The sequence below is a fragment of the Apteryx mantelli genome, chromosome 2 (assembly GCF_036417845.1).
Source record: "Apteryx mantelli isolate bAptMan1 chromosome 2, bAptMan1.hap1, whole genome shotgun sequence".
NCBI lineage: Eukaryota > Metazoa > Chordata > Aves > Apterygiformes > Apterygidae > Apteryx > Apteryx mantelli.
Window position 1 is genome coordinate 95,496,125 of NC_089979.1, and position 70,972 is coordinate 95,567,096.

The window sequence follows — 70,972 nt, forward strand, 5'->3', positions numbered from 1 at the left end:
CCCAGTGCCTGCCCCCGCGGCGACAGCAATATGGCCCCCTCCACGGGCCTCATTGAACCTCGCGCCTCAATCTCCGTCCCCTCGAGCCTGCCCCCCCCCCCCCCCGCAGCGGCCTCGCTCCTCCTACGCGCCCCCCTAGCACTGCCCCTTCCGGCCCGTGCGCTTTCCCAGACGTTGTATGTACAGAACGGGTGGGAGGGGGAGGTTGCTATGGAGACCGCGTGAGGTCAACGACGGTACCACACGTGGCGGGGAGAAAATGGCGGCGCCCGTGGAAGTCTGTCATGTCGCCTGTTGCGCCAACCGGGTGGGCGGCGGGGTTGTGTCGTGGGGGCAGAGAGGCGTCCTCGCCTTCGGCAGTTGCTGCGATGTCATCCTATACGAGCCGGCGGTGAGTGGCCGCCATGCGAGGTGGGGGAGGGCGCGGCGGCTCGGGGCTGGCCAGGGCGGCGCCCGCAGGCCGCGAGGCCTTATTCTCGGCCCCTTCTCATCCTCCCGCAGGCGAGACGGGTGGTCGCCGTCTTCCGCGGCCATACGGACAGGGTGAACTGCGTGCGCTGGGTCCGCCGGCGGGACGGCGGTGAGTAGTGCAGCGCGGCCCGGCCCGGCCCGTTCTGTGCCCAGGACCCCCTAGGCCCGAGTTCGGCGGGTGGGGGCCCGCGGGAGGTGGGGGCGAACCGCGGCGGCGTCTGTGCCCCTCCCGGGGAAGACCCGCTCTGGGAAGGGGCCGGGGCTGCTTCCCGGGGGAGCTCGGCGCTGCTTTCTTGCCCCTGGGAGGAAGCGGATGGATTCAGTAGCAAAGCCAGGGGAACTTAAAACATAGGGAGCTGTAACGCTTCAAGCTCTTGCTAGTTTTCCTGGTAGAGATTTTAATAAATGGCTCCAAAGGAATTTAACACATTAAACTCAGGTGGGCTTTCCTTTAAATGAGCTGATCCGGTCAGGCTCTCTCTCTGCTCCTGACTCTTCAGCTCACGTCAGCTCTGGGAGGGCGGTGTTTTGTACCTGTGACTGCAGGGGATTTATCAAACCGGTGTTTGAACCGTGACTTTATTCAACGATACTTGTACTGCCTCTTAAGAAGAGTTTGGAGTTTTGAGTGTTTTGACACTGCAAATTGATTTGTAATGCGTCTTAAGAAATTTTGGCTTATAAAGCTGTGAGTTGCACAGAGGTCATATTCAGGAAAAAAAACCAAAACTCTGAGATAAAAATGTTTATAAAAGCCTTATGAGGCCTTTGCTTGATAGCAATTACAGCTTTTAAGATAGCTTGATGCATACTTTTCAAAAGCACTTATTCTTGCCCTTAGGCTTTTAGTGCAACTCTCTGATAAAGACAAATAAGGGTATTTATTGAACAGTTAGTGTAATGTGTTTATGGCTTGTGATTTTTCGTGTGTGTGTGTGTTTTGGGTGGGTGGGGGACCTGGGGGAAAAGAGTCCTCTTTAATGACAACTTTCAAATGGTTGCACTAAAATGTTTTCTTCTCTTCCCAACTTTTGTTTTTTGTCTTAAAATGGATTAAAAGAAACTATTTTCTGAGAACTTGGGAATTATATTTTCATGTGAGGATTTGAACTCTTTTGGATTGGACTTCTTTCTCTCCATTTTTTTGTTTATTCTTCCTATCCTGCAAAAAGACCAAACAAAAAAAATAAAACATTAAATTATATTCTTGGTTTTGAGAGTCTGTTTGAAAAGGTATATTCTTTATCATATTTGTATGAAACTCTAAGCATTCCTGTCGTTTTTCTCATAGTGTTGTCTTAAATGATGAAATAAATGAAATTATTTTTATATTATCCCTACTTTACTTTAATGGAAACTTTATTTAAAGTTGATGTACATGATGCTCTTTGAGAAGTAACTAATATAACTGCTTATGTTTTTGTCTGCCGTATAAAGTAAGGGTTCACAAGACTTAAGTATATTTTTTTTTTAGCTGTTGAAACACAGTTAATTTCTGGTGGATCTGATAAACAACTTATTCTTTGGGAATGGAATGGAATGGGAACATGGAATATTCAGGTAGGCAGAAATAATATCATTTTAGAGCTTTTTGGGGGGAGATTTCTCAAATGCCACAAATTGTCTGTTAAGTGAAATTATTTGTTTTGTCTGTATTTTTTTATTCATATTTCTTCAATGTTCCTTGACTATTGTACCCCATATATATCTCCTTTGAACTGTCTGTCTTTAAATTCCTGTGCAAATGTTGGTACTTTATCATGCTGTGTTTAATTCTAATTGTTGCTGCTTCTCTTCCACATCTTTTTTTTTTTTTATATCAGCCTTCCATTAAGAAATTAGCTAACCCATCATTGTGTGGATTTGTCTAGCATGTCCCAAAGATCCTGTTTCTCTGTTCTAGAGTCTTCAGATTTGTTTTTTCATGTAATGCCTAATTTATTTATTTATTTATTTATTACTGCCTTATTCTTCATACTGTGAGGCTTTTGGTTGAAACTTTCTGTACACTTCTTTCTCATTTCTTTATATCCATTTCTAATGATTTCTGGTCAATCCACGTAACAATGTAGTACTGATATATAGATACTCTTACCAGAAGAATATACAAGTTGGGGTATGTGTATTTAATAAGAAAAAAAAACAAAAAGTATGGAATAGTTGAATTTTGTAAGGAGAAATGGAGAGAAGTAAGGAGATTTGCTAATTTATTATTAATGGTGTAAAAATGTAATGGAAAAGATGAAGTATGGCATAATATGAGCCTTTAGAATAAACTGAAGTTAAGAAGATAAGTTACTTTAGGTAGAAAAGAAAGCTGTTTGGTGATTTGTCTAATTTGTTATATAACTTTTTTAATCTAACTTACTAGCCACTGACTTTTGAATAGCTGTATGGGAAAACCATTACATAGGCTACCTCAAGGTGGATCAGACTTGGCATTTTGAAATGTGCAAGAGTAGTAATGTACTAGGGGGAAGTGCACCTAGGCTAATGGTTCTTAGGCTTTGTTTGATGGGGGAACACACACACACACACACACACAAAAAAAAAAACCTTCCTTGCTGACTTCCATATGTTGTGATTATTTAAAATAATAAATTTAGAGATTTATTTAACCTCTGTTTTTTCCACTGATGTGCAGCACAGCCTAATGACAATCTTTGAAAAAGAATGTGAGTAAATGTGTACATTTTAACAATGATTCTTGACTAGTGCAAAGGTAAAGTTGTATATTGGTTCAATCAAAAATTGTTCCTGTGGTCTGTCAGGCTATTGTTTGAAATATTGTCAAGAATATTTGTGCCAAAGTTTGGATAAATGCTAGATTTTTCCCAGTCACAGAAGTACAAATTTCTCATTTTGCTCTTTATATATATGAAGAACAGATTACAAAGTGCCTCACCTGTATTCATTCATTAGGAAAGTATATACTTAAGTCCAGATTTGAAGTTTTCGTTTTTCAGGTGAGTATTTTGGAGGTGTAAAAATATTCTTTAATTTGCAGAGAACACACGATATGCAGAGTGCTGTAGCTGCTGTTTATTCCACTGTATTCTGTGCTCCACATCTCCTTCACTAAGGTTCTCCAAACTTCTATGAGATGTTCTTTAGGATGAGGGACAGGAGAAGGAAGAAGTGGAAAGACAGCAGCTCTTTCTAACTTCTGTACTGTTTCCACCTACATTGTTGTTGTGATATCTGTAGTCTTGCAAGGCTTTCTTCAAGAAATAGTGATGTTTGTATAATGTACACAGGAACATTTAATTCTGTTCAACTTTGAACAAAATCTTGTCAAGTTAATATTCCTTACTGCTGTATCCCTCCCCTGTGTTTTTCTTGGAATATGCTGTAGCTTAAGCATACGCTTGGCAGAAGCTCTGCAGTCAGGAACATACAATTTATTTTCACTATTAAATTATTTAAAAACCAGAAAGTTTCTTAAAAATTCTCTTGGATAAGTTGCTGGAACTGAATTTTATTAACTTGTATAACTCTTTCTGTTGTATTCAGCTTGCGAAAAGCATTCCTCTCAAAGGCCATACTGAAGCTGTTTGTGCTGTGGATGCTGTCTACCAGTCAGATGAATCTGACTTAAATCTGCTAGTAGCTTCTGCAGCTTCTGACTCTACTGTGAGAATCTGGTCTTGGCAAGGTTCAGAAGGTAAAACTTGTTAATGTTAGGGACAGCATACTGGCTTAATATCTAACTGTAAAAATGATGAATGCATATGCATTGAAGTACTTCTACCTGGCTGAAGACTGACATCTTCTAAAGCAACTGCACTGACTTCTCTTTAAACTTGGGTCCATCAAGAAACTGCATTACTCTTTGGAAGCTGTTAGGGTTATACTAGTTTAATAACTGTGGGTCAAACTAGCCTTCATTTTTCATCAGTGATATGTTGGCTGAACTTACTGATGATAGGTTCTTTTTAATGTGTTTTCAAAATCTGATAATCTGGACCCTAATTTTTCCCTGGAATATGGGAGCAAGCTACAGCTGTGTGTGTGTGAAGTAAAATTACTTAGTAAAATGATAATACTGGCCTTAGAAAACTGAAGTTAAATTAGTCACCTGTTTGTTAATATTGATTTGAGTCCAATGAAGCCTGAGATTATAGGGTCTTGACCTTCTATTGAACTACATCCTTGTATGTACACACAGGAGAATAGCTCTTTGGAATACATGAAGAATAAACGGATAATCTAGATGCAAAGTGTTACTTGTTAGTTGAATTGTACTGATACCATCTCTCAAACTAGTTTCTCCATTAGCTGCTGTACCTGAGGATTTGCTATTGTCCTGCCTACATTGGAGAAATAGGTTGGGTTTGCTAGCCTTCAGCCCCATGTTCTACAAAACATTCCCCTATGCTCTGAAAGAACACCCTCAAGTCCTGGCTTTTCCCTTCTATCTTGCTGTTGTGTGATAGGACATTTTTAATCCTACTTCTGTAGGAAGGGTATTTTGCTATCCTGTCTGTTACTCTGATCTTGATGGCTCACTAGTTTAACCGCTTGTAGGATCTCGGGGGAATTTGGAGGGAGGCTGACTTCTTTTTTTGTGATTTGCAATATTAATTGCTTCCGATAGGTTGTACAGTTTCATTACAGTAACCTTAATACTAGGTGGAGAATATTGAATTATCTTCCAACTCAGCTAACTTTGGATGGATTTCCATGGGTCCACAAAAGATAACTTTATTATTTTAGGGTTTCTTTCCCTCTAAAAATCAATGGCTCCTGAAAACTATAGAAGTATTGTAGCTCTTTAAAATAAAATTGAATGGGAGTTTTTAACAATGCAATGCAGGAGATGATAGCGTAACTGTAATACTTACATGATGAATGAGATCAAGACTGTCTATTCTCATTTTTCAGTTAAATGCCTTCAAATTTTGCAGTTTGGAAATGGATTTGTTATGGATGTTTGCTTATCCTTCTTGCCTGGCAGCAATGGTAAGTACAGCTGCAGATCCTGAATATCAGCTCAGGAAAAATAAAACCTACAAAATCCCTCAAATGTGTTTTATAAATGTTGTAATAGGGTTTTCGTTTGACCAACTCCAAAACCTTGTGGCTTTTTGTTTTGTTTTTTAATTTCTAGGGAATCATTCTAAGCTGCTGCTTATATTTAAAGATTTTGGTTGACTGTGTTCTTAGCAGTTGGAATATTCGTTGATTACAGTGTTTTCAAAACAATGTTCAAATGGAGTTCTTTAGTTGTACTGTAAGATAGAGGGCATAAAAAATGATAATGGAGCTGTAAGCAAGTGGGATAGAATGATGCTGTTAGTTTCACAGAATCAGTTGTGGTACTGCTGTTTGTCCATTCCTGTCATTTAGATTGAGTGGCAAGATGCAGAAAAGGAGTTTGTGTGCCTGCATCAAAAATTGCAGAGTGAAGAGTAGCGTTGACCAACTCTTCAGTCCTAAATAAATATGAAAAAGTTTAACTGATGAACAAGTTTAACCCAACTGTTGAGTATGGTTTATGTAGTTTTCTGTTAATGCGTATGTTCAGACCTTTTCCATAGTGAAGCTGCTTTTGTAGCCTGCCACAGATGTTTTTCTGTTACAAACCACTAGAAGCTTTTTTCTAAACTAAATGTTATCCTTTAATAAAACCGTACAAGCCAGATGTGTATGTTCGGTTTGTTTAAATATCAGTAGAGTCCTGCATCTGGATGGAGGAGTACTGTGCTCCCGAGAGAAAAAGTACAATGGTTTCTTACTGTATCTGGAATTATTCTATGCACATGTGCACTTCAGAATTCTGCGGTGGTGTGCGCTTTGAGTGTATACCTCCAACACAATTGCATAGAAGCTTATTTTGTTCTTTGACTTCTGATAGCTTTCCTATTTCATAAGAACTGTATCAATGGAACAAAATGGATTGTTCCATTTGGAAATGATAACGTCTGCTTCCAGGGCATGTCTGATATCAAAAGCAGTGTTATTTATCAGTAAATAATTTTAAACTCTCTCTCTCTGTTTTTACTCTAAATATACTAGTAGATGGTTGTTGAGATGAAGTTAAAAGGCTTGAGGGTAAATTAAAATCTTATCTCCAGTGTAAATTTTTGTTTGAAGTGAAGTACCTATACTGCCAGTACAAAAATCAGTATAAAATTCATACTGTGAAGCAATAGATTATTTCTTCATTTATGATACTGTACAGGTAAGAAATTCTCACTTTAATACTCTAGAGCACTGCTTCAGTTTAACATTGAAATCATGTTGTATATAAAAGACAAGTGATTATTCATTCATTTTGCAAATTTAAAAAATCTGAAACCTAGATTAGTGCATTAATTCTTAAAACTAGATGATTCCAAAACTGAAATTGTATAGAAGGCTTGAAATTCTTTAGATGGTGGAATAACAAACACTTTGCTTTGCTGAGAACTGCCCCCCACCCCCACCCCCCAGAATCCTCAAAACCTGATGTTGCTTAAACTTGTATTTAAAGCAGTTAATCCTTTATTACAGTCTCTTTCCCCTGCTAACTTAAATTACTTATCCAAAATAGCACAATGCTTATAACCTGAAAAAGAGTTCTTTAACTGGAATTCTTTTCAAATGAGAAATTATTTGCTTAGGTTTTCTAAGAGAAAACTCCTTTCATATTTAGAGCAAATTAAATATTCATATCCATGAAATAAATGTAAATAAATAAAAATCCCTAATGCTTGAATTTTCTGGAGATGTGTGAACTCCAAGAAAACTACCAGTTAGCATCCTAAATATGTGTAGATAATATTACCTACATGGCAAAATAACTTTTTTTTGGGGTCTTGTGTTCTTGAAGTGCTTGTTTATTTTGCACAGTATTAGATGTCTGACTTGGAATACTTATAGGATGGCATGATACTATATCTTTTATATTTGTATTACTATATTTTTGCCTTATTTCTGTAATTCTTAAAATCTAATATTCTGTGACATTGTAACTGTAGCAATGAAGACTTTTTTTTTTTTCTCTCTCTTCCAGTACCAATATTGGCTTGTGGTGGTGATGACTGCAAAATAAATTTGTTTATACAGCAGGATGGTCAGGTAACTGTAGCTTTTAACTCTTGTTCACAACAGTACAGTTCTTCTGCTTCATTTCTTTTCATGTGTGCTACTGATGATATTTTGAGGTTCTTCAGTAACTGTTATCTCTCTATAGATAGCCATCAGTTACAACTGCTCTTGTTCAAATACTCCATTCGTTTCCTAGGTAATTATATACAGAATGTTAAAGTTGGGATCAGTGTGTAAAAGTTTAGTTTTCATATTTTTTTCTCTACACGAAGATAGCCTGTCTTTCTATTCCCACTGACATGAAATAACTATGCCTTTCGTTCTTTAATGGGTATCCATTCATTGAGTGCTTCATGTGGAAATGATGTTATTTTCAGTCTGTAAGTTCTCACAATAAAATTGAGATGATTTCTATCTTTGAAATTGTATGTTTGTCATTAAGTATGCCCTTTGTGCTAAATGCTTCTGAAAGTCCAAAGAAATATTTGAATGACTTGATCTTCTACAAGCATACGCATTTTTTTCATGCATTATTTGGCAGTTGGCAATGTTTAGTTTTTTGTATGGTTAAATGTTCCTTTGGAGCACTGCAAAGAAATTCTGTCCTCTCCTGCATCTGTCTATTCAGAAGCTTTGTTAGACTCTAACAGGAATTGTTGAATGATTGTCAGTCAAAACATGTGAAAAAGTGTCTTTTTTTCCCCTCCCTAGCAGTCCCTTTGAGAAAACTAAACAAACAAACGAGAAACCTTCAACCAACCACTGAAACTCACGTGCATAGGAAGCTTTTACTTTATGAATCTCTTCAGGTATTCTTCAGCCCTTAAAGGCTGAAGAACAGATATTCCTTTCTACCTTTTGGGAGAGACAAAAGCCTCTTGTAGATTTTGTGTGTTCAGGCTGTTACATACAATAATAAGGTGTGTTTTAGGTTGTTTTTGTTGTTGTTGTGTTGTTGTTTTTTTTTTTTAAATAAAATAAATACTTCACCCTTTATCTGCTATGTTCAGTGATATCTTGACCACTAGCCAGGAAAGAAGGGTCACTTTCTTAGCTTTTGTTTCTTTGTAGCACATAAATTGAATTGGTTTGATGACATCTTCTGAGAATGAGAGTGCAGCTCATGAGCCTTATTGTGGTGCTAAAGGAAGACTTTCATCTCAAGGGTTGCACAGTTAATTTACCTCATTTAAAATACAGAACTTGTTTTCTTGTATTGCTTAGATTAATAAATAACATGCAGTTTGACTACCAAGGTGTTCAGATATGCATAACTTACTTTGGCAGTTGTTGGCCAGCTTTTCGAATATGCCAACGTTCTTAGCCGTTCTTAAACACAGATGATCCATCAGTATGTGGATGTATGAAGGAAGGTAACATGAATAAACAAGCTCTGTGTCGTAAAGCAAGTTTTACGCTGCTGTCTTTTTGGAGGGAAGAGGCTTTACTCATAGGAGGGGTGAGGATTTTTTTTCTTCTGCAGTTTTTATTTTTCACATTGTCAGTTTTAGGAAGTGTTTTCACCAGCTGTCTTAGCAGGGTGAGGGTTCAGAGTCCTTTCATAGTTTTGTTTTTTTAATATAAAGTTTTTTTTTTTTGTGAAGTGTTTTTTGTGTGGAATTTTTTTTTTTTTTTTACTGACTTTATCATATGGTGGGACTTCTGGTTGGTGTCTATCTTAATTTTCCAGAGCATTGCTGTTAATTAAGTAAACTCTACAGACAGAGACTGCTAAATAGACTCTACAGACAGAGAAGAGACCAAATTTGATTACATGTAGAATAAAAATACCTGTAGGGTGTATGAAAGCTATTAACAAAATGAAAATATCCTTGTAAGCCTTCTGACATAAATTACTTCTTGGCCGCTAAGGGGAGGTTCTCCTCTTTATTCAGGTTCTCTCAGATCTGCTGACACCTTTATTATGGCTTCTATAGTTCTGTTTTTTGGAGGTATTTGAAGGAAGTGTTAGCATTATCCTGTCATTTTTCATTTGAACTTGTTATAGAAGAATGATTAAAACCTGAAGTTTGGCATTCTTTCCTGACTGGTAAGGATCCCTAGCTCCCTCTGGTTGATTGTGACTCTTTGGAATCTCTTCCTGTAGTTAATGTCCTAAAAACAATCATATGAACCCAAAACAAAGAGTAAAGATTCATAAGGAAACAAAGGAAACACAAAGGACATTGTTATACTCTGAGGAAAGATAAAACATCTTCAGGTTCCTTTCATTAGCTGGCTCAGCCTGCCTCTTGGGTAAACTCATGAATTTTATGATTGAAATATATTTATTCATAAAAGCTGCTTGGTTTTGAAATTGAGTGGGCAGACTGCAAACCCTTAAAGACCATCTACCCAGAGATCCCTTAAAGCATTATGAATAGAGAGAAAATGTCTTTGCTTTTCTGAATTACTGAAAGAGGATATTGGTTTTATAATGGTGCCTAGGGAAGAATCTTTCCAAAAAAAAAAAAAAACCTCTTCTTGCCTGAGATACTAAAGGCCTATGAAGGGAGATCAAAAAAAAGCGGAAGATCTTAAAACAAGAGAGCTCTGTGTTGAACTTGGTTTTGTATGAAGGTTTTATGGTGTATGTTTGAGCATGCTTCCTCCAGATAATCTGGTGAAATTTCAGCCAAATTGGAAAGTGGAATCAGAGACTTAAAGGTAATTCAGACTCCTTCTAATTCTGTGAAGACTGTCAACTGGATAGAGGAGGGAGATCCAATCTGGTGTCCAACAGAGAAGAAAACTGATAGGACTTGGACTTCTGTTACCTTTTGTGGCAGTTGCCAATTTGCCAATCGGTACTGCCAGCCTGGTCCTGAAGGTCATGTCCTCAAAGAACATGTAGGTAGAGTTAGTTGTGCTGAGCGCGCTGGGCATGTCCACAGACAACCAGGCTTCATTAGTTCTGCTACCTCTATAACAGCTTTATTCTTTGCTTGAAAGATAATATACCAGAATGTTGCTACACAAATATGTTAAGAAATTAATTAAAAGAGGCAGGGGAAAGGCTGTAAAGTAGACGGTGAGACAATGAGTTTTTGTTAGATACAACTGTTAGAAACTACTGTAACATCTAACATTCTCATGTATTCAGTAAGGACCAAGGGGAAAACTGAAATAGAGAAGGGGAAGGCTAAGAATATAGAAGCAAAATCTATAAAATGAGGGTTCCAGATGAAAATATTTATAAATAGAATCCAGGCAATACTAAAAACTTTTCTAACCATGTGTATCTGTAAGAAACTTTAAATTGGTGCATGTTTAAAACAGAATACATCCAAGGAAACTAAATGTGCGATATTGAGAGGGAGAGAGATTAAGGAAAAGAGCAATAACAGTATGAGAAAGTGTTGAAAAAAAAGTAGAGGGTTGTAACAATGACGCTACTGCTTTCTCAGTTTCAGTGGGCAATTTTTTTTGTTGTTGTTGAGACTTTCTTGAAAATTTTGAGTGAATGCTTGTACTTTAGCACAATAGACAACTGTATGCTTGACCTAGTGTTAAGTAATGCATAAAAGCCTATTCAAGAAGTGGCTTAGAACCCTGGGGGGAATTAGTAACCTCAAAGTAATTAGTCTTATTCTCTAAAGAGAAGAGAAATACCTACTTTCCTTAATTTTACTCTTTGATGAGAGAAGATGAGGCTAAGTTTAAAAAAACAACCAAAAACAAAAAAAACCCAAACTCTGAAGTTAAATGTAGGAATGAGAATTATTAGATGTGTGTTAGATACTGCTAAAGTGGCATTTCAGGAGATATGCACACTGTTTAATGTAAAAAGGAACCATAGAAAACAAGAAGGTTAGCAAAAGTTCAGCCTGAACTAATTTTTCATTTGGAAATAAAATTGCAAACTAACCTTAGTGAATGTAAAATACAGAGCATAGAGTATATCAAATTTATATAAATGAATGAATAAATACGTATTTCAAACTACTATTGGAGTTGTTAATAGTTAAAAAGATACAAAACTCATTAAATTTTTAATGCATTATAGGAAACGAAGTCTTCAAGAGTCCTTTAGATCATTGTTTGAACTTGCTTCCTCGGCAGTTCTTGTTCTTATATATCCAGAATCAGTTTGGTATTTAAAATAAAAATCTCTTCTGGAATCCTGTATCCAAGAGTGCCAATGAGTGCAGAAGTCACTAGCCAAATAAAACTTATATGGCTGTGAGAACATAGATTCTTAATCAAGACCAAAACTTTCTGACCTGGAAAATTCTGTTAAACTATTCTGGTCATATGCCTCATACAGATGGTTCTGTGACATTAGAACTGCAAATGTGAAACAAGGAAAAGCAGAGTAACATTGCTTGATGGGAGAAGATGATTTGGGGGATTACTCAGGAAGGTATGGACCAAAGGGAGAGGCATTCATTTTTGAATGTGTTTAGTTAGGTATAAAGCTGTCTGGGTGAATCACTATTGCTGACCAAATTCCCCTGAGTTGAAGACAGAAGTTTTGAGAAAGCCTTTCTTGTTGCTGTGGTTTTTGTTCGTTCTTATTGTGTTGCTTTGCTTTGTGTGCAGGTAGGGAAAGAGAACTAAGCTGCAGTGTTGTGCTGATAGCAAGGTCTATCATTTAGTCTTAACTCTTGGTAGGCCTGGCTAAGGGATTTAGCAGAAGATAATACAAGAGATAATGTCACAGCTATTCATATGTATTAACGCTAATGTTTTAAGTCTAATGATTATTTCGGGTATTTTATGCCAACTCATCTTTACTCAAACTAAAGCAGAAGTTAGGGGATAAAAAATATCATGGGAGTAGAGCCTTCTACGGACAAAGAAAAACAGAAATGTTTTAAGTGCCAAGTAAGCAATAAACATGTCTACCTTACTTGAATTAAAATAGAGTGGTAAGATTACATATTTTATGAATAAAAATATACTATTATTGAAAGTTCTTAAAAGGGAATCTTGACCATGATTGCATTCCTGTGTTCTTGAGCTTGTGTTCATAGAGGTTTCCATCTGCAGATACAGTTATTGATGTATATCTTTCTTAGAAAAGTCTTAGTCTTTAAGCTTAGGTAACATAGGAAAGATATCTACCTACATAAATAATACCTATTAATAGTATTGTATTACAAATTAATAATTGAAAATATTTTAAAGACTTTCTTCTTTTTACACCTGATTTTTACTTGTATTCATTTTTTACATAATCTGCAGTTGCATCCACTTCACATCTCTGTAATACATAAATTTACCATGTCATACCTACATTACATTATTTTTTTGTGTACCATTGTAAGCCTGATTAACTTAAAATTTTTAAGTCTCTTCAAGGTAAGCTCCTTTAATTCTGATGCTTTCCCAGTCTTATAAGGGAAGTGCCATAATGTGAGACACTTTACGCAATGGTAACACCACCAGAAAGACCTATCTAACATCTATCAATAAATTACAATCTTAAATAACAGCTTATATTTCCTATTTCAAATAATAGGAGCTGTAAATATATAAGACGTGTAACTCCAAAGCTAGTTGTCCAAGGCCATATGTGCATGGTAATTAGATATATTTCTGTGATGTAACAGGAATTTTTATTCAGTTTCAGAAAACATTAATACTCCCTGGCCATGAAGATTGTATAAGAAGCATTGAGTGGGCAGTCTGTGGTCAGTATGAAAGATGAATAAAGTGGAATATTGGTTTTAATGACAGTACTGTTTTACTCCTCCAATAGATTGTTTTGATGCACTGTAGCTTCTAAGCAGTTTTGGCTGTGGATCTTTTTTCTAAGATGGTGATATAAAGTCAATGGTAATTTCAGTCTAAGACAAGCAGATTATTAAAAATAAAGGTGAAACTTTAGGTACTGTTAAAAATATTAGAATTATTGAACCTATATGGCAATTTTTAATTACAGGAATTATGACTACGTTAAGATTGCTACAAAACACTCATATCTTGTGTTTGCATACCCCCTTTGGTTTTGCCTGCCTCAAGTGTGTTCACTTGACTGGTACCTAAATAAAAACAGAGATTTTTAGCAACTTGTCCTTGTGCTGATATCTGTAGCTGAGTGAGAAAGAGCTGACCCCTTTTTTTTGAAGGGAGTGGGAAATGGAGGGGAATAGTCTTCTCCCTGTTTTTTTTATAAGAATAGTTAACAGATGTTAACTAACCAAATGTTTCTTATAATGGCAAAAAGAAATAAAATTAGAGGAAGCAACCATCCTGATGAAAGAAAGGGAGGACAGGAATTCTTAAAAAGTATTAAGTAACTCATTGTGGGTGTCAGAATATGGAGAGTGAGAGCCATAAGTGATAGAGAAGCAAATGTATGGTATTTACCATAAGACAGTGCCATGCCTTAAGAGCAAGGAAGTGTCCATTGTCAGTATGTTCTAAATTAGTGAAGAGTTTGAAATGGGAGAACAAGTTGATGTTGAAATAAAAACAGCAGTTTTTGTGATACTGTATACAATGTGGAAAATCAGGGTAATGTTATAGTGAATGTTTAGAAAGATGGTAGGTTAATCATAGCAATGGTTGCAATGAAAAAACATACAAAAGTATGGCTCTTCAATTGCTTTTTTTTTTTTTTTTTTTTTTTTTTTTTTTTAACCAAACAGGTGAGGATCTCTTCTTAGCAAGCTGTGCTCAGGATTGTTTGATAAGAATTTGGAAAGTGTGTACAAAATTGAAGCAATTTCCAGAAACAGAAGATGATTCCATAAGACTGAAAGAGAATGTTTTTACTGTTAAAGGTAGGTAACAGCTGTCAAATACTCTCGTATAGTTTTTCTAGTGTATGTGTTAGTGGTTTGAGGACAAGGTGGTTACCATCTAGTTTGCTTTATTTTTCTTCTATTAGAAGAAGCTAAGACCAGCTTGACTGCATTATTTTTCTACAGCCATTAAAAAACTAGTGGATTTAAAGCAATGGTTATGTGAAGCTAAAAGTGTGTTATGAAAAATAGTAAAGCAGAGAGCTTAATATCAGCATGTATTGTTATATGTATTCCCACTGTTTTGAGATGTGTTCGTCTATTCCAACTGTTTTGAGATGTGTTTGTCTGTGGGAAGTAAGCTGTTAAACAGTTTTGCTCCAGTTTAATAACTTACTTTTAATTTTCCTTCGAATTCAATGCATTAAGAAGTACCAGTATTACTTAACCCTTAAAAAAAGCTGAGAGAGTGGATGAGTATGTGCAGGCTTACTGGGTGGTTATTTAACATGCTGCTTAGGCAGTGTAACATTAGAGGCTTGTAATGCTGACAGGAGGTAAGTTACTAGGCAACTTAGGTCATATAACATTATACAAACTTTTTTGTGTTAAAAGTGCTCATGCTGCTTGCTGCAAATCCAGATTTATTGTTCTAAGTATCTTAATGCCTGTATTTACAGTCATTTGGAGACATAAGTATGCTTAAGTTAAGAGTGGGTAGAGGCAATTTGAGTGTTTATTTCAAAATTCCTTAAGAGTTCTCCAGGAATTCTCTAGTACCACTCTGAGGCAATAAGCTGACGTGTTGCTGTCAATATGATATGTGAGGCCAGTATCCAAGTAGGTTTTCAAAGAGCTGTTCAGTGTTAATAGGCTATTTGTAGGTGCTGAAGCAGCGGATTGTATCTCTGAAGATATCAGAAATGATCTGGTCTTTTTTCAGATCTGACTTTTAGAAACAAATGTTCTTTTCTCCAATTTGTGGTAGATACTGTTACAACATATGCAATTACCTTGGAGTCTGTGTTGGCTGGTCATGAAAACTGGGTGTACGCAGTTCACTGGCAACCTTCGTTCTTCAAAGGTAAAACGATACCAAACATCTTAGCAGTTGCTTTAGGGATTGCATACCTAGAGTACAGTCTTTGTATCCAATCCAATGGAATAAAATTCAATTTTGTTCAGTATATATTTATAGCTCTGGTATTTTGTCTTTATAAACTTATTTGAAATGTCTATTCTTTGGAAGGTTAGTATTAACTCAAAAGCACTCTTGTTTTTCTTGGACTGGAAAGGAGCAAATAGCAACATTCAGAAGTTTCATCTTCATTCTTCGATGTATTAATACAACGTGCCAGAGATTCCTAGAGTATCAGTTTTGGCTAGCTAACATGTAGTTTTAAAGCATTAACTCAGACTTTCATTGAAAACTTTTTACAGATTTTTTAATTCTGCATCTTGCCCTAGTCTTCATCTTTCTTTTTAAATCCTTAAATTCTGACAGCTCTGTTTGCAGTACTGATCTGTTTGTCCATGTCTGCCCAAGGCATAAAGGAAAGAGATGCTTAACATGCTTGTACTATCAGAAGGCTCTGGTGTATTTGTATTGGCAAAGCTGCCTTTTTTTTTTTTCCTTCTCCTGAGATATTTTAGGATTACTGGTGTCAGGTGACTTCACCAGTACAAAGCACAGCTTTGCCAGTGTATATGCAGTACTTAAGCAGTATAGTGCAATGAGAATGGCAAAATACATGTAAAGAAAGGTACGGGACTTGCTTGAGAAATGTTGGCTTAATTATCTGTTCTTTTACTCTTTATTTAAAAGCATCAATAAAAGATTTTGCCCCTTAAAGCAAGAGTTAGACAGAATAAAAGCATGTAAGTCTTACACTGTAACTCAAAAAGCCCTGTCCTGTTAAACCATGAAGTTTTCTAGGTGTCTCGTTATGCAGCTGCTTCTATTCTTTAGCCTGTCCAAACTTGGGTTCCCAAAATAGGTATTATTCCTCTTCAATAGAGGTAGGCTGCTCAGAGAGATGCACTCAGGGCATTGCTTGTCGCTTCCCAATGCAGAAGATAGGAGGTCTGGCACTGGTATAAGATATTGCCTCAGGGGATGCACACCCATGTCTCCATTCTCCAAGGAAGGCTTCTCAGCAGTTCTTCTCCCTGGAATTTCCTGCCCGACTGATGAACCAGCTTCCTCTTCCTGTTCTAGCAGTGTTGGGCTGTTGCCTGGAACACTGCAGAGCACTTCAGAGAGCAGTACTTACTGCTGTATGTACTGCAAGGTGCTAGAGTCTGTTGAAATCTATTATTGAATCTGACATTTAATTTGAAGAACAGTGAATATGGGCATAGAGATTATTATTTAAACTGGAAACCTCATGGTAGATATTCAATACAGAGATCTCATTTGAGGAAAAGAACTGAGAACTGCTATGCAATTTCTGTGTGAAGCTCTAGCTTTTCCTCCAAATTACAGCTTTTTCAATATCAATTTGGAGAGAATTAAACAGTAGAATGTGGTTGTCCTCAAGTATATATTTTACATTTTCTTTGGTAAATTATGGTTGAAAAATATGATACCTTCTAATAAATGCCTTGTAAAAATACAGGGCTTAAGTCTGGCACTTAACTGCTGCATTTTAGATCTCCAGTGCTGAACAATTTTTTCTTGGCATGTCTGGATTTCAGTATGACCAAATTCTTTTAGAAAGCATTCTTATGGGTTGTAGGGTAATCTTTTCCCTTGTGCTGTAGATGGCAGCATGCAACAACCAATGAGAATACTGTCTGCATCCATGGACAAAACTGTGATCCTCTGGGCACCTGATGAGGAATCTGGAGTCTGGCTAGAAGAGGCAAGTGTCAGTCTTTCTCATAATATGTAGTGTTTTGATATTTTGTTTCCAGCATCGTGTGTTTACTGGAGTGAATAAAAACTTCATAAAATGCTGGGAGAGAAAGGCAAAAACAATTTCTAGCAAAATTTTTCATTTTGACATTGTGTTGCGAGTAGAACTATAGTTGTCAAAAAGATGATGTTGTGATGCAGTGTAATTTTTATTAATTGTTCACTTGCTTTTTACTATATTGAGGAGTTGCTAATAGGGTTTGTGCTCAAGTGTCATTTGTAGAATAGCAAGTCAGGTGCTACATAGTAACACACTGTGCATTCCAGTAAGAAGTGGAAGAAACCACCCTAAATTATTTATAGTTAATACTTAGGGGAACATATACTCAAGCAGTTATGACAGAGCAGCCGACACACAATGCTCAGCCCTGTTTTATTCCTAGTAACTTTTTGGGGGGCTGTATCATTAGGTTTTTCTTCCATTTGTGCCAAATAGTCACATTTCACTATATTTAGGATAGTGTTATAATATAGATCCTCCTAAACAAACAAGTAGTACAACCATGTTTATCTAATGCCTTTTAGTTGACTTGCTTTTCCAAATTCTGCAGAAATTTTGTGTTAGGTTATGCCAATCGTTGTTTATGATTTTTCCTGTCACAAAAAAAAATCAAATCCTCTTTTGGGGGAAAAGAAGAGAAATAGAGTAGTTCATTAATTTTCTTCCCTTGTTCTGTTGAAAAGTTGTCAGACCTTTCTACTAGAAGTGGGAATTATTTCCTTAATAAGGTCAGCACATAGAGATGCCACTTGCTGTACCCAGATAGTCACCTCGTTGGAGTTAATTTTACAAGCCTCTAAAATCAGTTGTGCTGTAAGGCTTGTTGCAAGTTTGTTACTCTTTCTTTTTACATTCCTTTTGTATTGATTAGATCTCAAGTGTGTAGCTTACAGTTCAGAGCAGACGTGTTAACTGCAGTAATTCTTTTTGCATTGAGGAAGAGACCCATATCGGGAGCCTGCAGGAGAAGAAAGGGGAATAATACATTCTATAATCTGTCCTTCATTTTCTTTTTAAATCAATATTGGGAAGAAGTAGGCAAGGATAATGTCCCATTCTCTGCTCTCTTCTGTTTTAATGTGATGAACAGGAAAACTTCATAGTATCATTTCACTGCTCAGAGGTGGGACTAGAATTCTGCTTCTAACATGGCAGGGAAGTCTCATTCACACCTGGAGTATTATTTGGAATTGGTGCTAACTAACTGTCCACACTGCCATTTGGCATGAGATACAGATTAATTTTGTTGTGAACTTAAAAGCATTTGTATAAAACTGAGGGAATTATTGGAATTTAATGCAAAAGAAATCATGTTCTAATCTTTTGAATAAACCTTGAAAGTGCAACTTTAACAATCTTTTAATGTAATCAAAAACCTGGAAGAGCATTAGAGAAACTATGTGAGGATTGCGGGGGGGGTGTTTGTGTGTGTGCACATATACATACAAGCACACATGCTCAAGTGAGGCACAAAGGCCAAAATATGCCACAGAAGGTATCTGGAAAATGCAGAGCAAGTTGCAGGGTTCATGGAGAAGGAGGGAAGAGGAAATAGAGGAGTGAGTCTTGTAAGCTTAAAGTGAGTCTTGCAACCACTGTGTGCAACAGAGCAATAGGGAGCAACAAATGACAAGAAACCATTGCATCCAAAAAGGCTGGACTGAAGCATAGATGGGGTTGAGTTCTGGTCTCCTCTATTGTTGTGTTTTCTTACCACTGGGTGATTGAGGAAGATCCCTTTCTGAGATGTTTATGAAGGGAGGCCCTATTAAAGGGGCATGTGGCTTTAATTCCTGTGGTATTTTAGTGCTTAACTTTGCAGTTATGATATTCTTCAAACATATTTTTGGTATAATATACACTCTTGCCTATAGATAGGCATTTTATGACATTAGGATAAGTTTATAAGAGTCAAAGGCCATTTTAATGGATATTTCACTTCTGGTCATTAACTCAGGTGCGGGTAGGTGAAGTGGGTGGCAACACGCTTGGATTTTTTGACTGCCAGTTTAGCCCAGATGGTTCAATGATTGTTGCTCATGCCTTTCATGGAGCACTACACCTTTGGAAACAGACTGCAGTTAATAAGGTAAGATTTTTTTGTGTGTGTGTGTGCTTAAAAAATTCTACACCTATCTGTCACTAGAGATAAGTTGTAAAGTTCATAGAAAAGATCAAGTATAACAGGTCAATTTAAAATGATAGAAAAGGACCTTCTCTGAATATTATATTCTGCAGGAGTCTCACTCCTGCCTGGAAGGGAGGCTGGAATCTCCCAGGCTCTAAAGCCTATTGGCTTTATGGTTCCCACAGACAGTCAGTGGAGTAGACCAAACTCCTTTGTGGTTGTGCTTTGTTCAGAAATGGCAGGTGAACCAATAGTACAAGTTTTTCTTGGTTTGAACACTAAATCAACTTCTAGAAGTACTTGTGTCCATTTAGCCATTCTGGGTTCTAATAATCTGCTGTTTTCAAATGTCCATTTTTTGTTTTCCTAATAAAGACTTTGTCACTTGTATTTTGGTTTGAATACACCAATCCATCAATTGAAGACTTCATGCTTCTTTGGTAATATTTTTTGGAATTTTTATAGAAAGAATGGACTCCAGAAGTCATGATTTCAGGACATTTTAACAGTGTAGAGGATGTAAAGTGGGATCCAGAAGGAGAATTTATTATAAGTGTTGGTTCTGATCAAACTACTAGACTCTTCGCTCCCTGGAAAAGAAAACATGAGACAGAGGTACATTGTTCAAAGACTTTTTTGTGAGCTTGGTAAAGAAAGCTTCCTGTTCTGAGTTTGAGTAATATGCAGATAATTTGTTCCATACCTTAAATTTCCCAAGCTATGATCTGTTCAAAACTGTATGTGTAAATGTTTGGTTTGGTCATTCAGTATTTGCTGTTTTCACTTTAAAAATACTAGCAGCAGAGTTTTAGCAATCATGTGACATGACTTTTGTTTAAGCCTGTATTCATCTCTGGGTTACCCTCAGTTTTCTCTCAGGCTCTTAAAAACCAAGCACTGCAATAATTCAGAGGAAAGAATACATGGCTCTTTTTAATAACCACCTGTTCTCCTTGTTTAATGATTTCCTAAGCACTGCTGTAGATAATTATAAAGATATTCTTCTTTGTCTTTTCTTTTTTTCCACATGCCTGATTAAAGCACAGTTCTCACTGTATTTTTACACTATTTTGGTTATGAATGTGACTGTTTCACCAGAATGATTAACTGAACTGCATGAGTGCACTTGATGACCTCACCTGTGCATGCAACTTTTCAGGAACAGCTGTTCCTGAACAACTTTGTTGTTCCAGAATAAGACTTTTGTTTCCCACTAAGTTTTGATGTGGGAAACCCTGTCTAGGAATGTAAAAGGTCCAGTTCCCAGTTGTTCATGCATTTTACTAATCAACGAATGCACCTTTTTTCTGGCAGAAAAGTACTCATGATCCATTCAGGGAACTGGTAGAAACTAAACTGGTTAAAGTCGTGTGAGGCACTGTCCAAGCTGTGCTATTAGTTGGGAGAGGTAAAGGGTGGCCCTTATAACTGTCTGAGCAAAGCTTCTGTAGTGTAAACTAGCACAGGATGTCTCATGTTTCTGGGAGAGTGAATCTGGCATCAGTTCTTGGATTTCCTTCTTCCACATTGAGAACTGCCACATTGAAGTGGTGGCAATCCCAGCTCAAGTGCTAAGTTTTGCATTGTGTTGTAGGGAGGGCATCTTCAATTTCCTTCCCTGCCTCTTTCCCTAATCTCCAATCTGTATGGTGCAACAGCTCTACGAAAAAGATAGTATGTTGGATATGACATATGGAGACCAAGTCCAGGACAAAGCCATTATATAAGTTAGCAGTGCTCCAAACAGTTGTCAGTACCTGGTGACCTACTGATGTACCACTTTTCATTATGTAGGATAGTTTACTATATTTTTAGCCTGTTTTCTTAAAGAGCTGAGGTTTATATGGTCTGCTTATATAGCTGTTCCTGCTACCTCTGAAACTTTTGAATAACTAGTTGATTAAAGAGTCATGGCAGTTTTCATATCTAAGTTTGATGTGAACTGAACTGTTGGACACACTGTGCTCATTTTGACAAAGAGCAGCCGTTTGGCCCGTTTGACCATGCATAAATCCAAGCAGCATCAACACGTTGCTGCTTTCCTTGGAGTGTGGGAGAAGGCTGTAGTATCCTGTAGCTGGGGTGAGGTGAAATGTTTAGGTGCAGCTGGATGATTTAAAGGGGTGTGTTCTCGTACGTTCAGGATTTGTGCCTCAGATGGTTAGTTCTGTTGTACATGAACTTAGATAACATAGGCTTTTAAAATGCCTTCCTTTTTTTTACCATACTGAGGTTAGCGTCTGAAAAATTACAATGGGTGACACCTGATGTTTGTCCTAACAAGATACAAAGGACAATTCAGATGTCTGTAGAAAGGTGGTAATACAGTAACTTACTCAGTTTTTTATCTTTAAAAAGAGAATGAAGAATTAAATGCAAATTACCCTTCTTAAAATCCCAGTTCTGATATTATGCTAGGTACACATATCAAAAATAAGGGGTAACAATTGGCTTCAGTTTGTCACACAAACTTGCATCCTGACTTTTCTGGAAGAAGCTCATTGAACAACTTATGCGACCCTAGCTCTTTCTTCTTTGGGTTTTGGGTTTTTTTGTTCCTATTGTGTGCTATGCTGTAAAGTGCACAAAGATGCACCTAATAAAGAGTAAGAAGGGTTTATTACTTTTTTATGCTTTTTTTTCTATTGGAAAATAATCAAGCACTTGTGAAAACATGAGATTTCATAGTATCTCTCAAATATCCTGTCCATGTTCTATGGAAAATGTTGATATATGACATTAATACAATTTTTTTAGCATGGTATTGGCAGTTGATAGTAAAGGTAATGCCTTTCCTTATGTTTGTATAATATCTACTACGATATAAATTTCAGCCTGACGGCAACTTTCTAAGCAGTCTAAAACTCAAGTAATCTGAACAAGATTCTGCTAGCCATTAATTCAGAAATGCACACCATATTTTTTTCCAGCTGGAAGTATCATGGATAAGTAGTAGCAAATGACAGTTCCTAAAAAAAACTTTTCATAAAAGAGTGTTTCTGGAAAGCAGGCTTTCCTGAAGAAGCCATTTGTTCATGCGCAGAACAAATTAGATTTTTAGAAAAGCAATTTAAATAACTTTGTATCTTTTTTTGCTAGTGTTCTTTGCTTAGTATGATCATAAAACAAACTTGTCTATTTAATTTCTGGTCAATTGTTAATTATGGTTTTCTTGGGTTAATATTTGAACTGTGAATATGAATATTTCAGGAAACTAGAAAAAATATAATACTTGAATGAAAACACTTCTAAAGGCATCAGGATTTTCTGAATGGTTTTCCTGTAAGATTCTATATTGTTTCTGTCAGTTTTTGCAAAGTTTCTGTAGAATGGTCCTGCTAAAATCAAACATGTAAAGAAGAGGGAAGGTACGAATCTGTAGACTATGGATTACAATGCTTTCGTACTTGAAAGGCAGCTGAAGAAAGGGAGGTAATTATTACTACCCTCTTAAGTCTTTCAGAGCTACAGTTCTGAAAGCAGTAAATAGCATACAATCTTCCTTTTGTTTAAGTAACCTGTGTCCTGTTCCTGACTGTCTAACATGAAGAAGCCCTAGTGAGTGAAAGTTTGCCCATGTAGCAAAGATAAGCACATGCCTTAAAGGTATCCAGGCAGGGACACGGGTTAATAGTTACATGAATTGTTTGGTGAAAGAATGGGATTAAACTGATGTATGTGACATATGTCAGTTTTATGAACATCATTAGAAGGTTGCTTTATGTTCATACAGTCAGCATGTAAAGTATGACTATTTTTTTGCTACTCAAAATCTTGCTGCTTCTCTAGTTAAGAATTGTGTTTTGTTCCTTTAGGTAACCTGGCATGAAATTGCAAGGCCTCAAGTACATGGGTATGATATGCGTTGTCTGGCAATGATTGGCCGGTTTCAGTTTGTATCTGGAGCAGATGAAAAAGTGCTTCGAGTCTTTCGTGCTCCCAAGAATTTTGTAGAAAATTTCAGTAATATCACTGGTATTCCAATGGGGACGTTACGCTACCATGTAAGTTCTCAAACAATGCTAAATGAAGACAGCCCTCTTCCACCTCAGTAAAATTAATACTTTAGAGACCATCAGGTTGCATTAAATTCCATGAAGATTATTTAATACTTCTGAAACCTTCACTTTATTTTTTCTTTCCCTGCCATTTGCTTCCATGTGTCTTGTTTCATGTATATTTTTATGGTGTTGTCATATAAAACAGGTTGCATTTGAAATAAAACAAAACCTGGTCTATGAGATTGCAAAGCATATGGATAAATTGTAAGAAGTCAGCTAGAAGTAGACTGCTGTATGCACTTAGTGATTTGAAAGCAAACAAAGCCTGGGAATGTGCTTCTCCTTAATTTTAGGGTTGTAATAGTCTTGTCTAGGTGTAATTATTGTTGTGTGGTTGTATGTTATTTTTAATTATATGCTTTGAAATAACAAAGCTTTCAGCACTGTTGTTAGTTGTTGTATATAAATATTTATAAACATGTACTTTGCTTGTGCTTTGTTTCCTATTGACAGTAAAAATTTCTTTGTGAGACCTTTATGTCCCAGTTCTTAGGGCTATAACTACTGCAGATAAGTATGCTTTCCTACTCTGTGAAAAATTAAGTCCGCAGAACTACTATCTTTTGTTTGCTTCCCATTCACTTCAGGGTCTAATTCTGCTTTTCTCTGCTTTTTATACAGCAGTCATCATTCAGGATAGTCACCTGGGCACAGTGCCTTGCATGTTCTTTGCATTTCTGGCCCAAAAGCAACGTTTTCTGTGCAGCTTCTCAGACAAGGATTAGCCATTCCACTTCATTTAACAATTGTAGTATCTGGAAAAGAAATCTATTCATTTTTAATAGCAAGAAGTTACATAAGTAGCTATTTTTTGCTTTAATTTCATAACTCTTTATAAGCATTTGCATTAATGGCACTGTGCAAATAACATGATTTTATAGTGCAGGCAGATGTCATTATTTTACTTTTATGTAAAAACAAAAAAAACAAAAAAAAACCAAAAAAATGCTTCTTATCTCTTCCTCTGCATGCTATTTTTGATCTATTCCCAAAGTATTTTACAGGGACTTTGTTTGAAAAGGAAGACTTTGAGCTCTAATGATATAGCTACTCTTAAATAGCTTTACTGAAATTATCTTATGTGCTTTTTTTTATTCAAGTGCGTAAACTTTTCCTTAATTTATCTCAAATATTTTGTCAAAAGCATATTTTAAACCACAAAGACAATTTTATATTCCAAAAGGGTTGAATAGGGTTATATTCAGTTCAAATGCATGGACTTGTATTATACCTTAGTTTATAATGAAGAAACGTTTTTGTTTTAGAGGTCTTAGACTGGTATGTGTGTCACACATTTTGTTGTGAAATTATGAACATTTAAATAAATAATATACAATTTTAAGCTGTTATCCAAATTATTAATCCAATTCTGTAATGCAGTCTTTGAACTTTTCGGATACTCTAAGGATGAGATGTTATAGCTATTAGATCTCACCTTTTCCATCCCTGCACAGCCAGCCCCAAGCTCAGTTACCCCTTCTAATTTTTGGCTTTTCCCTGGTACCTTTATGGAAGTAGTTTTTGGATGATGATCTTGCCTCTGTGCTGCTCCAAACACATCCCTGTTATGTACTGGATTGTCTTTGAAATCATGGGCACAGACTCTCACTTTTCCTCCCCGCTTCAAAATGCATCCTTCTTATTTCACCTGAGAGCAGCCTATTTCCCAGTTATATTGTGCTAAAAACTGCAGTGCTCTAAGTAATCATTGTATATATCCTAGAGTAAATAAAACTGGTGGAAAGCCGGTATGTAGGAATGAGGATGCATGCTTTACAGCAAAGAAACTACTCTTGAATTGAGGCCTTACAAAGGCTTTTTCTGGAAGAGTATGGTTCATGTGTTTTCTCCGGGGTATGTTCTGAATGTGTCAGGAGATTTCCAAAGTGCTCCCCTCTCGCTTCTCTCTAGCAAAGTCCCTCTTTATTACAGAGATTCCATAAAGTATGCCATTTGTAGTCTAATTCTACAACACTCTATGCCTAACTGCTTTTTCTTTTTTTTTAATCCAGCAATCACCTGGCCTTCCAGAAGGTGCAACTGTGCCAGCTTTGGGTTTGTCCAATAAAGCTGTCTTTGAAGGTATGGGTAATGAGAAATAATGGTGCTGATGCTTCATCTGGAAACTTTTTAAAATAACTGTTTTACCATAAGTCTTTTTGTTAGGTCTGTCATTGTACGCTTGACTGCAAGTTTATAATCTGAAACAAAATTGTGCAAAGTGTTTATTGTCTGGTAGCACCTAAATACAGCATTAAAAAGGAAAAAAAAAAGTGAAAGTGAGCACAAATAATCTGCTGGTACTGGCAAAATCAGAACAGTTCTGCTGCTAAGATATCCAGTATTTTCAAGTCACAATCCCAATACTTTGGAACAGCTTCAGTGTTTCCTCATGCTTGAATTACATCATGTTCTACACCTCTTCCTGAACATCTGTACTTACAACATAAGTAGTGGATATGCTGAAGCATATTTCTGCTTGTCTGTATTTGTGGATACACTAGCTATAAGCTAAGTCAATTAAGTTCAGGGGTTTTGGTAGGCTTTTTTTTTTTTTTTTTTTAATACTGTAGTGGACCATGTATGTTTGTGTGGTAATATTATTTCATTTCTTTGATCAGTTACGTTGCTAGATTGCTCTCCCATTAGTGGTTCCTTTGCCTAGGTTATTTGTTGGAATTGAAATATCAGACCCAATGAAATGTCTTTAATGGCCATCTTCATTCTGCATCCACAACACAGAGGATATTTTGGCTTTAATTGAAATTTCCTAGGTCTCTTAAGTAACCTATCATTTGATGGGATTGTAACCTGGCTCTTGCATCATTGGCAGGTCAACATTGTAAGCTGTTGGTTACTTGTTCCTGTTCCTTCGTATAGCTTTTGATGAAGGCAGACTTGGTCTGTAATTATCATGTTACCTTTGGGGAGGACAAACTTTGGTCCTTGTGATCAATCCAATTCTGTTTGCTCAGAGAGGGATGTTTGCTCTCACTACATGCCCCAAAATTTTGGTTTCCTGACTGAATTTTGGCAGTTCCCCTCCACCTCCCCATCTCCCTCCAAAATGTGTATTTCTGAGAATAAGCTTCCATAACCCTTTGGATATTAGCTGTTTCTGTTTGTGCTGAAGGACAAGACTTCAAATAATATTCTTTGTTAGGGACTGCCAAATCTGCTAGCCTAATAGAGGTGAGCCTGCTGCAGTTCCATGTTCCTGGATCCAAGCAGTAGTGAAGCTGAGCGTTTATTCCTAATAGGCGCGCGCACACAAACGCATGTATACAATACATATATACATACACCCACAGCCAGCCACACAGATCAATACAGACCGAAATGCTCAGCACTCAAATAAACAGCACCAGTGGCCTCATTTCATTCCCTTCTCTGACTGATCAGGGTGAAGGTCTGTTAGTGGGAAATCATATGTATATACAATGCGAATCCTCCAGTAGCTGGGCTTAGACACACAGTCCATCCAATAGCTGGTCCCTGGCCTCCCTGGTTGCTGGCATCTGGATATACAAGCCCCTGAGACTTGCAGCCCCACTCCAGCTGCTGGTGCAGACACCCATGCACACACCAACACATGCACAGGCACACATGCTGTGGATCCTTCCTGTAACTGGATTTAGACAGTCCATCCAGTAGCTGGCCCTTTGATCCTCACACTTGCTGGTTGCCTGCTGTGCAGAGACACACACACATGCAGATAGGTCTCTCAGTTGACCTTCAGACTACACGATCTCTCTGGTAGTTGGCCCAGACCCTCTGGTCCCCCTGGTAGGCAGATCATCCAGTTGTCTCACACAGATGTGCATACATGCCAATGGGTCTCTCAGTTGACCCCCAGACCCCACAATCTCTCTGGCAGTGGGCCTGGACCTTCTGGTCTCTCCAATAGCCAGCTCCTCCAGTTGCCTCATTCAAAGATTCTCACTTATTCCTTCACACAAGCCACTTAACCTACTTGCTGGCTAGTCCAACTTGATGTTCACTAGCAATCACACGCTGATATACATACTTTCACTCATTTCAGTTGCTGGCACCTCAAACATATGGGTCCCTATGACCTCATGTCTGACTCCAGTTGCTGAAACTTTGATCTTCATACACGCACATGCACACAGGATAGAGACCCCCCTCACTGAGGAGAATAGTTAGAAATGGAGTTTAATGAGAAGACAGGACAGACAGCAGTGTTCAGGTGCAGGATATGGCCAGACAAGCGTAATGACCAGCAACCTGTTTACACACAACTGGGTCCTTTTGTCCCCTTATTCCTCTATTTTCACATACTTGTTCTTCCCCAAACCACCTTGATCTCTGCCTTTCCCTGTTTTTTTATTTCCCTAAATATCCCATAATAAGTTATGTGAAATTCCAAAATGTTCTTCCTTTGCATCCCATAACATGTTCCATATCCTTGTAGGCAGTAACCCCTCTCAGTCTGTAAGGTGATTTGGAGAGCCTCTTCTGTTGGCCCATCTAGATGGGTTTCTTCTCCAAACAACAGGGCTGATCCCCTTCCTCTGATAGGCCTGGGAGTAGATGGGGTATTATTGCCATTGTTCCTCTGTTTTCTCACCCCTCCCCCACAGACAGCTAGAAGTCATCAGTCTTCTCAAAAAATTAGTGTTGAATAGCTTACTGTGAAAACGAGGTTGAGGTTTTTTTAATGCAGAGCTACCTGATGCTGCTGGTGTTTCTCTGTAAAATAGCTCAGCAGATCAAGGATAAAGATATCTTCTCAAGCCCCAGTCAGACTCTCCCTGAATGTTAACACCCTTGCAGTGACTTATAGAAGGGGATCAGTCACATACTCTGTTCCAATAAGAACAGCCATAAACCTCCAGGTAAATGATGCTTTGTGAACATATTTAGGAAAGAAGAATAAGGTAGCTAACAAGAAGTATTTTGGCTGTGAAGGCTAGTGAGGCACTGGATGAGTTTCTTGGCAAGATGATAGGGATTCCGTTGTGGGGAGACCAGGAAGGAGGCACAAACATCTGTCTGGAGTGATAAATATAACAGAACTGAGTCTGGAGATGGGACTGGAAATCCTGTGTTTATTAAGGTCTATGATAAAATGCATTTAGAATGGAATCTACAATTAGGTTGGACCTGTTTTTTCTGCCTGAAGTCTAATCAGAAGGTGTAACTTAAGCAGTCTGTCCAGGATCTTCAATATCAATAGAGCTAGGTTGTCATAAATCTTCTTTGAGAGAAAGGTAGTTTTTGCCAAAATATATTTTATGAATTACATCAAGTACAGTAAAGCTATCTTCTTTCTGCTGTTTCATAAGTCCTTCCACTGATAGAGGGAACTAAACTCCTGTCTCCTAAAGTATTTTCACACACACAATAACTGATTTCAAATGTTTTGGGGTGGCACATTCAGCAGCAGTACTATGAGTAGAAGAGGTGTCCAGTTTTCCTTCATTGTCCACCATTCACCACATTTCAGGCCTGCTTAGCCTGGAGGAGAGAAGACAGAGGGGATCTTATCAATGTATACAAATATCTAAAGGAAGGGTGTCAAGAGGATGAGGCCAGACTCTTTTCAGTGGTGCCCAGCAGCAGGACAAGGGGCACAAACTGAAACACAGGAAATTCCATCTGAATGTGAGGAAAAACTTCTTCACTGTGAGGGTGACAGAGCACTGGAACAGGTTGCCCAGAGAGGTTGTGGAGTCTCCTTCTCTGGAGATATTGAAAACCCGCCTGGACGCAATCCTGTGCAATGTGCTCTAGGTGATCCTGCTTGAGCAGGGGGGTTGGACTAGATGATCTCCAGAGGTCCCTTCCAACCTCAACCATTCTGTGATTCTGTCAGCATGGATGGCTTAGGTTAAAGCCCCATAGAACTCTCTTCTTTCTAACTTTGTAGAGGGACCTTCATGGTCAATTATGGTCACAGATAATGGTCTGAAGTTAGATAAATGCTGCTAATTTCTTTTTCAAGAGAAGAGAAGGCAGATGGTTGAGAAGATAGTCTTTCTGTTCTGCTGAATTCTCTGTACCTGTTTTTTTGTTTTTGTTTTTTTACTTACAGCTTTATTCAAAATATGCATTTGGCAAAATATGCGTTTGGCAGATTCTGTCTGAGAGCAACTTTTCCCCACCTCTGTATCTTTTTCTTAAATAATACTTTCAAAACAAAGGGTAAAGCTGAATTTTAACTTACAGATTAACTGAGTAATTTCAGATATTATAGTACCTTTGTCTAAAGTTAAGGGCTGAGCACTTGACAGTTTTGCTGAAGTTTGCAAATTGTAGATACGCTCATGCAAGTTTGACTTTTTATTTGCAGGGTGTCACTTAAATTTGGAAGTTCATCACTTGTTTTTGAGATTTTTTTTGCCCTAAATATTTTAAAATATAGAAGGAAAGGAAATTTTGAAACTAATAGGTAGTCTTTACTTCTATAATACTTGATCATGCTTTTCCTCCTGTCAAGTATTTTTTCTCTGGCTAATGAAGTCCTTAATTTGATTAGGAGATATGGCTATTCAACCAGTTGAGGATGAAGAAACATTTAACACCATTTCTAATCAGTATCCTGAAATTCATTTTCAACCCTTGATCCTTACAGGTATGAGAATCATTTTTATTATATGAAATAGCAAATGAGGTACATTCAATATAAATTTGGAGCAGAATTTTGCTGATTTTAGACTATTTAGCACCAAATTCGAACATGTTGTACAAATGTCTTTCAGAACCTCCCCCAGAGGATCACTTGTTGCAGCATACCTTGTGGCCTGAAATTCAAAAACTGTAAGTTACATTTTCCTTTTTACAAAATTTCCAGAAAGCTATTACAACATGCTACATGTGGTCTTGTAACTCTTCCTGTTTTATTACCTGATTTGACTTTGTGTGCAGCATATTGCATGTAAAATAAATAAATAAATATATAAAAATAGGAAACAATACAGAAAATAGCAGTTGGGACTGATTTCTGTTAATAATCTATCTCACTGGTTGTTGCTGTAACAGTGAAATATGTATGCTGCAGCATTCTTTTGCTGAATTTCTAATGATCAGACTTTCATTGTACCTTCAGATGTTTATCTTTTGAAGGTCTGTTTAGGGCATAGATCCCTGTTTTTTCTTCCTTGTTCCAAGAGATTAGTAACTTTTCAAGTCTGTTCTAAGGAATTACTATATGCTTTCATGGTTTCAGCTGTACTCTGGAATATGATAGGCCTTTTTTTCCCATGCTGTAGACCTTGTGCTTGTGTTTACTTAACACTTTGCCTGTATTGAAGGTCTCTCTGCATGAGGAGTTTTCTGCTTCTTTCCACTTCATAGTACAGACTTGCAGGTCAAGTCTGTCTTTCTGGTATGGAAGTAATGCTGCTAGTAAAGGCTGAAGCATCAGATAAGGAACTTCCCCCTAAAACCCAACAGAGCTGTAAAATGCAATAGATAAAAGCAGGAACCGAAATACGATGTGGCTGGTGGTAGAGCAAAGTAATGAACGTTGAGTAAGATGGTTACAGACCCTGTTTGAGTATTGTAGGCTGACAGAGTGGGTTACGGATCACAAAGATATGGTTACCTGGTCATGGCAATAACTATTTTGAGGTTGTGGCATTTTAGAATTCTTTGTGTTTTTTTCCTTCTTATCTGAGATTCACCTTAAGTATTCACTTCACAATAATTTGCATGTTAAGGTTGTAACCTCTATGTTCCCTAAGAACTTCAGTAGTGTTAGGCTACAATTTGACAATCCTTAAAGTTTTCTTAATTGCAGGCTTCTGCTGAAAGAGCTGGTCCTAGCTACATGTTGCTGCCCCCCTAACCTGTCCCTGTGTACTGAAATTTTTTTTTCTAATTTAGTTTTCAATCAGATCAGTTTTTTGAACCTCTTAGCGTGGTTGCAAATGCCAGTGCCATGGACTTGAGAGGAACTGGAGGGGAGAATGGGAGTAAGCCTTTTAAATGCAGTTGTTTCATAGCTATTGAACATGAAGTACACTTTCATGAATATTTAAGTGAGCACTTAAATCTGTTGAGCGGTATTCTCATTCCTGATCTTGATTCTGTAGCACAAACATACGAATTTTTTCAAGCTCACAAGAGTTTATTTATCTGAATCTCCCGAAACAGTGGCCTCAGCCAGAAACAAGAAGAATGTCGAGCCTTTGCTGATGATTGCATCTACCTTTATATATTATCATTTTTTTATGACTTCATTTGGAGAGGGGGGAATAAAAACTTTGGAAAAACAGTTTGCAAGTTGCTTTCATTTGAGAGAGGGAGAACTTCTGTGGGAGCTCATCTTTATGTTCAGCTGTGCAGTTAATCTTCTTTGAGTACTTTTAAGCTCTTTTGCTGTTTTTGTACTCAGAAGTGCTTCATAGGAGGCAAGCTGGTGGGAATTAGACCATATCTGAACATCTTGTAATTTCCAGCTCTTAATGTTAAATGTTTCTCTAGTTCATGCTATGGCTGCCAATGCATCCACTTATATAAGTAGCTCGGTGGTGGAACTTTAAGTAGTGGAAAAAGCCAAAGCCAAAAATGTTTTATCCTTTGTCTTTTGATGTTTCTGAAAGGCTAGTGAAAAGGCTGGAGAGACATTGATCTTTGATATTCTACAGGAGTATTGCCTATAAGCTTTTATATTCTTCATTCGTTAAAATAATTGTATTTTATGATGGTCTTCAGGTGAATTATCTGACCAACTTTTCCTCTGTTTTTAGAGAAACGGCTTATGATCAGGGTTCTATGCAAAGACAACAAGATGTAAAACATTCATGGATTTACTGTGTGTGTGTTTTTTTTTGTTTTGGTTTGGTTTTTTTGCTGAGGATAATCTTGAAAGAAGTAACATGAAATCACGTAATGTAGATTTCATGTTGCCATAGGAGCAGGAAAACAGTGCAAGGAACTGGCTTGCTAAAAATAGCTTGCTTGCCATTGACATTTGTGTATTCCCAGCTTCAACTCAACACCAAATTTTGAATGATTAGTGTTGAGTTTTGATAACTATTTGGTTGAACAGGTTTTAGTATAAAGAACTTACTGAAATTTTTACAAAATATAGTAACTTTAAAGTAAAAATATGACAAATCCTGTGAGAGTATGGTTTATCTCAAGGAAAACAAGAAGGGCTTCTTTAAATTCATCAGTAACAAAAGGAAGACCAGGGGAAATGTGGGACTGCTGCTGAACGGGGCTGGGGATCCTGGTGACAAAGGATACAGAAAAGGCAAGGATACTGAATGCTTTCTTTGCTTCAGTCTTTACTGGTAAGACCAGCCCTCAGGAATCCCAGGCCCTGGAGATCAAGGAGCAAATCTGGAGAAAGGAAGACTTTTCCTTGGTGGATGAGGATTGGGTTAGGGATCACTTAAGCAAACTGGGCATACACAGGTCCATGGGCCCTGACGGGATAGACCCATGAGTGCTGAGGGAGCTGGCCAATTTCATTGCAAGGCCGCTCTCCATCATCTTTGAAAGGTCACAGTGATCAGGAGAGGTGCCTGAGGACTACGTTAGGGTTAGAGGGTTAGAGGTTTAGGGGTTAGGGTTTGGGGTTAGGGTTACCATTTAGGGTTGGGGTTGGGTTAGGGTTTAGAGTTAGGGGGTACAAAGATGATTAAGAGGTTGGAGGAGCTCTCATCTAAGGAGAGACTGAGAGCTGACTGTTTAGCCTGTAGAAGAGAAGGCCCAGGGTGGATCTTATCAATGTTTATATAGTATCTGATGGGGGGGGGTGTAAAGAAGACTCTTCTCAATGGTACCCAGTGACAGGACGAGAGGCAATGTGTACAAACTGAAACACAGGAAGTTCCATTTGAGCATAAGAAAACACTTCCTCACTGTGAGGCTGGTTGAATACTGGAAGAAGTTGCCTGGAGAGACTGCGGAGTCTCCATCCCTGGAGACATTCGAAACCCAACTGGGCATGGTCCTGGGCAACCTGCTCTAGCTGACCCTGCCTGAGCAGGGGGTTTGGACTTGGTCATTTCCAGAGGTCCCTTCCAACCCCAACTATTTTGTGATTTTGAGCTTCTGCACACAACTTTGCTTTTGCTAGAGTCATTAAAATGTAATCTTTCTCTTTGAATGAAAATGAAACCTAAGATGCCGTCTTTTGCACATTCACAGAAACAGGACTATGTTAGGTGAGACTGAGAGCCGGTCTAGCCCAGTGCAGTGTCTCCAATAAAGATAATAGCAATAGGAGATGCTGTTTATGAGAGTGTATGAGCCTGGCCTCTGTTATTCAATCAACATCCAAGGAAAAATAAACAGCTGCGAAACCAGTGGATGACAGGGGAGACACCATGATTAAGATGATGGTTTTCCCAGGCTGAGACTCACTCCTTGCACACTGGGTTTACTGAACCTTGTTCTTTCTTCCAGTGCAGGAGACCCCACTGCATAATTTGTAGTGGTGGGGGACTGCGTTTGTGCTGTCTCCTGAAGAATTGGTTGGGTGTAAGCAGACACCTAGAGGAGAGTTTGAGAACAGGGAAAGCATTTATCATTGTTCCCTTGAATGTTCTCCCAGTATTTACCCATTTTCTGCCCAGGGGCTTCTGGAGCTGGATATGAATTTTGACTTGTTTTAACAGCACTCACTGGTTTTCCCTGTCATGTACTATTGGAAATTGGAACTCCCTTGATACCCTGTCACAAAGAATTTAGCAAGTGTACTGTCTCTTGTGTGAAGAATCCCTTCCTTCAAGCTAATTTTTTTGTATTAGAAGAGACAGTGACAACTTGATTTTCCATCCACCCCTTTCCTTGCCAGTTGTGTTTTTTGTGGATCGGTGTTGTTACCCCATCGTGTTTTCCAAGCTGAAGAAGTCTAGCCTATTTTATTATTCCTCATGCAGAAATTATATATAATCTATGAGTATAAGACCATGAGTAGAAATAAACAGGTCATAGTATATCAGCACTTGATGAGGCTGGAAACAGTGTCTATTGCCTGGTCTCTTTGTTCAAGAATGAATTAGAAAAGAAAACAAGAAAAACTAAAAAAGCCTAACTGAGTTAGGCTGAGATCATCCAAAGGTCATTCAACTTAGTTCACAGGGATTTGCATATTTCTTAAACATTCCTATACTTTTTTAGGAAAGTGAGTTCCGTGGTGTAAACTTCATCCTAGAATTCTTACAGCTTTTCATAGAACAGAAAGTTAAGTATTTGGCTATAAATCAGTCTTTTTTTTCCCCCACTGGTATTTAATTGTTGGGTATCTTTTCTTCTTTTCCCCAGACTATCAGCACATCCCTTTTAGCTGGATACTTGCCCACTGTTTCCAGATTGCATCTCCAGTTTTCTTCTACTTTAATCTGTTTTGTGTCGTTGTTATTTATGTTAGTCTGTGTGGTTCTTCTGCTTATAAATTGAATCCCAGTCGGAATACATGAGCTTGAATTCCAACAGAACTTGTGTAAAGACAGATTAAAAATTTGTTTCTAGAGGAAGCTGGAAGTTATAGTGTTGTCTTCCTCTTCTGACTTGAATCCTGTCCTCTAGTTCAGAAATGTTTTCTCAGTATTTCGTAGAACAAGCATCCTTTAGCTGCAGGTTTGTGGTGTATTTCTTTGGTGATCTTCAAATATGTGGCTTAATTTTTTTTTTTATTGGTGGTGTTAAAACTACTTTACAGGAAACTAAGAATATATTAAATACTGCCTTAGTGGGTTTTGTGAACCATTGCTCTTGGTTTTGCAGTGTTGATGCTTTAGGGCTCTGGAATAGGCTGGAGAGATTGTTTTATAGACAGTTTCCATATGTGAAAGAATTTACGCAGATGTTTAAGTTGAATGCAGAACATTATTAGGAATTATTTGGCATGTTATGCAATAACAGCACTGAAAAATTCCTACCAGTTTCCTTTCATTTCTGCAAAGGGGTTGAAATTAATATTAAAGTCTTGATAAGTATCACAAAAATGACTGTGATGTGTTAAATATCACATTTCACATTTATTTCAGATATGGACATGGATATGAAATTTTTTGTGTTGCCTGCAATAATTCAAACACTGTAATTGCCTCAGCATGTAAGGTAAGAAAAGATTCTAGCACCATCTAGTGAAAAGTGCTGTCAGATTTCTAGGACTGACAAAGCAGGAGTCAGGATTCAGTTCAGGCTGAATTCTGCTCTTTAACATGAAAGATTTTGTATAAATGACAGTTGCCTTGCAAAGGTGAGAGTGAACACACAAAATTTAGTATTCCTAAAGGATGTGTAATTCACTGGAAGATATTAGGAAGAAAAATTTTATATTGTGAAGTCTAACAAACATTGATACAAAGCATTTTCCTACTGATATATTGTCAATATTAATAGGAAGTTATTAAAAACTTGCGTGAAACAAACTTGATACTTCCCGGAGGAACACTGACTCTAACTTGACTGCAAGCCTTAAAACAACAAACAAGGCCCCTAATGCCTTGCTGGAACATTTGATTTTTGTATTTGCTTTCTTTAATTTTCATGGTATTGTTCCATCAATACAGGCTTCCAAAAAAGAACATGCAGCAATTATTTTGTGGAGCACTACTTCTTGGAAGAAACTGCAGAGTTTGTCTTTTCACAATCTAACTGTTACTCAGCTGGCATTTTCTCCTAATGACAAACTTTTATTAGCTGTTTCTAGAGACAGGAATTGGTCACTGTGGAAGAAACAAGACTCATCAGAGTCAGGTAGGATATGTGAAATGGATATGCATATTTGAAGACTTCTAGACTTGTTCAATATTTTTGACTTCAAAATATTTGTGAGAGAATTGGTAAAATATTTAAGGGATGTTTTCCGTAAAACTTTTCAGAAAAAATAGTGCTGTAGGTTCCTGTGACTTTAAGTGCAGTGATGGTCTACAGAAAAGCCACAAAGTGAATTAAAAAGTAGAAAAGTTGATAATCATGTATCCAGTGCTGTTTAAAGGAGAGATGTGATGAAGTCTGCCATTTGTCGTTGTACTCTTCTGCTCATGATTCTGTGTTTCAGATTTACTGAAATCAAATATATGTGTTAGAGTGTAGTGTCTGTACTTTAAACTGATATTCAACCAAATAAACCCTTCATTTCAGTGTTCTGAGCAGGCTAGAAGTTGCATTATTAGTGTGGTGTCCTGCACAGAGCTGCTGTTTCCCTATTTGCAGGGCATGACAGTTTGAGTCTCTTGACTGGATTAGTCTCCATCTTTGGCGTGGCTTTTTAATAATCCTTCACAATTGATTAATTTGACTAGGACTGGCTCTGTCTGGAAAAAGAGCAGATAGTAAAGATTCAGTTGACTTTCTCATTATGGCTTTCAGCTTTGGAAAATCAAGAAGCAGTTGCTGCTGGATGTTTTAATGGATTTCTAGAACAGATGCTTGTGCTGAAAACTATTATCATTGCACCAGTTGTTTAATAGCAGATAAATACTGCAGGATAGTTAAAAGGTTACTAAACTTGATAGTGTTTTTCTAGAGACTTGGCTGTGAGTTTTGACCCATTCAGACAGTGTCTGTGTTCTGCCTTGAGACTTCTATTCAGACTTCTATTCCAAAACTCTAGCATATTGTCCACAGTATTTAAACACCAAATAGCACATCATGTTTCAAGTTAAGGCATATGAGTTCTGATACAAAGTAAGTAGATGAACTCTTCATTTCATCTGCCCATCAATAACCTTTCTGTCTAAAAAGAACATCATTATCAATGTTAAGCAAAACTGCATGTATTGGCTTCTCAAGAAGTGGTTATTCAAAGTCTACACTCAAAAATGACAGCTTTTTCTATTTAGGAAAATCATTCCCATTCATTGATCTGCTAATCAGATATGTTGCTAGTTTGTGTGCATATTGAAATGGTAGTCTGTCTTTTGGGGAACAGATTAATCTTTAAGATTAGATCGTTATGATTCGAGCTCTCGTAGCCTTACTGGAAAACTTTAACTGTAAATAGGAATTTTTGTGGAGTCATGAGGGGATACATGTACGTACAGTAAAAATTGCACTGTACTAAAGCTTTTGAAGCCAGTATCCTTATTAAAAGCTTTAATAGAATCTTAATGTCCTATGCTTGGAATTGGCGTCTTTACTCTACTATAGAGTACTATATGTAAATATATGTGAAGTAATTGAAGCAAGGGCTTTCCTCTGTGTGTTTTATTCCAGGACCAGTTTTCTGTTGCTGTGCATACACAGACAAAACTACAGCTGTTCACAATCGAATCATTTGGTCTTGTGATTGGACACCAGATAGCAAGTATTTTATTACTGGCAGTCGGGACAAAAAGGTATTTAACAAAGATAATTAACAAAGGTATTAACAAAACCTAGCGTAAGTAAGAACTGGTTTGAAATGTATTTTAGGTTAGCAGATGCTGTGTCCTCATGGACCCAGGATCTATAAATACATAAAAAGCTTATTGTGTGTATTGAGACTTGTGTCAATGAGACTTTCCTATGCCAAATAAAGGGCTTGCATATGTATGTACAAGACTGTGGTCTGTCAAGTAGACTCCCTCCCTTCTTATGATAAACATATGTCACATAACTCTTAGGGGTCTCTTAAGTTTTTCTTAGGTTTTGTAATGGAATCTGTGTTTGTTGTCAGTATCTTTAATACACTGAGGCAGACTTTTTAAATTGAACTTCTGTAGAGAGAAATTTTTGGCTATTTTAGGGGTCAGCAACTTTGTTCTGTGCTCTGGGGGTGTTTTAATTAAGTTATTCCTGACATTTTCATTAAGTGCATTTACAGAAAGATTAAAGTGAAAATTTCTAGATGATTCTTTCTCTAATAGGTCGTTGTTTGGGGCCAGTGTGACTTATCTGGGACTACTGAATGGAATATGTTGGATTCAGTCAAGCCTTGTTCAACAGTGCTGGATGCTGGAGATTCTGTTACGGCAGTTAGTATCAGCCATGTGCTTACTCCTGATGGAAGGTATTGCTGTCTTTTCATAATGCAGTTCTGTGTTAATATAGAAATTAGTATTTTTTCCACTTTAATCAGCTTCTGTGGCCTAAATAACTCTTAAAATTTACTTGTCAAATATTTTGACCATTCTTTAATTGAATGCACTCTCCTTTTTTCTTTCCTATCCTCCTATTGCAGTGTACAGTGACTTCTCCAAAGATTGTAACAAGAGAAAAAAAAGGGGGGGGTGAGTGGGCAAGTGCATCTGAAGCACATTTGTTTTTCCAACACTATCAGGTGGTCTGATGCTGTAATAACCTTCCTTATGAGCACTGTATTTGTTTCTATCCCAATATGTTTTGCAGGTTTCTGGTTTGCTCTTTTTTATGAAGAAACTTTGTTTTAAATTGTGATTTTTTTCATGACAAAGTAAATATTGATTTGAAGGCAAGGTGCAACACAAATGTTTTGAGCACTAGTTCTTTCTAACTTACTTTACTAAACTGCTTGCTTTAACCTTTTCTACTAATGCATTTGCTCTCTTGACAGATACATTGTTGCAGTAGGCTTAGAGTGTGGGAAGATTAACTTGCACACATGGAAGCAGAGTGGGCAGGAACCAGCATTAGCTGATTGGACCAAGTGTGTAGAGATGGATAACAGGTATTTCTTTTGAAGGGTGTTAGAAGCAAGGAAACCACCTTCTTGAGACTGATAGTTCTACAGTTCTGTTTTAAAGTATAAAAGGATTTGCAGATTTTATTTGTATATTAACAATTTGTCATCCTTTTTGGAAAAGGTCATCCCTGAAAGTCTAATGATGCCTTTAAGCAAAACCTGGAAATAAAAATATTGGTTATTTAGAATCCTTAAGAAAAAACAGAAGATAGAGGGGGGTTAAACCCTAAGATACTTCATGCTGTGTAAATGTTTTGACAGGTTATTCCCTTTTTTGGCTTAACATTTTTTTTTGTTTAAAAAAAAGCTTTATTATCTTTAGTCATAAATAATGATAAAAATCAGTGAGGGGGAAAAAGTCACTGTCTAAATATATCAGTAAATAAATGAAGACTGCCCAATAAGCATTCTGGACTGGACATCAGCAAATCTTCTGCAGCAGCTTCTAGCAGAAACCAAAGGAATGATAAGTTATATGCAGTGGTGCTGTGGTGACAGCTAGAGAAACTCTCTGTAGAGATACTTTGGCTACTTCAATTGAAACACTTTTCACAGACTCTTCCCTTACATACTGGCATTGGTAGTACCAGAAATGAAAGATGATGGTAACTTTTATCTGTATGTGCTTGAAGTGAATTTGAAAGAAATCAAATGATAGGAAATCTCTGGCTAAAAGCCAGAAATCTCTTTGTCATATCTCAGTAATTGAGATGCTAGACCTGCAACTTAATATGGTAAAACTTGAAATCATTAGCTATTTAAATTATTGATGAGCAGGAAGATAAAGTGTTTTTAGTGTTAATGGCCCTACTTATTTTAGGAAGTTAATACCTGCTGGTTGTCACAAGTCAGGTTTTCTGTGTTGGTAATGTTGAAAGGAGAGTATTAATTATATAAATGATAGCGTTTACACTCTCATGTCCAACTGTGCTTGATGTTTTGCAGTTATGTATGGATTTCTTTTTACTGCAGCCAAAGTCATGCTCTTTCTGTGAAACGTCTATGCTGGAGACATCATGAGGGCAGAGCTGGACATTATGATCAGAACAGCAGCAAGTGGTTGCAGCTTGCAAGTTGTGGAGCTGATCACTGTGTTAAGATATTCAACGTCAACAAATTTGCTCTTTAGCAAAGATAGCAGGACTGTCTGAGCAGCATGAATTCACACCATTTTATTTCAGCTGTTTAACCATACTAATTTTTAAATTCTCTGCTTCCTGTTATGTAAAGTAAAACATCTGAAATATAACTTATTAAAGCAACTTTTGTGGTAGTTTGAAATGTCAAATACTTTTCTAATTCTTCAGTTGCAGGAAATATGAAGTATTTTGTATGTTTTGGTTGGTGAATATTCTGGAACTCAGCAGTGTGTGGGGGGAGGTACTAAATACTTCCACTGTGTAGGAGAAGGATAATGAGACGGTTTTGTTCACTGTGACTCCAGGGATATGTGAGAAGACACCAGTACTTATGTTTTTCTGTGTTTGGGATTACAATGTGGAAGTAAAAGACAATGAGTAGTAAAAAGACTAACTCCATTTTCACTAAATGTCATCTTAAGATAGAACAAAGAACCCCTGAACTTTGTATGAACTCTTCAACTCCTGCCTGACTGGCCAGGAATTCAAACAGGATAGAACTGGTGAGAAGTTGTGGAATTTTCTAGTGGAAAATTCCATTTTCTTTGTTCTTTTCCTCGGATGTATAGCTAATCAAGAGAGTGTTAGATAGTAACTCTACCAGCCAAAAGAATGTAGATAAGTCATTTACCTATGCTATGGGTGGTATGAAACTAAATGGCACAAAGTATCACTTGTTCATGATGTTATTACTTTAAGCCTTGGGGGTTGGTTTCAGGGGATGAAGTTGTAGCTGATGATGGCTCACTATCTTAGGGAGTGGAGGCTCCTTCCTCCCCTCTATTCCTCTTCCTCTGTCCCCCAGTTTGCATGTTTCTGCCTTCAAGGCTTAAAATACAGCTCCCTTCTAATTTAGCTCTAAAAAGATGTAAAGTTCTCTCTATAAACCATTGTGATCAGCACTGCTGCAAAAAAGATATTATATTGGATATATAACATCAGTTTATGGGATTTCATTTCCAGCCAGAACAGACATCTGTTAATATGACGAATTAGTGTCTGTATCTTGAACAAAGTCCAGAAGAGTAGCTGCTGGACTTATTCCATAAACACTCTCACACTCATGCCTGAAGATAAGGGATGCACTGGCCTTTTATGAGAAGTAACTTTGCCCAAGCCTACTGGGGGGAGAGGGATTGGTGGCTATGCTTTACTGGAATTTTAATTTGCAAATTTGTGTGTGTCTTAAAATGATGGTGTATTACTGTGTGTGTCAGATCTTCCCTCTCCCTGCCCCCAGCAGGAGTTTTTATTGTAATGCTTTTAAAGCAGAGGTCTGAAAATTATTTTGTAGTGAAAACCATTGAAAGCTCAGTTTCTAAAATTGAGAAGTGTTTATTCCATGAAAAGGTTGAAATTTCCCAAAAATTCAATAAAGGAAAAATAAAACAACCCTATGGCACAACTTGCCAAACAAGTTTTCAGTTGCATAGGATTTGGTTATATCTTGTGATGAGTCTGTAATACTGAAGAGCATTTGACAGTAACATTTTGCAGATGATACAAAACTGTGAGGAGGACTGATACACCAGATGGTTGTGCTGCTATTCAGAGGGACCTCAACAGGTTGGAGAGCTAGGCAGAGAGGAATCTCATGAAATTCACCAAGTGGAAATGCCAAGTCCTGCCCCTGGGGAGGAATAATCCATGTACCACTACAGACTGGGGGCTGACTGGCTGGAAAGCAGCTTTGGAGAGAAGGCCCTGGGGATCCTGGTGGACAAGAAGTTGAACATGAGCTAGCAGTGCTCCCTCATGGCAAAGAAGGCCAATAGTATCCAGGGCTGAATTAGGAAGGATGTTTCTAGCAGGTTGAGGGAGGTGATCCTTCCGTTCCACTCAGTACTGCTGAGGCTACATCTGGAGTGGTGTGTCCAATTCTGGGCTCCCCTGTACAAGAAGGAAAGAACCAATTGCTACTCAAGACTGGTAGTGCAGAAGTAACAGGAACTGTGCTTTAACATTTTATTGTGTTGCTTCTTTAGCAAGAATACAGTTCTTTCAGAGAGGGCCAGACTTTTTCAGAATAGCTGTAGTGAATGTTTTAAGGGGTTTTATATTTTAGCTTTTTATTTGCAATTCTGTTCTTCAGCATAATAAAAAATGCAACTTTAAAAAAATATGTTGGGGAAGAATACTTCTTAATAATGATGCATTCCTATATCATAGCTGAGCGCAGCTAGCAGAGACAGCCAACAGACACAGCAGTTTGTGCAGAAGGGTGCCAAGAAGGGGTCCTCGTCTCCATTCATAGTAGCGTACATTTCCTCACATATGGTTGTGATGCACCACAGGGTGCATTCCCCAATAGCTGTTGGAGTCGCTGTGTCTGCCCCATCAGAGGCTTCCACCCAGACAGACCTCATGGAGAGTGCAGCTCTTTAAATCTCAGGCTGCAGGGAGTGCCTGGGGCATCTCTGTGAGGCTGGGGCAGAAGTCAGCTTTTTTTGCAAAAGGTGTGCTGTTGTGGATGAGTTGTGTCACCAGGTAAATGAGTTACAGGAGGAGGCCAGCAGGCTGCGTAGCATCTGTGAGGATGAGCAAGAGAGAGGATATTCTCAGGGACCCTACAGCTTCAAGAGCCCCCACCCTCAAATGCAGTGTAGACACAGGTGGAGTTTGTGGCTTGTGGGACAGTAAGTGGTAACTCAAACAAGGCGAAGGCTAGAAGCTGGTGGACAAGGAGGAAGGCTCCTGCTTCTCCTGAAGGTTTGCAGCTGATGAATGGGTTCACTGCACTCAAAGCAGAGCAGGAGGTGGTCATGGTTTCAAGTGAAGCAACTGGGCTTACAGACCCTGTGCTACACAGGAACATCTAGAAGGAGCAGCAAATGATAGTGGGTCTCCCCACTCCCTGCTGCAGGGGACAGAGGCAGCCATCTGCCAACCTGACCTCCTGTCTAGAGAGGTTAGCTGCTTGCTGGGATCTTGGATCCGGAATATTGTGGAGCTTGTCCACCCTTCTGACTAGTACCTCTGCTGCTCTTCCATGTGGGCACCCATGAAACTGCCAAGGGCAACTTAGAATGCATCAAACGTGGCTACAGAGCTCTGGGGGCAGTGACCAGGGGTATGGGGGCCCAGGTGTTTTTTTCCCTTGATCCTGCCACTGAGGGGGAAGGATGGGAGGAGGAGTAGATGGATACTGCAAGTCAACAATTGGCTGCCCAGCTGGTGTTGGCAACAGGGTTTGGGTTTCTACTATCATGGGAAGAGTGACATCTGCTTGGGAGAGATGGGATCCACCTCGCAAAGCAGGGCACCCAGGTATTTGCTAACAGGCTGGCCAATCTGGTAAGGAGAACTTTAAACTAGGATGGATGAGGGAAGGGGAGAGTTATAGGGACCAAGTAATCAACAAAACAGGACGCAAGTGGGGGTACCTCAAGCATTTGCATGCAGGCAAGGAAGTGCCTACAAGACAAGACCATAGGGAAACCTCTTGTATCCTTTCTGGGAAATCAGCACATTTGGATGCCCCTCTGAAGTGCCTGTTCACAAATTCATGCAGCATGGGGAATAAACAGGAGGAATTAGAAATGTGTCTGCAGTTGCAGGGGTATGATTTCATTGCCATTACGGAGGTGTGGTGGGAAAGCTCCCATGACTGGAATGCTGCCATGGATGGATACAGGCTCTTTAGGAAGGACAGGTGAGAAGGGAGAGTCGCCCTTATGTGAGAGAGCGGTTGGAATGTATGGAACTCTGCCTAGAGGTGGATGATGGGTTGAGAGCTTATGGGTAAGGATTAAGGGCAGACTAACATGGGTGACACTGTTGTGGGTGGCTACGGGCCACCTGATCAGGAAGAGGAAGTAGATGTGGCCTTCTACAGACAGCTGGAAGTAGCCTCACACTCACAGACCTTGGTCCTCATGGGGGACTTTAACCACCCTGGTATCTGCTGGAAAAACAACACAGCAAGGCATGAGCAATACAGGAGGTTCCTGGAGAGCATCACTAACAACTTCCTGACACAGGTGATAGAGGAGCCAATAAGGAGAGCTGCTCTGCTAGTCTTTGTACCAACAAACAAGGAAGGGCTGGTTGGTCATGCGGAAGTTGAGGGTGACTTTGGCTGCAGTGGCCATATGATGGTGGAGTTCAGGATCCTGTGAGGAGGGAGCAGGGCAAGGAGCAGGATCATAACACTGGACTTTGGGAGAGCAAATCTGGCCTCTTCAGGGACCTGCTTGGAAGAATCCCATGGGAGAGTGCCTTTGAAGGAAGAAGGATCACCTCCTCCAAGCTCAAGAACAGTCCATCCCAAAGAGCAAGAAGTCAAGCAAAGGGGACAGGAGACCTGCAAGGACGAACAAGGATCTCCTGGCAAAACTCAAACAGAAGAAGGAAGTGTACAGAAGGTGCAAGTAGGGACAGATAACCTGGGAACAATAGAGGGATTTTGTCTGAGTATGAAGGGATGGGGCTAGGAAGTCCAAGGCCCATCTAGAATTTTATTTGGCATGGGATATCAAGGAAAACAAGAAGGGCTTCTTTAAATTCATCAGTAACAAAAGGAAGACCAGGGGAAATGTGGGACCACTGCTGAACGGGGCTGGGGATCCTGGTGACAAAGGATACAGAAAAGGCAAGGATACTGAATGCTTTCTTTGCTTCAGTCTTTACTGGTAAGACCAGCCCTCAGGAATCCCAGGCCCTGGAGATCAAGGAGCAAGTCTGGAGAAAGGAAGACTTTCCCTTGGTGGAGGAGGATTGGGTTATTGTTAGGTTATTGTTTATGGTTTAGGGTTAGGTTAGTGTTAGGGCTTAGGGTTTAGAGTTTGGGCTTAGGGTTTAGGGTTAGGGTTAGGTTTAGGGGTTAGGGATAAGGGGTTAGGGTTAGCATTAGGATTTGGGTTAGGGTTTAGGCTCAGGTTAGGGTTGGTGTTGGGTCAGAGCTGGTATTGTGTTTGGAGCTGGCTTGATGTTACAGTTATGATTGTGGTTAGGGCTTAGCATTAGGGTTAGGTGGTTGGGGTTTAGCATTTAGGTTTAGAGTTAGGGTTTGCTTAGTGTTAGGTTTAGAGTTAGAGGTTAGGGTTAGGTTTAGGGTTAGAATTGGGTTATGGGTTAGGGTTAGGTAGGTTTAGATTTAGGGTTGGGGTTCGGGGTAAGGGTTGGGTTCAGGGTTAGGAATAGATTGGTTGGGTTAGGGCAAAGTTTTAGGGTTATGGTTGGGTTTGGGTAAAGGTAAGGAGTTAGGGTTAGGACTCTGGGTTGGGGTTGGAGTTGGGGTTTGAGGCTGAGGTTAAGGTTTAGGGCAAGGATTAGGTTAAGGGTAGGATTACGGTTTAGTGTTTTGGTTAGGGGTTAGAGTTTACAGTTAGGATTAGGGTTTAGAATTAGAGTTATTGTTGGGATGGGCTAGTGTTAGAGTTAGCGGTTTGTGTTATGCAGGGTAGGGTTTAAGGTTAGGGTTTAGGGTTGGGATTAGTGTTAGGGTTAGATTTAGGGTTTAAGGTTTGGGTTAGGATTAGGGACAGCAATTAGGGTTAGGTTAGGGTTAGCATTAGTATTAAGGTTTAGGGTTAGGGTTGGGTGTTAGGTTTAGTGTGCAGCATTAGGTTTATGGTTAGGGATTAGGAGTTAGGGTTAAGGTTAGTGTTTAAGGTTAGGGTTTAGGGTTTATTTTAGGTTTAGGATGAGAGTTGGGTTTAGGATTTAGAGTTAGGGTTGGGGTAGGGCTTAGGGCTGAGGATTAGAGTTAGGGTTAGCATTAGGGTTTATGGTTTAGTGCTAAGGGTTAGGATTCGAGTTTAGAGTTATGGTTACATATAGGGTTAGCATTAGGTTTAAGGTGAGGCTTGGGGATAGGGTTAGGTTTCGGGTTAGGATCAGGGTTAGGGTTTAGGATTGGGTTTAGTGTTAGGGGTAAGCATTAAGGTTTTGCGGTTAGAGTTCGGGTTAGGGGTTTGGGTTAGGATTATAGTTTAGGGTTAGGTTTAGGATTAAGGTTAAGGGTTAGGGATTAGATTTAGAGTTAGGGTTTGGGTTGGCTTGCAGTTAGTGTTTTGTGTTAGGGTAAGGGTTTTGGTTAGATTTAGTGTCAGGGTTGGGGTTATGGTTAGGGTTAGGTTAGGGTTATTGTTTGGGTTAGGTTTAGGCTTTGGGTATGGTTAGGGTAAGCAGTTAGGGTTAGGGTTTTGATTTAGGGTTGGGTTTAGTTTGCGGTTAAGGGTCAAGGTTTATGGTTTAGAGTTAAGTGTTAAGGATAGGGTAAGGGTTGGGGATAGGGATAGGGTTTAGGTATAGGTTTTGGGTTAGGATTAAGGATAAGGGTTAGTGTTTAGTGTTAGGTTTAGGAACTATCTTTAGGATTTAGGGTTAGTTTAGGATGAGGGCTTATGTTTAAGGTTAGGGTTTAGGGTTATGGTTAGGCCTTAGGGTTTCATGTTGGGTTAGGTTTAGGGTTATTTTTATTGTTAAGGTTAGTGTTTAGGATTAAGGGTTAGCGTTAGCATTAGGATTTAGGTTTAGGGTAGGGTTAGAGTTAGGGTCAGGGTTGGGTTTGGGTTAGGGCTTATGTTTAGGGTTATGGGTCAGGGTTAGGGTTTACTGATAGGTTAGGGTTATCGTAAAGCATAGGGATTATGTTTAGGGATTAGGGTTAGGTTTAGCATTCGGGTTACGGTTAGGTTAGGGTTGGAGTTAAGGTTATGGTTTAAGGTTAGAGTTAGGGTTTAGGGTTATCACTAAGGTTTATGTTTAGGGCTGGGTCAGTGTTAGGGGTTAAGGTTTAGGGTTACCTTTAGGGTTTAGAGTTAGAGTTTAGGGTTGGGTTCAGTTTAGGGTTTACAGTTGGGGTTGGGTTAACATTAGGGTTAGGTTAGGATTATAGTTGGGGGTAGGGGTTAGGGTTAAGTGTTACAGTTAAAGGTTTAGGGTTGGGGTAGGGGTTAGCGGTTAGGGTTAGGGTTTAGGCTCAGGGTTGGGTTTGGATTTAGGGTTAGATTTAGGGTTAGGCTTTAGAGTTAGGGATAGGGTTAGGATTAGGATTTGGGTTAGGGTTAGATTAAAGGTTTAGAGTTTAGTGTTCAGTGTAATGACTCAGAAATAGCGTTGGGTCTGGGATACGGTTAGAATTAATGTTCTGTGTTAGGGTTAGAGTTTTGGGTTAGGGTGTGGGTTTAGGTTAACAGTTAGGGATGGGATTAGGTTTTAGTGTTAGATTTTGGGTTAAGGTCAGAGTTGGGGTTTAGGGTTGGGGAAGGAATTAGGGTTCGATTTTTGGGGGGGACAGTTCAGTTTAGGGCTTAGGGCTACAGTTTAAGGATAGGGTTAGGATTAGGGCTAAAGTTTAGGGTTAGGTTTAGGGTTTAGGGTTAAGTGTAAGGGTTAGGATTAGTGTTACTGTTTAGGGTTAGATTTAAGGTTAGGTTTAGGGTATAGGGTTGGGGTTAGGGATTAGATTTGGGATTAGGGTCGGGGTTGGTTTACAGTTAGAGTTGGGTTTTGTATTAGAGTAAGGGTTAGGTTTAGGGTTAGTAGTTTGAGTTATTGTTTGTGTTAGTGTTAACTTTAGAGGATTAGGTTTTAGAGTTAGGGGTTAGGGTTAAGTTTTGATTTAGGGTTAGGTTTAGTGTTTAAGACTTGGGTACAGTTAGGGTAAAAGGATTAGGGTTTAGATTTATGCTTGGCATTTGGTTTAGGCTTGAGGAGTAGGGTTAGAGTGAGGGTTTAGAGTTACAGTTAAGTATAGGGTTAGGGTGAGGGCTGGGGATATAGTTAGGGTTTGGGATTAGGGTCAGGATTGGAGTTAGGTTGGAGTTCGGCAAAGGTAAAGGCAAAGGCATTTAGGGTTAGGGTTAGGGTCAGGGTTGGGGTAAGGGTTACTGTTTAGGATTTAGGGTTAAGGGTTAAGTTTAGGGTTGGGGTTTAGGATGAAGTTAAGGTTAGGACTTAGGGTTAGGTTTAAGGGATAGGTCAGGGATGGGGGTGGGGTTAAGGGTTTAGGATTAAGTTTAGGGTTTAGGGTTAGGTCAGAATTAGGGGTTGGGGCTAAGGGTTTAGGATTAACATTAGGGTTAGGTTTAGGAGTTAAGGTTCAGGTTAGGATTAGGAACAGGGGTTAGGGTTATGTTTAGTGTTAGGGTTAGCATTACTGTTAAGATTTAGAGTTCTGATTAGGGTTAGGTTTAGGGTGTAGGGTTAGGTTTATGGTTAGGGTTTAGAAATTAAGATTAAGGTTAGTGTTTAAGGTTAGGGTTAGGTGTTAAGGTTAGTGTTAGGATTTAGGTTTGGAGTAGGGTTAGAGGTAGGGTTAGGGTTTGTTTTACGCTTAGGATGAGGGTTAGGGGTTAGGGGTAAGGTTAGGGTTAGCATTTAGGGTAAGGGTAGGGCTTAGGGTTAGGGTTAGAAGCTCGCATTTGGTTAGGTTTTAGATTTGGAGTTCAGGGTTGGGATTAGAGCTGAGTTAGGATTAGGGTTTGGTTTAGCTTTGGGTTCGGTTGAGCATTTAATGAAAAGATTTAGCAGTTAGGGTTTTGGGGTTAGGGTTGGGGATCAGGGGTTAGTGTTTAGGATTAGGGTTAAGGGTTCTGGTTAGGATTTAGGATCAGGGTTATTGATGGGTTGGGACTGGAGTTACAGTTATGCTTAGGTTTGGGCTTGGCGTTTTCTTCCCCCTCTACTCAGCCCTGGTGAGGCCACATCTGGAGCATTGTGTCCAGTTCTGGGCTCCTTAATACAAAAGAGACATGGAGCTACTGGAGCAAGTCCAGTGGAGGGCTACTAAGGTGATGAAGGGACTGGAGCATTTCTCATCTGAGGAAAGGCTTCAGAGAGCTGGGACTCTTCAGCCTGGCAAAGAGAAGACTGAAGGGGGGGATCTTATCAGTGCGTATAAATATCTGAAGGGAGACTGTAGAGAGGATGGGGTCAGACTCTTCTCAGTGGTGCCAGGAGATAGGCAATAGGCACAAACTGAAACACAGGAAGTTCTGTCTGAACATGAGGAGAAACTTCTTTACTGTGAGAGTAATCTAGAACAGGTTGCCTAGAGAGGTTGTGGAGTCTCCTTCCTTGGAGGTATTCAAAAGTTGTCTGGACACAATCCTTGGAAATATGCTCTAGATGACCCTGCTTGAGCCCGGGGGGGGGGGGCGGAGGGGAGGGCGGGTTGGACTAGATGATCTGCAGAGGTTCTTTCCAACTTCAACCATTCTGTGATTCTGTAAAGTATTAGGGTTCAGGCTTAGGGTTAGGATTAGTGTTTAGGGTTAGAGTTAGGGTGTATAATTAGGGTTCGGGTTTGGCAAGGGTTAGAGTTAGGGTTTTGTGTTAGGGTTAGGTCTAAGTTTAGGGTTAGTGATAGATTAGGTTTAGGGTTATGGTTTAGGCTTGGGGTAAAGTTAGGGTCATTGTTTGGGGAGCAGGTTTCGAATGAGGGTTAGGTTGGGGTTTGAGATAGGGTTAGGATTAGGTTTAGGGTTAAGGTTATGGTTTCAGGTTAAAGTTAGGGATTTGAGTTAGCGTTAGGGTTCAGTGTTAGGACTGGAGATTGATTTAGTGTTTGTTTGGATTTAGGGTTAGTGTTTTAGGGTTTCGGTATGCTTAGGTTGAGTATTTAGGGTTTTAGAGTTTGGGTCAGGGTTAGGACTAGATTTAGGGTTTTAGAGTTAGGGTAAGCGTTTGGGATTAGGAATAGGCTTATGGTTTGGGTTAGGTTATAAATTAATGTTAATTTAATGGTTAGGGTAGTGTAAGGGTTAGGTTTAATTTAGAGTTTAGGGTTAGGGCTAAGATTAGGTTAGTGTTAATATTTAGGGTTAGACTGGGGTTGGGGTAGGTTGGGGTTATTGTCAGGGTGAGTTGATTAGGGGTAGGATTACATTTGGGGTTTGGGTCAGGGATTAGAAATAGGGTTCAGTTTTTTAGGGTTAGGGTTTATGATTAGCATTAGGTTTAGGCTTATGGTAAGTGTTGGATTAGGTTTGGGTTTCTGTTTAGTGTTACTTTTAGATTTAGGGTTAGGGTCAGTTTTAGGGTTAAGGTTAGGGATAAGGTTATGGTAAGGGTTAGGGTAGAGCAGGGATAACTGAGGTTTAGGGTTCGGCTAGGATTGGGTTATGTTTTGGGTTTGCGTTGGGTTTGTTTAGGGTTATGGTTAAATTAGAGCTAAGGTTAGGATTTACCAGTTAGGCCTTGGCTTAGGTTTAGGATTAGAGTTAGGACTAGGGTTAGGTTAGTGTTTGGGTTAGAGTTAGGGTAAGGGTTATGGTTCAGAGTTAGATTTAATGTAAGGGTTCGATGTTGGTAGGTCTTAGTGTCAGGGAATTCTTGGTGTGGAAAGATCTTGATGTTGGCCTGTCTGTGTTGAGATGGTCTTGGTGTTGGGAGGTGTCCATGCCAGGGCCCCAGTGTAAGGAAATCTTTATTTCAGGAGGTCTTGATTTCAGGGGGCTTGGTGTCAGTAGGACTCAATGTTGGGCGGGGGGGGCAGGTATTGATGTTGGGGAGGTCTGGATGTCTGGAGGTCTCTGTCAGGAAGGCCTTGGTGTCAGGGATTATCGATGTGAGGAGGTCTCAATGTTGGATGGTCTCTGTGTTGGGGAGCTATGGTGTCAGGGAGGTCTCAGTGTTGATAGGTCTCGATGTTGAGATGATCTCAGTGTCAGGAGGTCTCAATGTCAGCGGATCCCAATGTCAGGGGGCCTAGGTGTCAGGGAAGTCTGGGTGTCAGTGGGTCTCAAAGTTGGGGTGGTCTCTATGTCAGGGTAGTCTTGATGTCAGGATGTCTTAATGTGTGGTGAGTATGATATCAGGATGCCTCAGTGTCGGGGAGGTCTCAATCTCAGGGTTTCTCAATGTCAGCAGGTCTCAGTGTTTGAAGGACTCAGTGTCAGGGGAATCTTGGTTTCTGGGTGATACTGATGTTGGGGGGGGTATCAATGTTATCAGGTCTTGATGTTGAAGGATGTCAGTGTCGGGGATTCTCAGTGCTGGGAAAATGTCAGTGTTGGGAGTCACTGATGCTGGGGGAGGCTTGGTGTTGGGGACTATTTGTGTTGGGGGATCTTGATGTCGGGAGGTTGCTGTGTCAGGGCATCTTGGTTTCAGGGAGGTCTTGGTGTCAAGCATGGTCTCAGTGTTTGGGGTTTCTCAGTGTTGGGAGGTCTTGGTATCAGGGAGATCTCGGTGTGCAAGAGGTCTCAATTTCCTGCTTGTCTCAGTGTTGCGAAGGTCTCAGTTTCAGGGTGGTCTCGGTGTCAAAGGGTTTCAGTGTCAGGGAGCTCGTGATGTCGGGGGGGGGGTGTCTCCATGTTGGGGAAGTCTCAGTATCAGGCATCTTGATGACAGAAAGGTCTCCCTGTCGGGCAGTCTGGTGTCAAGGTGGGTCTCAGTGTCAGGGAGTGTCTAGGTGTCGGGGGGGGGGGGGGTCTTGATGTCTATGAGTATCAATGTTGGGGAGCTCTCTATGTTGGGGGTCTCAGTGTCGGGGATGTCTGGGTAATGGGGGGGTCTCAGTGTTGGGGGAGGTCTCAGTGTCAGAGGAGGTCTCAGTTTCAGCAGGTCTTCATATTGGTGTATCTTAGTGTTGGCAGGTCTCAGTGCCAGGGGACGACTTGGTGTCTGGGGGGGGGGGGGTCTTGGTGTCAGGCATGTCTCTGTGTAGATGGGTCTTGATGTCAGGAGGGCTTGGTGTTGGGGGGGAGGGTCTCAGTGTCGGGGGGGGTTCAATGTCAGGTGGTCTCAGTGTAAGGGAAGACTTGATGTCCGGCAGGTATTGATGTTGGGAGTCTTGATATCAGTGATCTTGGTGTTGGGGAGGTTTCAGTATTGGGAGATCTCAATATCAGTGGTCTCGATGCCGTGGGGAGGACTCAGTGTTGGGGGGGGCAGGTCTTGGTGACAGGCAAGGAGTTGGTGTACGTAGATCTCACTATCAGTCACATCTCCATATAGATATGTGTCGGGAAGTGTAATTTTTGGATAGGTCTCAATGTTGAAGGATCTTGGTGTCGGGGGGGGGGTCAGTGTTCGGGGTTTTGTTGTCAGAACATCTCAGTGTCAAGGAGATCTTGATGTCCAGCAGGTATTGTGTTAGGGTGCCTCGATGTTGAGGAGTCTTGGTATTGGGGGCGTGTCAGTGTTGGCGGGGCTCTTGATGTCAAGAGGTATCAGTGTTTGAGGTCTCATTGTTGGGGAGGTCTTGGTGTCAGGGAGGTCTTGATATCAGGGAGATCTCGATGTTGGTGGCGGGGGAGGTCTCGGTGTCAGTGAGATCTTGGTGTCGAGGAGGTCATGTTATCGGGGGGGGGGGTCTCAATAGCAGGGGCTTCGATATCGGAAGGTCTTGATGTCAGAGAGGTCTCGGTGTTGGGGAGGTCACAGTTTCGGGGAGGTCACAGTTTCAGGGAGGTCTTGGTGTCAGGGAGTTTGTGGTGTTGGGGAGGTCTCAATGTCGGGGAGGTATCAGTGTCAGAGGGCCTCGATTTCATGTGGGTGTCAATGTCAGAGAGGTCTTGATGTCTAGGGGGTCTCAGCATGGCAGGGTCTTGATGTCAGGGACATCTTGGTGTTGGGGAGGTCTCGGTATAGAAAGGTCTCAATGTCAGGTCACCTCAGTGTTGAGGGGGTTTGGGAGTCAGGAGGGGGGGGGTCTCAGTGTCATTGAGGTCTTGGTTTTGGGGCTGTCTCAGCATCATGGAGGGAGGTCTCTGTGTCAAGGTATGTCAGTGTAGGGGTGTCTCAGTGTTAGGAAGGTCTTGATGTCAGGCCAGGCTTTATGTCATTGGGATCTCGGTGTCGGGGGGGGGGGGGGGGTCTCAATGTCGGAGTGGTCTCAGCGTCGGGGGGGGTGTCTCAATATTGGGAGTTCTTGATGTCCAGGGGTCTTGGTGTAAGGAGAGGTCACCTTTTCTGGGAGTCTCAGTGTCTGGGATGTTGGGGGGGGCTCAGTGCCAGCAAGGTCTTGGTGCAGGGGTGTCAATGCTGGGAAATCTCTGTGTTGTGGGGACTCATTGTTGGGTGGTCTCAGTGTCCAGGCAGTCTCACTGTTGGTGGGGGACTCCATGTTGGGGAGTATTGACATTGGGAAATCTGTTTCAGGGGTTCTTTTTTGGGAGGGGTGTATCATTGTCAGGGAGGTCTCAGCAGCCGGGGGGGGGGAGGGCTTGGTGTTGGAGACGTCTTGGTGCCAGGGGTCTCAGAGTCATGGGGCATTGGTCTAGTTTAGTCTCAATGTTGGGATGTCCCAATGTCACGGGGTATTGGCATTAAGAGGCCTTGATGTCTGATGGTCTTGCTGTTGTGGAGGCCTCAGTGTGTGTAGGGTCTTGGTTTTGGCAAGTATCAGTGTTGGGAGATCTCAATGTCAGGAGGTCCCAATATAGAGGAGGCCTTGGTGCTGTTGGGTACTGGTTTGGGTGTGTATAGTGTTGGGAACTCTCAGTATAGAGGTCTTGATGTTGGGTGTTATCTATATCAGGGTGTCTTGATGCCAGAGGGTCTCAGTCTCTGTGAGGGGAGCTCTCAGTGCTGTGGGGGTCTTGATGTCAAGGAGGTCTCAATATCAGGGACATCTCAGTTGCATTGCAGGTCTTGCTGTTGAGGGTTGTTGATATCGGGGAGGTCTCTGTGTCAGGACAGCTTGGTGCTGAGGAGGTGTCAGGGTGTAGCAGTGTAGTGGAGGCTCAATGTCAGAAGTTCTCAGTGTCAGTGTGGTCTTGGTGTTGGCAAGGGGGGGTGTTCAGTACTGGGTACATCTCCATATTAGGGGCTATCAATGTCAGGAGGACTCAAAGTCAGTAGGATCTGGGGCTTTCAATATCAGGGAGGGCTCAGTACTGGGAGGTATTGACGTGAGTAGGACTCCTCGATGGGTGTCTCAATGGAAGTGTCATTGTTGGGGGGGTCTCGATGTCAGAGGGCAGTCCCCATGTCAGGAACAATTGGTTGGGGGGGGGGGTTGGTGTCACAGAGGTCTCAGTATCAGAGAGATCTCAGTGTTGGGGGGGAGTTTCAGTATTGGAGACATCTCAAGGTCGGGGGGGGGTATTGGTGTCAGGGAGCTCTCAAAGTTGGGGAAGTCCTGTTTCGGGGGGGGGGTTCTCAGTGTCAGGGAGGTTTCAAAGTTGAGAGGTCTCAGTGTCAGGGCTACCAGTGTTTGGAGGGGTCTTGGTGTTGGAAAGGTCTCAATTTCAGGGGAATCTCAGTGTTGGGGAGTAACCGTGTTGGGAGGTCTCAATTAGTGTAGGGAGGGTCTCTGTGTCAGGCGCTCATGATGTTGGAGGGTCCAGTTTGGGGGGGGGGTCTCCATGTCGGGGGGGGGGGGTCTCAATGTCAGGGAGATCTCAATATCAGGGTGGGTCTCAGTGTCAGGCGGTCTCGATGTCAGTGAAGTCTTGGTGTTGGGAGGTCTTCATGTCAGGTAATTCTCAGTGTCAGGGAGAAATGGTGTCAGGGGATTTTGGTGTCAAAGAGGCCTTGGTGTCCAAGGGACTTGACATCAGAGAGGTCTCAGTTTTAAGGGGAATCAGTTTTGGGGGGGGGGGTCTCAGTCTCTCAGAATCTCAATATCAGGGCAGCATCTATGTCAGGGAGGTCTTGATGTCGAGGGATCACAGTGTTGGGGAGGTCTCGATGTTGGGAGATGTCAGCAGGTTTCAATGTCCTAGAGCTCTCAGTTTCAGGGGGTAACAATGTTGGGCGGTCTCCATGTAAGAGGTCTCTATGTCAGGATGTATTGATGTCAGGGAGGTGTGTATGTCGGGAATAGTGATGTGCGGGAGTCTAGATGTCAGGGAGATACTGGTGTTGGGAAGTATTGATTTCGGTCATATCTTGGGGTCCAGGCAGTCTTCTTTCCGGGGGGGGGGTTTTGGTGACGGGGAGGGGGTGTCTCAATGTTGGATAGGTCTTGATAATGGGAGGTCTCAGTGTCAGCTGTACTCGATGTTGGGGAGGTCTTGGTGTCAGGGAGGTCTCTGTGTCAGGTGCTCTCAATGTTGGAGGGTCCAGTTTGGGGGGGTCTTGTTGTCAAGAGGCTCTCAAAATCAGGGAGGTCTCAATCTCAGGGTGGGTCTCAGTGTCAGGGAGGTCTCGATGTTGGGACAGTATCGATATCACGGGGTCTCAATATCAGGGAGGTGTCAGTGTCAAGAGCTATTGATATCAGGGTGTTTTGGTGTTGGGGAGGTGTTGGTGGAGGTGTGGTTTTGATGTTGGTTGGTCTCGATATCACATGGGTATCAATGTTCGAGAGGTGTCAATGTCAGGGAGGTATCAGTATCACAGAGTCTCAAAGTTGGAAGGGGGGCTTAACGTCTGGGAGGTCTTGATGCCAGGGGATCTCATTGTCAAGGGATCTTGATGTCGGGGAGGTATCGATGTTGTTTGGACTCTATGTCGAGGAGGTATTCTTGTCGGGGCATATAGTTCTTGGGGAGATCTTGATGTTTGGGTGTATCGATGTCCAGGAATATTGATGTGCAGCAGTATCCATGTCAGGAGCTGTTTATGTCAGGGCATATCAATGTGCAGTGGTATTGATGTAGGAGCATTGAAGAGATATCAATGTCAAGGCATATTGATGTTGAGGGGTATTGATGTGGGGCATATCGATATGCAAAGGTTTTGATGTTGGGAGCAAATCAATGTTGGGTCATATCAATGTTGGGGCATAATGATTTGCAGTGGTATTGATGTCATGGCATATTGTTGTCAGGGCATATCAATGTGCAGTGCAATTCATGCAGGCGCTTATTGATGTTGGGGGTGTATCGATTTGCAGCAGTATTGATGGCGGGTGTAGCAATGTTGGGCCATATCGATGTGCAGTGGTATCGATGCTGGGGGCATATCAATTTGCATAGGTATCGATATTGGGGTGTATTGATATGCGGAGGTATCAATGTTGGGGTGTTTTGATATGCAGCAGTAATGATGTCGGGACATATCGATGTGCCATGGTATCCATTTCAGAGACTGTTGATATGCAGCAGTATCAATGTCAGGGCCTGTTGATGTGCAGCACTATCCATGTCAGGGCCTACTGACGTGCAACGCTATCAATGTTGGGCAGTATCAGCATTGGGACTTATCAATGTGCAGTGATACCGATGTTGGGCCTATCAATGTCAGGGCTTATCGATGTGCTGCAGTACTGTAGTGCAGCTGTTTCAATGTCAGGGCCCATAGATGTAGGTGCCTATCCAGGTGCAGCGGTATTGATGTTGAGCCATAGAGATCTGCAATGATACCGAAGTCGGGGCCTGTCGTTGTGTGTGGGGGGGGGGGCTATTGATGTGCAGCAGTATCGATAGTCGGCATATCGATGTCAGGGCCTATTGATGTTGGGACCATTGATATCAGGGCATACTGCTGTGCAGTACTATCAATGTCAGGGCGTTTTGATGTCAGGGGCATATTGATGTGCAGCAGTATCAATGTTGGGGCATCTGGATGTCAGGGCTTATCTATGTGCAGCAGTATCGATTACAGGGCATCTATTTCTCAGGTATTTATTTCTATTCATCTATTTGCAGTGGTATTTATGTTGGGACATATCAAATTAGGGCCTTATTGATGTGCAGCCATATTGATGTCAGGGCATATCGATGTTTGGTCGAATCTTTGTGTATCAGTATCAATGTCAGGGTGTATCCATGTCTGGGGGTATTGATGTGCATTGGTATCGATGTTGGGGCATAGCGATGTCAGAGCGTAGCGATGTAGGGGCGTATCCATGTCTAGATTTATGAATGTGCATCAGTATTGATGTCAGACCGTATCCATGTCAGAGATCAAGATTGCAGGGAGTATTGATGTGCAGCGGTATCAAAGACAGTATATGGATGTCAGCATGTATCGATGTTGGGGCTTATTGATGTGCAGTGCTATCAGTGTCAGGGCATAATCGATGTACCAGCATATCAATGTTGAAGGAGTATCCTTTTGCAGTGCTACCAATGTCAGCACGTATCGAGGTGCAGCAGTATGTGTTGTGGTAGATGGATGTCGTGGTGTATGGATGTACAGTGGTGTGGATGTCCGGGCATATCAATGTCAGGGTGTACTGATGTGCAGCCGTATCAATGTTAGGGTATATCAATGTCAGGGTGCACTGATGTGCAGTGGTATCGATGTTGGGCCATATTGATACCAGGGTGTTTTGATGTGCCACTGTATCAATATCTTGGTGTGTCAATGTCAGGGCGTTTCGATGTACAGCAGTATTGATGTCCGGGCTTACCAATGTCAGGCACTATTCATGTCAGGTCATATGGATGTGCAGAGGTATCAATGTCACGGCGTATTGCCGTTGGGGGTAGTGATGCAGAGTAATATCCATGTGGGGGAGTATCAAAGTCAGGGCATATCAATGTGCAGGGGTATTGCTGTTGCAACATATAGATGTCGGGGTGTATTGATGTCAAGGAAACTCGATGTGGGGACATATTTACGTCAGGGCATGCCAATGTGCAGCACTATCAATCTGGGGCGTTTTGATATCGGGGGTTTTCAAGGTGTAGCACTATCAATGTCAGAGCATATCAGTCTCAGGGTGTATCAGTGTGCAGCATATCAACGTCTGGGTGTATGGAGGTCAGGGCCTATTGATGAACAGTGGTATCAGTATCAGTGTGTGTTGATGTCAGGCTGTTACGATATGAAGGTTGGATAGTAACTTCAGGGACAGTAACATAATAAAAATGTTTATTTCCTCACACAAGCTTTTGGATTAGTAACGCCAATTAAAATAATGTGAGTACTCATTTAGAAAGGATAACCCAGAACCATCAGCTACGGCGCTATTAATTGGAAATACTGCTTATCCCAACTTGAAAGTAGCTTGTTCACTGTCTTAGTGAGAGGACTCTCAACCTCAAGAGGAGTTACCTTAACCCAGCATCCCAGGGAAGGGGGGGGGATACTCACGGATGGAGAAGATGGCCAGGTCACATTCCCGTTCCCTGCTCAAACTCTCTTAGCTTCCAAGGTTCTTTTATATGACTGGGGCTCTGGACAAACACTGCTTTTGCTGATCTTTGCGAGTTTCACAATCACAGGACTGTTTGTTCTTCCGCTTGGCAGTCCCTGATTGCAAGGCAAGACAACTCCATACAGCTTCCTCCCTCCCGGGGGGGGGGGTCTGTGCAGTTTCGATTCCACAGCCTTATCAGGTGGCAGACTTCTTGAATCCTGTTAACTCTTCTATTCCACAGCCTTGCGCATATCAGTCCTTGCGCATATCAGCTGACAAACTTCTTCACTCCTTTTAACTCGTTACTCGTTCTTCACGGGGTGTACAGACAGCTGGAAGTAGCCTCACAATCCCAGGCCCTGATTTTCATGGGGAACTTCAACCAGCCTGATAGCTGCTGGAGACACAGCACAGCTAGGCACAAACACTCCAGGAAGTTGCTGCAGAGCATTGGTGATAACTTTTTGACACAGGTGGTGGAGGAGCCAACGAGGAGAGGTGTGCTGCTGCACCTCGTACTAACAAACAGAGAAGGACTGGCCGAAGATGCGAAGGTCGGGGGCAGCCTTGGGGGCAGTGACCACGAGATGGTGGAGTTCAGGATGCTGCGAGGAGGAGGCAGGGCAATAAGCAGGATCGCAACCCTGGACTTCAGCAGAGCAAACTTTGGCCTCTTCAGGGACCTACTTGGAGGAATCCCATGGGTTAGGGCCCTAGAAGGAGCGGGGGGCGCCCAAGAGAGCTGGTTGCTAGTCAAGCGTCACTTCCTGCCAGCTCAAGATCGGAGCATCCCTATGAGTAAGGAGGCGGGAGGCCTGCATTGGCTGAGCAAGGAGCTCCTGGCAAAACTCAGCCAGAAGAAGGAAGTAGAGAGAATGTGGAAAGGGCGACAGGCCACTTGGGAGGACTATAGGCACGTTGTCAGCGTCTGCAGGGATGCGACGAGGAAGGCCAGGGCCCATTTGGAATTAAATCTGGCAAGGGATGTCAAGGACAAGAAGAAGGGCTTCTTCGCATACATCAGGAGCAAAAGGAAGACTAGGGAAAATGCGGGCCCGCTGCTGAATGGGGTGGCTGCCCTGGTGAGAGAAGGCAGAGTTACTGAATGCCGCCTTTGCGTCAGTCTTTCCTGCTCAGGCCAGCCCTCAGGACTCTCAGACGCTGGAGGCAAGAGCGAAAGTCTGGAGAAAGGAAGACTTCCCCTTGGTTGAGGAGGATGGCGTTAGCGATCATTTAGTGAAACCTGACACCCACAAATCCATGGGCCCCGCTGGGATGCACCCACGAGTGCTGAGGGAGCTGGCGGATGTTATTGCTAGGCCACTCTCCATCATCTCTGCAAGGTCCTGGAGAACAGGAGAGGTGCCTGAGGACCGGAAGAAAGCCAGCGTCACCCCACTCTTCAAAAAGGGCAAGAAGGAGCACCCAGGGAACTACAGGCCAGTCAGGCTCACCTCCATCCCTCGAAAGGTGATGGAGCAGCTCGTCCTGGCGGCCGTCTCTAAGGCTGTGGCGGACAAGGCGGCGAGCAGGAGTGGTCAGCGTGCCTTCCCCGAGGGGAAATGGTGCTTAACCGATCTGATAGCCTTCTATGCTGGAATGACTGCCTGGGTAGATGAGGCGAGAGCAGTGGATGTTGTCGACCTTGACTTCAGGAAGGCTTTCCACACTGTCTCCTGTAACATCCTCATAGGTAAGCTCAGGAAGTGTGGGTTAGATGAGTGGCCGGCGAGGTGGCTTGAGAACTGGCTGGCTGGCAGAGCTCAGAGGGTTGCGCTCCACTGATGTGGAGAGTCTAGGTGGAGGCCTGTAGCTAGCGTCACCGCGCCAGGGGTCAGTCCTGGGTCCAGTCTTGCTCAACTTCTTCATCAGCGACCTGGCTGAAGGGACAGAGTGCCTCCTCGGCAAGTTTGCTGATGATACAAACCGGGGAGCAGTGGCTGATGCAGCAGAGGGCCGTGCTGCCGGTCAGAGGGGGCTGGCGAGATGAGCAGGCAGGAACCTCCTGAAGTTCAGCAAAGGCAATTGCAGGGTCCTGCAGCGAGGGAGGAATAAGGCCCTGCAGCAGGACAGGCTGGGGGCTGAGCTGCTGGAAAGCAGCTCTGCAGAGAAGGACCTGGGAGTGCTGCTGGACACCAAGTTAAGCACGAGGCAGCAATGTGCCCTTGTGGCCAAGAAGGCCAAAGGTATCCTGGGGGCGGTGGGGGGTGTGTGGGGGGGGGTGCATCAGGAAGAGTGTTGTCAGCAGGTGGACGGAGGTGAGCCCCCCCCCCCGGCTCAGCCCTGCTGAGGCCACATGTGGAGTAGTGTGTCCAGTTCTGGGCTCCCCAGTACAAGAGGGATGTGACACTCCTGGAGCAAGGCCAGCGAAGGGCTACAGAGATGATGAGGGCACTGGAGCAGCTCTCTCTTATGAGGAAAGGCTGAAAGAGCTGCGCCTGTTCTGCCTGGCGAAGAGACCATTGATCTAACAACATATAAAACTATCGGAAGAGAGGGTGTCACGATGATGGGGGGGCCGCACTCAACGACTCCTGTTCTCGCCGGCACTACGACGAATCCACTCGCAGCTTCTCAGACTCGCCAAGTGGCCATTTCCTGATTCCCCGACTGACCGATGAAGGAATCGCTCGCCAACAACCAGACTCCTCACCGACTCACTCACCAACTCACCGACTCGGCTCCTCACAGATACACCGACTCACGATTCGCCGACAGACGGAGTCACCGACTCACCTACCAACAGACTTCCCACCGACTCGCAGACTCCTCACCGTCTCACAGGTACACCGACTCACGGGCTCCCAGTTTCGCCCACTCACCGACTCTCGACTCGCTGACTTGACGACTCGTTGACTGAGCGAGCGGCCAACTCACCGACTGACAGCCTCAGCCTCTCACACTCACCGAGTCGCCGACTCACCGACTCTCAGGCTCCCCGACTCGTCAAGTCACTCCCTGAATCCACAACTCTCAGACTCACCGGCTCACAGAAGCCCCCATTTCCCGATTCGCCGGATGGGAGCTGCTCAGCCTCTCCGGTGCACCGTGAGTATCCCCCCCCCACCCCGCCCTCCGCTCCCCTTTTCCTGCGACGCTGCGTTAAGGTAACTCTTGGAGGTTGAGAGTCCGCTCGCTAAGAGAGCGAAGAAGCTAGCTTTCAAGTTGGGCTAAGCAGTGTTGCCGATTACCAGCGCAGTAGCCGATGGTTTGGGGTTATGCTTTCTAAAGTAGGACGTGCATTGCTTCAGTGGGTGTTACTAATCCGAGAGCTCGCGTGAGGAAATAAACATTGTTTTTTATTACTTTACTCTCTCAGAAGTTACCGTCCTAAGCGAGAACCTTCACAGCATGCCAGTAATGCAAACGCTGAGGCTAAACTTCAGGTCTAACCTTTGCCCTAAATCTAAAGCATAACCCAAGAGCACAGCTAACAGAGGCAGCAGTTTGTGCAGCACTGTCTGGGCTCTACTTAGAACTCTTGAGGCCTCCCCCCTCTTGGAAGTTGTGGGCGCTTTGTCGGAAGCAGCTGAGGAAGCAGGGCTGATTGCTGCTAACAGGAAAGGGCAGCTGGGCAAGGACAACTAGAGGAGGCCTTAACTCCTCCTGCGAGAAGCTCTAGCTAGGTGTAGCTGCCGCTAACAATCGATCGCTCATCCAAGTGGCCCTTGATTAGGGTGGGTCAAGCACTGGCTGAGTCAGTGCTAGGGAGAGGCCGACCATAACAGCCAGGCCCAGGGCGCAGCTCCCAGAGGCAGCAGTTTGCACAGCAGGGCACAAGAAGGCACCTTCGTTTCCGATCCCAGCAGTGCCTGCTTACTCCGGTACGGTCATGACACTGTGCAGCGCACGTTCCCCAGTACTTGTTGGAGTCGCTGCATCCTCTGTGTCAGAGGCTTGGGCCCAGGCGGACCCTCTGACAGCAGATGCAACTCTAAAGGTGTCAGGCTGCAGGGAGTGTTTTGGGGGGAGGGGAGGGTCAGAAGGCTGTGTAGCATCCGGGAAGAGGAGAAGGAGCTAGACAGGGTATTCTCGGAGACTGCGCAGCTTCATGCGTCTCAAGCCACCAGAGCAGCGGAGTTGCGGGAGGGCTCTGTGCCGTCTGAAACGGTACATCATAACACTGTAGAAGGCGCCTGGAAGCTGGTCGCTTCTCGTAGGAGGAGGAGGAGGAGAAAGGCTGCTCCTGCTCCCGAGGACTTGCAAGTGAAGAACAGGTTTAGTGCCCTGCAGGATGAGGAGGAGCTGGACATGGCTGCAAGGGAAGTAACTGGGGCAACAGACCCTGTGCCTCGCGGGAACAGCCGGAAGAAGCGGCGGGTGACTGTTGTGGGTGACTCCCTGCTGCAGGGGACGGAGGCACCTATCTGCCGACCTGACCTCTTGTCTAGAGAGGTTTGTTGCCTGCCGGGGCTCGCGTACGAGATGTCATGGAAAGACTGCCAAGGCTTGGCCGCTCATCGGACTAGTACCCTCTGCCGCTCTGCCATGTGGGCACTAATGACACCAAGGGCAAACTGGAAACCATCGAACAGGATTTCCGAGCTCTGGGGATGGTGGTGAAGGGTCTGGGAGCCCAGGTCATCTTCTCCTCAATCCCGCCAGTGAGGGGGATGGAGGAGACGGACTTTCCAAGTCAACAGCTGGCTGCGCCGCTCGTGTTGGCAAGAGGGTTTTGGTTTCTACGAGCGTGGGCCCCTGTTTGGAGATCGACAACTGATGGGGAGAGCTGGGCTCCAGCTCACTAAGCGGGGCACGTGTGTCTATGCCAACAGGTTGGCCAGCCTGCTAAGGAGGACTGTAAACTAGGAAAGATGGGGCAAGGGGAGCGTTAGAGTGACCGGGTAGTTGGCAAAACACGGCTCGAGGCGGGGTGCCTGCAGCCAGGGAAGTGCGCATGGGCTGTGGCTACGGAGGAGCCTCTTGTATCCCTCCCGGGAAAGCCGCGTGCTCGATCAGCGCTCTGAAGTGCCTGTACACCAATGCATGCAGCATGGGCACTAAAGAGGAAGAACTAGAGAGCTGTGTGTGCTTGCAGGGCCATGATCATGAGCTCATGCAATTACAGAGACGTGGTGGGATCGTTCACATGACTGGAGTGCTGTCCTAGGTGGCTACCTGCTTTTTAGGAAGGACAGGCCAGGAAAGCGAGGTGGTGGAGTTGCTCTTTAGGTGAGAGAGCAACTGGAATGCATCGAGCTCTGCCTAGGGGTGGCTGAAGAGCGAGTCGAGAGCTTATGGGGAAGGATTAAAGGGCAGGCTAGCATGGGGGACGCTGTGATGGGTGTTTACTACAGGCCACCTGATCGGGAAGAGGAAGTGGCGGAGGCCTTCTACAGGCGGCTGGACGTAGCCTCACGATCACGGGCGCCGGTTCTCATGGAGGGGGGGGGGACTTCAACCAGCCTGATAGCTGCTGGAGACACAGCACAGCTAGGCACAAACACTCCAGGAAGTTGCTGCAGAGCATTGGTGATAACTTTTTGACACAGGTGGTGGAGGAGCCAACGAGGAGAGGTGTGCTGCTGCACCTCGTACTAACAAACAGAGAAGGACTGGCCGAAGATGCGAAGGTCGGGGGCAGCCTTGGGGGCAGTGACCACGAGATGGTGGAGTTCAGGATGCTGCGAGGAGGAGGCAGGGCAATAAGCAGGATCGCAACCCTGGACTTCAGCAGAGCAAACTTTGGCCTCTTCAGGGACCTACTTGGAGGAATCCCATGGGTTAGGGCCCTAGAAGGAGCGGGGGGCGCCCAAGAGAGCTGGTTGCTAGTCAAGCGTCACTTCCTGCCAGCTCAAGATCGGAGCATCCCTATGAGTAAGGAGGCGGGAGGCCTGCATTGGCTGAGCAAGGAGCTCCTGGCAAAACTCAGCCAGAAGAAGGAAGTAGAGAGAATGTGGAAAGGGCGACAGGCCACTTGGGAGGACTATAGGCACGTTGTCAGCGTCTGCAGGGATGCGACGAGGAAGGCCAGGGCCCATTCGGAATTAAATCTGGCAAGGGATGTCAAGGACAAGAAGAAGGGCTTCTTCGCATACATCAGGAGCAAAAGGAAGACTAGGGAAAATGCGGGCCCGCTGCTGAATGGGGTGGCTGCCCTGGTGAGAGAAGGCAGAGTTACTGAATGCCGCCTTTGCGTCAGTCTTTCCTGCTCAGGCCAGCCCTCAGGACTCTCAGACGCTGGAGGCAAGAGCGAAAGTCTGGAGAAAGGAAGACTTCCCCTTGGTTGAGGAGGATGGCGTTAGCGATCATTTAGTGAAACCTGACACCCACAAATCCATGGGCCCCGCTGGGATGCACCCACGAGTGCTGAGGGAGCTGGCGGATGTTATTGCTAGGCCACTCTCCATCATCTCTGCAAGGTCCTGGAGAACAGGAGAGGTGCCTGAGGACCGGAAGAAAGCCAGCGTCACCCCACTCTTCAAAAAGGGCAAGAAGGAGCACCCAGGGAACTACAGGCCAGTCAGGCTCACCTCCATCCCTCGAAAGGTGATGGAGCAGCTCGTCCTGGCGGCCGTCTCTAAGGCTGTGGCGGACAAGGCGGCGAGCAGGAGTGGTCAGCGTGCCTTCCCCGAGGGGAAATGATGCTTAACCGATCTGATAGCCTTCTATGCTGGAATGACTGCCTGGGTAGATGAGGCGAGAGCAGTGGATGTTGTCGACCTTGACTTCAGGAAGGCTTTCCACACTGTCTCCTGTAACATCCTCATAGGTAAGCTCAGGAAGTGTGGGTTAGATGAGTGGCCGGCGAGGTGGCTTGAGAACTGGCTGGCTGGCAGAGCTCAGAGGGTTGCGCTCCACTGATGTGGAGAGTCTAGGTGGAGGCCTGTAGCTAGCGTCACCGCGCCAGGGGTCAGTCCTGGGTCCAGTCTTGCTCAACTTCTTCATCAGCGACCTGGCTGAAGGGACAGAGTGCCTCCTCGGCAAGTTTGCTGATGATACAAACCGGGGAGCAGTGGCTGATGCAGCAGAGGGCCGTGCTGCCGGTCAGAGGGGGCTGGCGAGATGAGCAGGCAGGAACCTCCTGAAGTTCAGCAAAGGCAATTGCAGGGTCCTGCAGCGAGGGAGGAATAAGGCCCTGCAGCAGGACAGGCTGGGGGCTGAGCTGCTGGAAAGCAGCTCTGCAGAGAAGGACCTGGGAGTGCTGCTGGACACCAAGTTAAGCACGAGGCAGCAATGTGCCCTTGTGGCCAAGAAGGCCAAAGGTATCCTGGGGGCGGTGGGGGGTGGGGGTGTGTGTGTGTGGGGGGGGTGCATCAGGAAGAGTGTTGTCAGCAGGTGGACGGAGGTGAGCCTCCCCCCCCCCCCCGCCTCCCCCCGACTCAGCCCTGCTGAGGCCACATGTGGAGTAGTGTGTCCAGTTCTGGGCTCCCCAGTACAAGAGGGATGTGGCACTCCTGGAGCAAGGCCAGCGAAGGGCTACAGAGATGATGAGGGCACTGGAGCAGCTCTCTCTTATGAGGAAAGGCTGAGAGAGCTGCGCCTGTTCTGCCTGGCGAAGAGACCATTGATCTAACAACATATAAAACTATCGGAAGAGAGGGTGTCACGATGATGGGGGGGCCGCACTCAACGACTCCTGTTCTCGCCGGCACTACGACGAATCCACTCGCAGCTTCTCAGACTCGCCAAGTGGCCATTTCCTGATTCCCCGACTGACCGATGAAGGAATCGCTCGCCGACAACCAGACTCCTCACCGACTCACTCACCAACTCACAGACTCTTCAACGACTCGGCTCCTCACAGATACACCGACTCACGATTCGCCGACAGACGGAGTCACCGACTCACCTACCAACAGACTTCCCACCGACTCGCAGACTCCTCACCGTCTCACAGGTACACCGACTCACGGGCTCCCAGTTTCGCCCACTCACCGACTCTCGACTCGCTGACTTGACGACTCGTTGACTGAGCGAGCGGCCAACTCACCGACTGACAGCCTCAGCCTCTCACACTCACCGAGTCGCCGACTCACCGACTCTCAGGCTCCCCGACTCGTCAAGTCACTCCCTGAATCCACAACTCTCAGACTCACCGGCTCACAGAAGCCCCCATTTCCCGATTCGCCGGATGGGAGCTGCTCAGCCTCTCCGGTGCACCGTGAGTATCCCCCCCCCCACCCTGCCCTCCGCTCCCCTTTTCCTGCGACGCTGCGTTAAGGTAACTCTTGGAGGTTGAGAGTCCGCTCGCTAAGAGAGCGAAGAAGCTAGCTTTCAAGTTGGGCTAAGCAGTGTTGCCGATTACCAGCGCAGTAGCCGATGGTTTGGGGTTATGCTTTCTAAAGTAGGACGTGCATTGCTTCAGTGGGTGTTACTAATCCGAGAGCTCGCGTGAGGAAATAAACATTGTTTTTTATTACTTTACTCTCTCGGTCCTAAGCGAGAACCTTCACAGCATGCCAGTAATGCAAACGCTGAGGCTAAACTTCAGGTCTAACCTTTGCCCTAAATCTAAAGCATAACCCAAGAGCACAGCTAACAGAGGCAGCAGTTTGTGCAGCACTGTCTGGGCTCTACTTAGAACTCTTGAGGCCTCCCCCCTCTTGGAAGTTGTGGGCGCTTTGTCGGAAGCAGCTGAGGAAGCAGGGCTGATTGCTGCTAACAGGAAAGGGCAGCTGGGCAAGGACAACTAGAGGAGGCCTTAACTCCTCCTGCGAGAAGCTCTAGCTAGGTGTAGCTGCCGCTAACAATCGATCGCTCATCCAAGTGGCCCTTGATTAGGGTGGGTCAAGCACTGGCTGAGTCAGTGCTAGGGAGAGGCCGACCATAACAGCCAGGCCCAGGGCGCAGCTCCCAGAGGCAGCAGTTTGCACAGCAGGGCACAAGAAGGCACCTTCGTTTCCGATCCCAGCAGTGCCTGCTTACTCCGGTACGGTCATGACACTGTGCAGCGCACGTTCCCCAGTACTTGTTGGAGTCGCTGCATCCTCTGTGTCAGAGGCTTGGGCCCAGGCGGACCCTCTGACAGCAGATGCAACTCTAAAGGTGTCAGGCTGCAGGGAGTGTTTTGGGGGGAGGGGAGGGTCAGAAGGCTGTGTAGCATCCGGGAAGAGGAGAAGGAGCTAGACAGGGTATTCTCGGAGACTGCGCAGCTTCATGCGTCTCAAGCCGCCAGAGCAGCGGAGTTGCGGGAGGGCTCTGTGCCGTCTGAAACGGTACATCATAACACTGTAGAAGGCGCCTGGAAGCTGGTCGCTTCTCGTAGGAGGAGAAAGGCTGCTCCTGCTCCCGAGGACTTGCAAGTGAAGAACAGGTTTAGTGCCCTGCAGGATGAGGAGGAGCTGGACATGGCTGCAAGGGAAGTAACTGGGGCAACAGACCCTGTGCCTCGCGGGAACAGCCGGAAGAAGCGGCGGGTGACTGTTGTGGGTGACTCCCTGCTGCAGGGGACGGAGGCACCTATCTGCCGACCTGACCTCTTGTCTAGAGAGGTTTGTTGCCTGCCGGGGCTCGCGTACGAGATGTCATGGAAAGACTGCCAAGGCTTGGCCGCTCATCGGACTAGTACCCTCTGCCGCTCTGCCATGTGGGCACTAATGACACCAAGGGCAAACTGGAAACCATCGAACAGGATTTCCGAGCTCTGGGGATGGTGGTGAAGGGTCTGGGAGCCCAGGTCATCTTCTCCTCAATCCCGCCAGTGAGGGGGATGGAGGAGACGGACTTTCCAAGTCAACAGCTGGCTGCGCCGCTCGTGTTGGCAAGAGGGTTTTGGTTTCTACGAGCGTGGGCCCCTGTTTGGAGATCGACAACTGATGGGGAGAGCTGGGCTCCAGCTCACTAAGCGGGGCACGTGTGTCTATGCCAACAGGTTGGCCAGCCTGCTAAGGAGGACTGTAAACTAGGAAAGATGGGGCAAGGGGAGCGTTAGAGTGACCGGGTAGTTGGCAAAACACGGCTCGAGGCGGGGTGCCTGCAGCCAGGGAAGTGCGCATGGGCTGTGGCTACGGAGGAGCCTCTTGTATCCCTCCCGGGAAAGCCGCGTGCTCGATCAGCGCTCTGAAGTGCCTGTACACCAATGCATGCAGCATGGGCACTAAAGAGGAAGAACTAGAGAGCTGTGTGTGCTTGCAGGGCCATGATCATGAGCTCATGCAATTACAGAGACGTGGTGGGATCGTTCACATGACTGGAGTGCTGTCCTAGGTGGCTACCTGCTTTTTAGGAAGGACAGGCCAGGAAAGCGAGGTGGTGGAGTTGCTCTTTAGGTGAGAGAGCAACTGGAATGCATCGAGCTCTGCCTAGGGGTGGCTGAAGAGCGAGTCGAGAGCTTATGGGGAAGGATTAAAGGGCAGGCTAGCATGGGGGACGCTGTGATGGGTGTTTACTACAGGCCACCTGATCGGGAAGAGGAAGTGGCGGAGGCCTTCTACAGGCGGCTGGACGTAGCCTCACGATCACGGGCGCCGGTTCTCATGGGGGGGGGGGGGACTTCAACCAGCCTGATAGCTGCTGGAGACACAGCACAGCTAGGCACAAACACTCCAGGAAGTTGCTGCAGAGCATTGGTGATAACTTTTTGACACAGGTGGTGGAGGAGCCAACGAGGAGAGGTGTGCTGCTGCACCTCGTACTAACAAACAGAGAAGGACTGGCCGAAGATGCGAAGGTCGGGGGCAGCCTTGGGGGCAGTGACCACGAGATGGTGGAGTTCAGGATGCTGCGAGGAGGAGGCAGGGCAATAAGCAGGATCGCAACCCTGGACTTCAGCAGAGCAAACTTTGGCCTCTTCAGGGACCTACTTGGAGGAATCCCATGGGTTAGGGCCCTAGAAGGAGCGGGGGGCGCCCAAGAGAGCTGGTTGCTAGTCAAGCGTCACTTCCTGCCAGCTCAAGATCGGAGCATCCCTATGAGTAAGGAGGCGGGAGGCCTGCATTGGCTGAGCAAGGAGCTCCTGGCAAAACTCAGCCAGAAGAAGGAAGTAGAGAGAATGTGGAAAGGGCGACAGGCCACTTGGGAGGACTATAGGCACGTTGTCAGCGTCTGCAGGGATGCGACGAGGAAGGCCAGGGCCCATTTGGAATTAAATCTGGCAAGGGATGTCAAGGACAAGAAGAAGGGCTTCTTCGCATACATCAGGAGCAAAAGGAAGACTAGGGAAAATGCGGGCCCGCTGCTGAATGGGGTGGCTGCCCTGGTGAGAGAAGGCAGAGTTACTGAATGCCGCCTTTGCGTCAGTCTTTCCTGCTCAGGCCAGCCCTCAGGACTCTCAGACGCTGGAGGCAAGAGCGAAAGTCTGGAGAAAGGAAGACTTCCCCTTGGTTGAGGAGGATGGCGTTAGCGATCATTTAGTGAAACCTGACACCCACAAATCCATGGGCCCCGCTGGGATGCACCCACGAGTGCTGAGGGAGCTGGCGGATGTTATTGCTAGGCCACTCTCCATCATCTCTGCAAGGTCCTGGAGAACAGGAGAGGTGCCTGAGGACCGGAAGAAAGCCAGCGTCACCCCACTCTTCAAAAAGGGCAAGAAGGAGCACCCAGGGAACTACAGGCCAGTCAGGCTCACCTCCATCCCTCGAAAGGTGATGGAGCAGCTCGTCCTGGCGGCCGTCTCTAAGGCTGTGGCGGACAAGAAGGCGAGCAGGAGTGGTCAGCGTGCCTTCCCCGAGGGGAAATGATGCTTAACCGATCTGATAGCCTTCTATGCTGGAATGACTGCCTGGGTAGATGAGGCGAGAGCAGTGGATGTTGTCGACCTTGACTTCAGGAAGGCTTTCCACACTGTCTCCTGTAACATCCTCATAGGTAAGCTCAGGAAGTGTGGGTTAGATGAGTGGCCGGCGAGGTGGCTTGAGAACTGGCTGGCTGGCAGAGCTCAGAGGGTTGCGCTCCACTGATGTGGAGAGTCTAGGTGGAGGCCTGTAGCTAGCGTCGCCGCGCCAGGGGTCAGTCCTGGGTCCAGTCTTGCTCAACTTCTTCATCAGCGACCTGGCTGAAGGGACAGAGTGCCTCCTCGGCAAGTTTGCTGATGATACAAACCGGGGAGCAGTGGCTGATGCAGCAGAGGGCCGTGCTGCCGGTCAGAGGGGGCTGGCGAGATGAGCAGGCAGGAACCTCCTGAAGTTCAGCAAAGGCAATTGCAGGGTCCTGCAGCGAGGGAGGAATAAGGCCCTGCAGCAGGACAGGCTGGGGGCTGAGCTGCTGGAAAGCAGCTCTGCAGAGAAGGACCTGGGAGTGCTGCTGGACACCAAGTTAAGCACGAGGCAGCAATGTGCCCTTGTGGCCAAGAAGGCCAAAGGTATCCTGGGGGCGGTGGGGGGTGGGGGTGTGTGTGTGGGGGGGGTGCATCAGGAAGAGTGTTGTCAGCAGGTGGACGGAGGTGAGCCTCCCCCCCCCCCCCGCCTCCCCCCGACTCAGCCCTGCTGAGGCCACATGTGGAGTAGTGTGTCCAGTTCTGGGCTCCCCAGTACAAGAGGGATGTGGCACTCCTGGAGCAAGGCCAGCGAAGGGCTACAGAGATGATGAGGGCACTGGAGCAGCTCTCTCTTATGAGGAAAGGCTGAGAGAGCTGCGCCTGTTCTGCCTGGCGAAGAGACCATTGATCTAACAACATATAAAACTATCGGAAGAGAGGGTGTCACGATGATGGGGGGGCCGCACTCAACGACTCCTGTTCTCGCCGGCACTACGACGAATCCACTCGCAGCTTCTCAGACTCGCCAAGTGGCCATTTCCTGATTCCCCGACTGACCGATGAAGGAATCGCTCGCCGACAACCAGACTCCTCACCGACTCACTCACCAACTCACAGACTCTTCAACGACTCGGCTCCTCACAGATACACCAACTCACGATTCGCCGACAGACGGAGTCACCGACTCACCTACCAACAGACTTCCCACCGACTCGCAGACTCCTCACCGTCTCACAGGTACACCGACTCACGGGCTCCCAGTTTCGCCCACTCACCGACTCTCGACTCGCTGACTTGACGACTCGTTGACTGAGCGAGCGGCCAACTCACCGACTGACAGCCTCAGCCTCTCACACTCACCGAGTCGCCGACTCACCTACTCTCAGGC

The 70,972-nt window shown here is 43.4% G+C and overlaps 1 protein-coding gene and 1 non-coding gene across 5 annotated transcripts; both read left to right on the forward strand.

The window, feature by feature from the left end:
* The first annotated feature begins 259 nt into the window (after positions 1 to 259).
* ELP2 (elongator acetyltransferase complex subunit 2) lies at positions 260 to 41,399 on the forward strand. 4 transcript variants are annotated; one of them, XM_013957739.2, is made up of 22 exons: positions 260 to 391; positions 502 to 580; positions 1,946 to 2,031; positions 3,985 to 4,135; positions 5,356 to 5,433; positions 7,469 to 7,533; positions 13,073 to 13,139; positions 14,100 to 14,234; positions 15,184 to 15,279; positions 16,959 to 17,059; positions 19,071 to 19,202; positions 19,707 to 19,856; positions 23,057 to 23,245; positions 25,315 to 25,384; positions 29,805 to 29,900; positions 30,028 to 30,085; positions 35,275 to 35,347; positions 35,803 to 35,989; positions 37,451 to 37,572; positions 38,083 to 38,225; positions 38,748 to 38,861; positions 39,822 to 41,399. In XM_013957739.2, the coding sequence occupies exons 1-22, from the start codon at positions 260 to 262 to the stop codon at positions 40,003 to 40,005; spliced, it is 2,508 nt and encodes an 835-aa protein (XP_013813193.1). In that variant the 3' UTR covers positions 40,006 to 41,399. The 4 variants fall into 4 exon arrangements, with proteins under 4 accessions (XP_013813193.1, XP_013813194.1, XP_013813197.1 ...); XM_013957740.2 differs by having other exon boundaries at positions 39,849 to 41,399; XM_013957743.2 differs by lacking the exon at positions 23,057 to 23,245.
* On the forward strand, positions 33,593 to 33,748 carry LOC136991464 (U1 spliceosomal RNA). The gene has a single exon (XR_010883620.1). It is a non-coding gene; the product is annotated as a U1 spliceosomal RNA (small nuclear RNA).
* Positions 41,400 to 70,972: the final 29,573 nt, after the last annotated feature.

Bases quoted from the DNA above. Each gene is read 5' to 3' on its own strand.
- ELP2 (XM_013957739.2), top strand. From the start codon at position 260: ATGGCGGCGCCCGTGGAAGTCTGTCATGTCGCCTGTTGCGCCAACCGG. The intron at 5,434-7,468 runs GTAAGTACAGCT...TCTCTCTTCCAG, and splicing joins CTTCTTGCCTGGCAGCAATG to TACCAATATTGGCTTGTGGT. The intron at 38,226-38,747 runs GTATTGCTGTCT...CTCTCTTGACAG, and splicing joins GTGCTTACTCCTGATGGAAG to ATACATTGTTGCAGTAGGCT.